The sequence below is a fragment of the Lagenorhynchus albirostris genome, chromosome 20, assembly GCF_949774975.1.
Source record: "Lagenorhynchus albirostris chromosome 20, mLagAlb1.1, whole genome shotgun sequence".
Taxonomy (NCBI): Eukaryota; Metazoa; Chordata; class Mammalia; order Artiodactyla; family Delphinidae; genus Lagenorhynchus; species Lagenorhynchus albirostris.
This window is the reverse complement of record NC_083114.1, coordinates 17,840,230-17,901,177: the sequence shown is the minus strand read 5'-3', so window position 1 is coordinate 17,901,177 and position 60,948 is coordinate 17,840,230. Positions and strand designations below refer to the sequence as shown.

Genomic DNA, 60,948 nt, shown 5'->3' with positions numbered 1-60,948 from the left:
GTTGATAGGTATGAGGGTTCTTCCTGGGGGTGATGAAAATGTTCTAAAATTAGATTATGGTGATGGTTTCACAACTCTGTAAACATACTAAAACACATTGATTTGTACACTTTAAATAGGTGAATTTTATAGTATGTAAACTATATCTCAACAAAGCCGTTAAGAAAAAGATATATCAGGGTTTTTTAGGGTTTATGCTAGGGATGCATGTTTGCGTGCTAAAACTCTAAAGAAATGCAAGTAAGTGATTACTATAAAAGTCAGGATGCCTTTCAGGTGGACGGAGGGTTTTGTGATTGGAATGGGGCACATGAAAGAGCATCTGGGGTGGGCAGCAAGGTTTTCTTTCTTTCTTTTTTTTTTTATAAATTTATTTATTTTTGGGCTGCATTGGGTCTTTGTTGCTGTGTGTGGGCTTTCTCTAGTTGCGGCGAGTGGGGGCTACTCTTTGTTGCGGTGCGCGGGCTTCTCATTGCGGTGGCTTCTCTTGTGGAGCATGGGCTCTAGGCATGCGGGCTTCAGTAGTTGTGGCACGTGGACTCAGTAGTTGTGGCTCATGGGCTCTAGAGCGCAGGCTCAGTAGTTGTGGCGCACGGGCTTAGTTGCTCTGAGGCATGTGGGATCTTCCCAGACCAGGACTCGAACCTGTATTCCCTGCATTGGCAGGTGGATTCTCAACCACTGGGCAACCAGGGAAGCCCAAGGCTTTATTTCTTGACCTGAAAGGTAGTTACAACTGTGTTTAATAATAATAATAATTATTATTCCTTACACTGCACATGTGTTTTGTGTAGTTTTCTCTGTCCATTCTGTTAATATAATAAAATGATTCTAAAAAATAGGGGAAATCAAGTATGAGATGAGACCATGTGCCAGCCAGACTGTAAGGACCCCCCCCACCTCCTGGTATTCATGCCCTTGTGAACCCCAACCCCTTAAATGTGGGCGGGACCTGTGACTTGCTTCTAACCAATAGAATAAGGCAAAGGTGATGGCATACGTGTGATTATATGGCCCTGTGGTTACATTATATAAGGTTTAATGTCCACCTTGCTAGGAAACTTGATCTCCCTTGTTGGCTTTGAAGAAGTAAGCAGCCATGTTGCAGAGGCCCACCAAGTAAGGAACTGAGGGGGGTCCTCAGTCTGACGACTCACAAGGAACTGAATCCTGCCGATAACCACGTGAGCTTGGAAGCAGATGCTTCCCCAGTGGAGCCTCAGATGTCACCCGGCCCCAGTTCACACCCTGACTGCAGCTTGTGAGACTCCAAAACAGAGGCCTCAGCTAAGCTGTATCCTGACTCCTGGCCCACAGAAGCTGCGAGAGAATAAATATGTGTTGTTTGCAACCACTGAATGTGTGATAATAGTATTACACGGCAATTGATAGCATGCCCCTTGTGTGTGTGTAGGGGGGGGTCCCCTAAAATCAATCTCATTTTCAGTGATGCACTAGAAGGACTCACAGAACTCAGCAAAGCTGTTATACTTACGGTTACAGATGATTACAGTGAAAGGATACAGGTTAAAACCAGCAACAGAAAAAGGCACATAGGGCAGAGGCCAAGAGAGCCCACTCACTCCTCTCTCAGTGGAGTTATGGGGACAATGTTTAATTCTCCCAGGATGACGTATGACAACACACACGGAATACTGCCAACCAGGGAAGCACATTCAAGTCTTGGTGCCCAAGGCTTTGACTGGCGGTCGGTCATGCAGGCAGACTCACCGCCCAAGTGGCTGACCTTAGTTTCCAGCCCTTCCAGAAATCAAGCTGATACTGTGTGGCCCAAGGCCCTCAGATAAACACATTCTTATCAGGCAGGATATTCCAAGGGCTTAGATACTATCTCCCACTCAAGAGCCTGTCCTTTCTTGTAACCGGTCCGCGCAGGGTTTGAACAATGCAAGCCTGCTGGGTTAAACATTTACTTTGCATCCCTTAACTTTGGAAGCGGGATGTTAACTTGAGTCAAGTTGACTCCCTGCTTGAAGGCAGAGAGACCAGGAAATCAACAAGGTTTAACACCAAGGGAATGTTTATACGTTTATTTGCCTCATAGTCAGAGAGCTTCCAGGGAATAAGCCATACAGCCAGAGGCAGGGTGCAGAGGAAACGCAGCAGAGACTGGGCACTCAGAGACGAGCTTCACCTGATCAGCCACGGAATAGAAGGCAAGCTTTCCCTCCTCAAGGTCCAGCCAGATGCCCACCACACTAGGTCTGTTTGAGCCAAGGACAGTTTTCTTGACCATGTCCCATGCAGAGAGCTGGCTAGTCCCTTTCCACTCTACATACCAGGAGTCCCTGGTCCTTCCCAGGATCTGGTCACGCCTCATCCCCCAGGAAGCCACCCCAACTGCCCAGTGGCTACATCGCTGAGTGTCCACTTCCCAGTACTGCTGCCCAGAAGAGAGAGCCTGGGAACATAAGGCCTGGCAGGAGGCAAACCTCTCATGACTCCAGGGATAGGGCTGTGGGCGGTGAGATACAGTGATCCTTGGACACCTCCAGGCTACAGGAGAGGCTCCCTAGGTCAAAGGTTGGATTGATGACCCCTGGGGAAAAAAACCAGAACAGGACTAGCCACCTCTGATGGTTCATGCTAAGAGGTCTTCAAATAGCAAAAGGCAGCTTTGTGTCTTTGAGTGTGATAAAGTTTTACACATCCTGGCATTAAAACTGGTGCATCAAGGGACTTTCCTGGTGGCAAAGTGGTTAAGAATCTGCCTGCCAATGCAGGGAACACAGGTTCAAGCCCTGGTCCGGGAAGATCCCACATGCCACGGAGAAACTAAGCCCGTGCGCCACAACTACTGAAGCCTGTGTGCCACAACTACTGAAGCCCGTGCGCCTAGAGCCCGTGCTCCGCAACAAGAGAAGCTACTGCAATGAGAAGCCCGTGCACTGCAACGAACAGTAGTCCCCGCTCGCCTCAACTAGAGAAAGCCCGTGTGTAGTAATGAATACCCAACACAGCCAAAATAAATTTTAAAAAAATACATTGGTGCATCAACTTGCAGTAGGACCTTGTTATACATACCCCTGATGTTGTTCTAGTAACAATACCCTCCTTTCTCACCTCAATTTCTACTTACCCATTAGCCCTCTTTCAGGAAGCCCCCTGCCCCAGCAAAAGTCACGTCTTGGGGCTTCCCTGTTGGCGCAATGGTTGGGAGTCCACCTGTCGATGCAGGGGACGCGGATTCGTGCCCCGGTCCAGGAAGATCCCACATGCGGCGGAGCGGCTGGGCCTGTGAGCCATGGCCGCTGAGCCTGTGCGTCCGGAGCCTGTGCTCCGCAACGGGAGAGACCACAACAGTGAGAGGCCCGTGTACCGCAAAAAAAAAAAAAAAAAAAAAGTCACATCTTGCTTTTTCCCTAATACTTTACCTGATCTCTTATGATACTTACCATCTTCTACCTGTAGTACAGTGATTGATGACCATGGCTGTTTATATCTCTCCACTTACACATGATCTTCCTGATTAAGGATCATGTCATTCATTTTGTATATTTCATAATGTTTTCTTTTAAGGGAGTAAATAATTACTAATACACAGCATTCCTACTCTAGGCTCATACTTACACACATTCATTTAGCCTCATGACAATCCCACAAGGGAAGTAAGTACTATTATCCCCATCTTACAGATGAGGGAACTGAGGCTCTGAGAGATTACGTGACTTGTCCAAGATCACACAGCTAGTGAGAGGAGGAGCTGGGAGTCAAACCCAAGCAGTCTGGCTCCAGGATCCGTGCTCGCAAGGACCACTCCAGACTCGGACAGTGATGGTAGTTAAACAGGTTGGGGGATTGGCAGTTGGCAGTAAATGGTGGCCCCAGCATGGATGCCCAAAGTTGCCTGGGTTCTGAGTGCTCATGGGTCTGGCTTAGCCTGGAATTTGGGAGTCTTCAACTCCTTTTATCTTTGTGATCAGCTCCCCATGGAGAGGGGCCAGGTGTGGGGGAACTAGCCAAGGAGTGAGCCTAACAGCAGAGAGATGGACACAGCACGCTCTTGCAGCTCCTTGCTGAAGCAGGTCAAACCCAGGTTGTAAGCAGACCACATACTTACATTGAGCGAACGAGGAAGCCCTCTTGGGTGCCAGGTGGCTCTGGTCAGGCAGTGGGCATGAGGAGGAAGACAGAGCTTCTGGGAGTTCAACTATGGAATCAAAAAAATTGGGAGAGGGGCTTCCCTGGTGGCGCAGTGGTTGAGAATCTGCCTGCCAAGGCAGGGGACACGGGTTCGAGCCCTGGTCTGGGAGGATCCCACGTGCCACAGAGCAACTAGGCCCGTGAGCCACAATTACTGAGCCTGCGCGTCTGGAGCCTGTGCTCCGCAACAAGAGAGGCCGCGATAGTGAGAGGTCCACGCACCGCGATGAAGAGTGGCCCCCACTTGCCACAGGTAGAGAAAGCCCTCGCACGGAAACGAAGACCCAACACAGCCAAAAATAAATAAATTAATTAATTATTTTTAAAAAAAGCAACGAACAGTGAGAGAGAGAGAGAGACGTTTGAGAGAGAGACATTTAAAAAAAAAAATTGGGAGGGGAAGAAAGTCCCATCAAAAAAAGGCAAATAGAAAGTATCCAAACATCGTGATCAGCACATACAGCTTGTCCTCCTCCTCATCAGATCTTGATCAGGCAGTACATCCAGCTTAGGTACATCCAGCCCCATGTTCTTACCATGGACTTTTTTTTTTTTTTTACTGTCTGTTTCCTCACTGAGTTCTAAGCTCCTTGCTGGCAGAGACCTTGTTCATCTCTGTATTCTAAGCACAAGCCCATCGCCAGGCACATAGGAAGTTTTTCATGCATATTTATCAATATGCATGATAAAGGGATCACAGCCTCATGCAAGGGATCACGGGCACCCTGACACCCAGAATATCCACGCCCCCCAGGTCAGTGCTTTAAACTGTTATAAAACTGGGGAACATGAGATTCATCACAACTGCTAGGACCTATTACCTCTCAGTGTACATTGAGGGTTTCTTTTTTATTGAAGTATAGTTGATTTACAACGTTGTTTTAATTTCTGCTGTAAAGCAAAGTGATTCAGTTATACATACATATATTCTTTTTCATATTCTTTTCCATTATGGTTTATCACAGGATATTGAATATAGTTCCCTGTGCTACACAGTAGAACCTTGTTGTTTATCCATTCTACATGTAACAGTTTGCATCGGCTAATCCCAAAGTGTACTAAAGTTTAATTGTTACCTTAAAACTACTATGTACTTGCAATGACCATAGTTAGGTAGAATAAGGGACAGTAAGGGAAATGTCAGAGTATGGACTGTGAAGGTGAAATTTTCCCCTATTTGTACCTTGAGGTGACAGCAGCATAAAGTGAATCCAAGAGTCAGACTGAGAAGAGACAAAAGGCCCTATCTAGGGTGTGGGCTGTGAACACTTAGGTCATGAGAGCAGGAGAGCTGCCCTTCAAGAAGCCATGCTCAAAATCTACGTGGGGTACCACTCTTCTTTCTATTGAGCTGATAGGATTTTACTTATCGTTAATCACAGTTTTAAAAATGTTTGTAAGAACTGCTAGCTACTTCTTTCATTTTTTAGCTAACACAAGTTTTTCCCCTAGTGATAGAGAAAATAATCTACACTTGACTGGTTGGTTCTTAAAAATACTTAGAAAAAAGAAACGAAATTGAGTTATTTGTAGTGAGGTGGATGGACCTAGAGTCTGTCATACAGAGTGAAGTAAGTCAGAAAGAGAAAAACAAATACCGTATGCTAACACATATATATGGAATCTAAGGGAAAAAAAAAGTCATGAAGAACCTAGGGGTAAGACAGGAATAAAGACACAGACCCACTAGAGAATGGACCTGAGGATATGGGGAGGGGGAAGGGTAAGCTGTGACAAAGTGAGAGAGTTGCATGGACATATATACACCACTAAACGTAAAATAGATGGCTGGTGGGAAGCAGCCGCATAGCACAGGGAGATCAGCTCAGTGCTTTGTGACCACCTAGAGGGGTGGGATAGGGAGGGTGGGAGGGAGGGAGACGCAAGAGGGAAGAGATATAGGAACATATGTATATGTATAACTGATTCACTTTGTTATAAAGCAGAAACTAACACACCATTGTAAAGCAATTATACTCCAATAAAGATGTTAAAAAAATACTTAGAAAAAAAGAAACATGACGTACATTCATAAATATTGAGTAGCTATTAAATAAGACACTGGTAACTATTACAGAAATGAAGTATTTTGATACGTTAATCTCTCTGGGTATAAACTCAACTGCTTACCCACTGATTATGATAGGTTTCATAAAAGAACAAAAAATGATAGTTCATTAAACAATTGATTTGCCAGAAATATTTGTTATATAAACTTAATTGCTGAGAAATTTCTTTAAAACAGAATCTAAAGAATCTCATTTCTCTACTAAGAGAATAAGCTACAGGCTTTTTTTTTTTTAAAGTAGCCAGGATCCCTTGGATCCCTTGGGAATTTAAAATAATAATTTCAAGAACAAACCATTCTAAGCAGAATTGTTCTGCATAAAATTACAGTTGACCCTTGAATAGCACAGGTCTGAACTGCGAAGGTCCATTTATCTTTTTCAATAAATATACAAAAATATATGTGGATCAAAAATATATGTGGATCAATAAATATATGTGGATCAATAAATACACAAAAATATATGTGTAGAACATCACGTGCAAGACTTGTTTTGAAGTGGATAGCCTTTCCTTACATAAGCATAAGGTGAGTGATATTTAATATAAAATTAGTAGTGTGTTAGTTTTCCTTCTCTCCAGTTTTCTTTCTCTCCCTCTCTATCAGCCTACCATCATAGGTAACTGTTTTGTTTTAAAAAAATAACAATGTTCCTAATACTGTGTTATGAATATGACTGTAATATTGTATGCCATAAAAATTTTGTAATGATTAATCCATTAGTGTATAGGCTAGGCTACCACAAAGCAAGCATACTGTTGCTTCTTTGTTATCAATGCATGAATAGTTACACCTGTAAATAAATGTTTCTTTTTTGCATTATCTTTTCATTTTTGATGTCTTTCTTTTTTGCATTATCTTTTCATTTTTGATGTCTAGTGTTAGTAATATGTATGACATCCTCAGTGCTTTTTATCATATAAGACAATGTGTATGTAGATACTGACAGACGATTCATCTCATAAACAGATGATGTAAACTTACAGTATAGATAGCTACAGCAGAGTACTGTAAATGTATTTTCTCTTCTTTATGCTTTTCTTAATAAAGTTTTTTCTCTGGCTTACTTTATTGTAAGAATACAGTGTATAATACATAAAACATACAAAATATGTGTTAATCAACTGTTTATGTTATCTGTAAGGCTTCCAGTCAGCAGTACGCTATTGGTAGTTAAGTTTTGGGGCAGTCAAAAGTTATAGTGAAGACTTCCCTGGTGGCACAGTGGTTAAGAATCCGCCTGCCAATGCAGGGGACACGGGTTCGAGGCCTGGTCCGGGAAGATCCCACATGCCACAGAGCAACTAAGCCCGTGCGCCACAACTACTGAGCTTGCGCTCTAGAGCCCGCGAGCCACAACTACTGAAGCATGCGCACCTAGAGCCCGAGCTCCGCAACAAGAGAAGCCACCGCAATGAGAAGTCCACGGACCACAACGAAGAGTAGTCCCCGCTCGACGCAACTAGAGAAACCCCACGTGCAGCAACGAAGACCCAACGCAGCCAAAGATTAATTAATTAAAAATATAAATAAATAAAATAAAATAGGACTCCTGTTTACAAAAAAGAAAAAAGTTATAGTCAGATTTTTGGCTGTATAGGCGTTTGGTGCCCCTAACCCCCATGTTGTTCAAGGGTCAACTGTACTCCTCAGTAATTAAATTTGTATTACAAATAATCACCCCTGCTGGGTAAGCTACACCAAAATGCTTATCAAAACTTTAGTGTGCATGAAAATCCCCTGCAAAGTTGTCAAAAATGCAAATCCTTGGGGCTTACTCCCAGAGATGCTAACTCAATAGTCTGGCCATGGGCTTTGGATTCTGCTTATTTTTTAAGGGTGGAAAGATTTTTAATTAATATTATGAAGTCACCATAATACAGATATCAAAGCCACAAAAAGAACATATAAGGAAGAAAAAAAAAACATAGGCCAACAAACCTGGAGATTATCTGCATTCTTATTAGTGTTACAGAGAGGCCCGGGTTATACTCAAGAAACACTGTGCCCTTTAGGCTGCCTGATTTCCCTGGCAGCTCATGGTGTGTTTACATAGGGTCAAAGGAAACCATTGTGATGAGGCAGTCAAATTGCTTAGCAGCTGTTAAAGTGCTGGCTTGAAGAATAACTAATCTATTGTCTTAAAAACAATCTTGTGAGAACTTCAGGAAATGATGTTTCAGGAAATAGGCATATATTCAGATCTTATGTTTTAAAACTGTCCTGGACTGGTCCAAATAATCAAAATCAAAATACCAAAATAATCAACGTTGTACTTGCTAAGGCATACTTGAATTTTCTAAGTTAAATTTTAAAAATACTTAATATGTATACTTAATTCCTCAAAAAATTAAATATAGAATTGCCATATGATCCAGTAATTCCACTTGTAGGCATATATACAAAAGAATTGAAAGCAAGATCTCAAAGAGATGTTCATACCCATACTGATTTGTAAAGGTATCAAGATATATTAAGTAAAAAAAGAAAAGCAAAATGCAGAACAGTGTATACAATATGCTAACTTTTGTGTAAAAAAAAAAGATTGGGGGAGATAAGAATATAAACTTGTGTTTGCTTGTACTTACAAAAGTAAATTCTGAATGGACACTTAAGAAAACTAGTAAAGGTGGTTAACTGGGGGAATAAGAAGAATTGGACGAGAGTAGGAACACAACACTTTTGTTGTGTCTTTTTATATTTTTTGATTTTTGAATTAAAATTTTTAAATTTAATCCTCAAGTTTAAAGCTCGAGTTTAGATTTTAAATTAGGAACCCATCCTAAATTTAGGAGCACACAGGAGCTAAGAGGTCACTTTATTTCTCAGATCATTTTTGGAACAATTAATAAACTGTACTCTAACTGGTTTCCTTAAGAAACTTTTCCCAAGGAATCATGCTTCTCCACTTAAATAAGAAACTTTTTAACAGAGCAAGATGATTTAAATATCTAAAAGCTCTAAGAGATACGTCTGTAAAGCATACAAAGCCTGCCGTGGCCGAGTCAGGAGGCAGAGGCAAGGGAGACCAGAGCACTTGTCTAAGGGGCAGGTGTGAATTGTTTTTCAATCCTGAGCCACTGAACAACAGCGAACCTAAAAGTCAGGACAGAAAGGTTGTTTTCTACATTGTTACCCTTTATTATTAAACACACTGGCCAGAGATTACAGTTGAGTAGAATTTTTTTTTTTTATTTTTGCGGTATGTGGGCCTCTCACTGTTGTGGCCTCTCCCGTTGCGGAGCACAGGCTCCAGACGCGCAGGCTCAGCGGCCATGGCTCACGGGCCCAGCCGCTCCGCGGCATGTGGGATCCTCCCGGACCGGGGCACGAACCCGTGTCCCCTGCATCAGCAGGCGGACTCTCAACCACTGCGCCACCAGGGAAGCCCAGTTGAGTAGAATTTATGAAGAACTATATACAAAGTTGCATGCTTCATTAATAAGGACATTTACTAGTGAAAAATAAAAAGCTGCCTATTTCTGAATCTCCTCAGGTAGATAACACAGATGCACGGTGAGCAAGCAAAATCAGATCTCGGTTCTGGATTTATAGATCTTAGAAAACGAGTTTCTATCTATGAAGGGCCTGTGATACATCACACCTCCAGTCAGGTCCAAAAACACATCCAGTCACAAAAATAGCTCAGCCCACTCCTTCCTCATTCACACCACAGGGATAACACAGCTGGGCTCTCAGATCCTGTCCCCAAAAAACAAAGCCACGGAACGCTGCCCCAACTTCCATAATTAAACCTCCTCTACCAAATAAAATCAACTCACCCTGCATTTGTTCTTCAAGGGCCTCTTTCCACATGAAGTTTTCTTGTAATTTTTCCTGGATCTCTTCTAGGTCATGGAGATGTCTCTCATTTTCCCCTCAGGTGTGTTGGAAGTCACTAGTTTTGGAGAAGCCAAGGAAAAGTCTACCCCATCTGACAAAGCCTATTGATGAATCATTTAAAAAAAAAAAAAAAGAAGAAGAAGGAGAAGGAGAATAATAATAATAGGAAGAAGAAGAAAGGAAGGAAGGAAGAAGGAAAAAAGAAAATCTCTTCAGGAATGCATCAAATATATTCCAGTTCGGGGCTTCCCTGGTGGCTCAGTGGTTGAGAGTCCTCCTGCCGATGCAGGGGACACAGGTTCGTGCCCCGGTCCGGGAAGATCCCACATGCCGTGGAGCGGCTAGGCCCGTGAGCCATGGCCACTGAGCCTGCGCGTCAGGAGCCTGTGCTCTGCAACGGGAGAGGCCACAGCAGTGAGAGGCCCGCGTACAGCAAAAAAAAAAAAAAAAAAAAATATATATATATATATATATATATATTCCAGTTCTACCAACCATCTATAATTTTCTACTTACCTCCTAACGGGTTTTTCAAAACATAGTTAGGTCCTCAAAGTATGCGCCTTGAAAACAATCTGGAATGACACACAGTATGGCAAAAGTATTAGAGAATGGCGATGTCTTGGTGATGGGGTTACGGATGATTTTCATTTGTTTTTTCAACTGCAATATATTTTCTAGTATTTTGTACAACAGATATGGGGTTCTTAGTTCATACCCCCAAAACGTTTGAAAATTTTAGGCCCATCTTATAGGGGCTTTACAAAATAAATAATACAGATAGTCACTAAGATAAGCTACAGAGGCTGAAATAATCTTCCCCAGACTGCTATCATAACTCTTCCTAAGGGCCAAGACAAACATGTTGCCTGCATACAGGCCCTGCTCTCTGGGGCCTCTAACACACACTCCCTGATTTTCTTTAACTTCAGGTCCTGTTATTCCCCAACACAGACTCTCATCTGCTCACCACCTTCCCACCTTCAGCACCTGACTTTCCTTCCCAACTTTGCAAAATCCATTTCCCATTCTTTTTGCCAATCATAACAGGGGTAGGTACCACCTGCTGAATATTTTCCACTGCTCACCTCTAATTTGCCTAACAACTTTCCAAGATAGGTTTATTATCCCCATTTTACAAAAGAGGGAGTTCATGGAGGTTAACTATATTGTCATAGCTAATTTGATTGTCCCACATTTTCACATTGCTCAAGCACTTTTTTAAGCAAGATCTTTAAAAAAAAATCTCCACATTAAACCAATGAGGTGCAGGCCATGGATCATTTTTGTTTGTTTTACAGATAGAAATCTGAGACTCAGAAAGATGAAATGACTTGTCCAAGGTCATAATACTAGTGAGTGGCAATGTCAGGACTTATGGACGGACTCTCAGACCTTCTACCCCAACACACTGCATCCCTGAGGACCCATTTATTCACTCACTCAAATACACTGGGTGTTTGCTGAGCGCTTACTATGTGCCAAGCACTGTGTTAGGCTTGGGGATACAAGAGTGAACAAAGGAACAAAAGCCATTAAGGTCACCGCCCTCATAGAGCTTAGAGTCCGGTGCAAGGGAAGAGGGATGAAAGACATTAATAAATTATGGTGCCAATCATTATCAAGTCACAACTGTAACAACTGCTACAAATGAAAGGTACGTGGAATCATACATAAGAGCCTCTAATAAGGGGATTTGACTTGTTCAAGGAAATCAGTGAAGGCTTCTCCAAGGAAGTGATAATCTAGCTGAGGTCTGAAGGATGAGCAGGCACTACCTACATGACAGAGTAAAAGAAGAACATTCCATGGTGTGGGCCCTGTGATGGGAAGAAGTGTGACACTCCGGAGGGAACAAATCAGAGCAATTAAAAGACTTTGGTAGAAATCCAGGCAAGAAATAGTCATCGGATTGGATTAGAGTCATCTTTAAGGAGCTGAAGAATACTAAATAGGGGGCTTCCCTGGTGGCACAGCAGTTAAGAATCCGCCCACCAATGCAGGGGACACATGTTTGAGCCCTGGTCCAGGAAGATCCGACATGTCACAGAGCAATTAAGCCCGTGCGCCACAACTACTGAGCCTGCCCTGTAGAGCCCGCGAGCCACAACTACTGAAGCCCGTGTGCCACAACTACTGAAGCCCGTGCACCTAAGAGCCCATGCTCCGCAACAAGAGAAGCCACCACAATGAGAAGCCGGCGCACCGCAACAAAGAGTAGCCCCCGCTCTCAGCAACTAGAGAAAACCCGCGTGCAGCAGCAAAGACCCAATGCAGCCAAAAATTAAATTTTTTTTTTTTAAAAAAAGAATAGTAAATAGATTCAAGAGATGTTTAGGCAGATGATGGAAGAGGTGACATGATTCCCAGGTTTCTGGCTTGTGCACTTGGAAGGGCTACAGGGTCAGTTGCTGAGACGGGGTATTCCAGAGGAGAAACAGTGCAGGACGGATTAAGTGCGATGTGTCTTTGAGATGCTAAGAGAAGATGAGAAGGAAGACACCAGACCAGAACTCAGAGAAGGGTCCAGGCTGAAGCTGTATTTGTGCACAGAGGTGGTAGTTAAAACCACAGGAATGCAGAGGACCATGTAGGGGGAACAGACAACGACCTACAACTCAGCCTTGAAGAATCCCAGCATCTCACTGCTTAGCAGCGGAGAGTAAACCTGCAAAACAGACTGAAAAGGAGCAGCTGGAGAGAAATGCAGAAAGGCTGGAAGACTCGTGTCCCAGAGCTAAGGGAAAAGAAAGCTTCAAGAATGAAGTTGTGAAAAGAAGCAGACTCACAGATATAGAAAATAAATTAGTGGTTACCAGTGGGTAGAGGGGAGGGAGGGGCAATATAGAGATAGGGCAGTGGGAGGAACAAACTGTTGGGTGTAAGATAGGCTACAAGGATATATTGTACATACAGGAAATATAACCAGTATTTTCTAATAACTGTAAATGGACCGTAACCTTTCAAAATTATACAAAAATTTTTCAAAATTAAAAAAAAAAAGAATGAAGTTGTGGTTGACTGTGTCAAAGGCTGCTGAAAGGCCAATGAGGATAAGAGCTAGAACGTCTACAGGATTTGCGTAGAGGTCACGGGTCATCTTAGAGCTGGTTAGGTGGAGTGATAAGGATAGAACCTAGCCCACTTGAAGCCTTCTTACCTCACCTCAAGCATTCCAAACTCCTGATCATCCCTGTTTGGTGGTGAAGAGCATGGTAAAAGACGGGGACTTAGCGCATCCTTCAACTGCAAACCGATTCATGTTGCTCCCTAGCTGTCCCAGGGAGCTGTCCCTAGCGCCACCCCCTGGCACATCCTTTCTTCTCCCAGATGAGCCTACCACAGCCAGGATGCTCATTTCATTGTCTGGTTCAGATTCTGGGAGATGTCTCTGACTCTGAAGGCTCCTGACAGTATCTATAAGCCGTTCCACCAGCTCTGCGAGCCCCCAGCCAACTTCTGTGATGCTCTTCTGCGCCACCGCCTTTAAAAGAGCAAAGCAGAGCACAAAGCTGGACCCAGGAACCAGTTCTAGACAGAGGGAGCTGTAAACACTGGATAAAGGAGGCAGGCAAGGAAGTGACAAAAATGTCTAGAGGGCAAGGAGGTAAGCTCCCTGGACCTTTGGCATGCCCATTTCCCCCTACTGGTGGTCCAGTGGCCATAACAGAGAACCAGAGTTCATCCATAGGATGGGGGAGGGGGAGAGGGTGAGGCATGAAGGGAAGTCTAGGGGTCATTTTGAACAGGGGAAGTCAGAGACGAAATAGGGTGAGAGCCTGGAGGTTTGGCAGCACTGGTGGCGGCTGATGAGGTGAGTGGAAGGCATTTGGCTCGGGTTTCAGCTCCACTCTCAACTCTGACTGACTCGTCCTGTGTCTTCATCACTCCTTTCATAAATAAAAGCGACCATCCCTCCTTCTCTTCAACAGTGAAAAGGATCGACTATGAAAAGATCTTGGAGACTTTAAAGTGATGTGCAGATGCAAACTCTTTTGTTTGTTTATTGACATCCTTCATATTTAAAGAAACATTCAGATGAGAATGCTAAACCACTCCGCTTCCGGAGCTTCATCTGCTCAGCTGCCTGGCTGGGAATGGGAGGAAGTTTTGCAGCCAACACATTCTGGCAACACCCTTAAGACCTGGTCACAGTCATCTGAGGCAGGCGGGGCCCAGACTTCAATGGAGAAATTTGCATTACCTCCAAAAGAGGTCCTACGGAGAGCCACAGAAATACAAGATGTTCATCATCTTACTCTAAATAAACCAGAGTTTTTAGAACTTTGGAGGGACATTTTTCACTTTTTAAATTATGCTGGAACCTCAAAAACTGGAGAACCAGTTTTTCATCTCTAAGAAGCACTGACGTCCCTCAAAATAGCATGTGTTTTGGAAGCCATATGCAGACTATTTTATAGAGGAGGTGGCTGACCACGGGTAAAATTGTTTGCTCTTAAATTTCCAGGTCTCACTCTTAAATATTCAGGCAGCTGGAATTCTGGAATGGAGCCCTTATCTAGACACCTGAACAAATTAACAACTTTAAAAAATAAGTGTGTTGCTTTTTCCATCCATAAAAGAACTGCACACTCATTGTGGTGAATTTAGAAAATACAGAGAATGAAAAAGAAGAAATGTTTTAAATTATCCAATATCCTACCATCCACAGGCAATCATTTTAATTTAAAAGCCAATGGAAAGTATAGTCAGTCACTATAAGCTATACTAACAAAGGGTTTTAAGGACCTGAGGAATAATGCTGTATTTATTTATTTATTGCCTGCACCACTTGGTTTATAGGATCTCAGTTCCCCGACCAGGGATTGAACCCGGGCCACAGCAGTGAAAGCTCCCAGTCCTAACCAGTAGACCACCAGGGAACTCCCAATGCTGTATTTATAACCAAAAAGAAGAGAACAGCTTTATTCATAATTGCAAAAAAAAAAAAAAAGGAAATAACCAATATGTCCATCAAAAAGTGAATCGATAAACTGTGGGACATCTATGCAATGGAATATTATTTGACAATAAAAAGAAATGAGCTATCAAGCCACAAACCTTAATTTTGTTTAATGAAAGAAGCTAGCCTGAAAAAGCTAGATACTGTATGATTCCAAAGATACGACATTCTAGAAAGCGCAAAACTAAAGAGATAGCAAAAAGTCAGTGGTTGCCGGGGTTGGGGAGAAGGAGGGGGTACAAAGAGGCAGGGTGCAGGGGATTTTCAAGGCATAAAACTGTTAACTACAGATACATGACTTCATGCATTTGTCAAAATCCATAGAACGGTACAACACAGAGAGTGAACCCTGATGTAAACTGTGGATTTTAGTTAATAACGACGTATCAATATTGGTTCATAAATTGTAACAAGTGTACCAAACTAATGCAAGATATTAATAATAAGGGTAACGATGAGGTGTATATGGGAATTTTCTGTACTATCTGCTCAATTTTCTGTAAGCCTAGAACTGCTCTGAAAAATAGTCTATTAATTAATTTTTTTAAAAAAAGAGGAGTGGATAGCTCCAAGCTCTTTTACCCTCCACCAACCCCGCCCCCCCCCCACGCGCGCGCGCGCGCGCGCGCGCACACACACACACACACACAAACACAGAGAAACGTCTCAAGACAAGCAGAAACTGTCAGAACCAACTTTGTCAGAACTCTGGCAGACACTGACTCAAAAAAGCACAACCTGGCAGTAGGAAAGCTTTGTGGCATTTTGACTTGCTCTTGCCCCGTTCCCTTCCTGGCTCAGTGATGGTATTGAAAATTCCCAGCGTGAAACTCTGGTCCTGGTTCCCAAAGGAGCAGAGCAGATCTTATTCACAAACCATTGTGTCTGTCTGTTCTAACCTGGCTGCGGGCTGCCTGAAGGAATGCCACAGGGTGCTCATCTTTGTTTCACCTAACCCAGAGCTCAGACCAGAAAGGTGGTGAGTATTGCTCAGAAGTTCTGCAAGCGGAGTTAAACTTGCAGGTGTCTGGGGCAAAAGACTGTGGTGGAAACACAATAACCTAAGTCCCAGAAGCAAATAGACCAGGAGCAAATAGACCTAAGTCCCAGGAGCAAAAGTTGGGGAAAATTGGAACCCTACTTTGTTAATGGGAATGCAAAGTATTGTTGTTGCTGTGGAATGCAGTTTGGCTGTTCCTCAATAAGTTAAACACAGAATTACCATATGATCCAACAATTCTACTCCTACCCAGAATAACTGAAAATAGGAACTCGGATACTTGTACATCAACGTTCACTGCAACATTACTCGCAATTACCCAAAGGTGGAAACAATCCAAGTGTCCATCGATGTTTGAATTGATTCAAAAAAAAAAAGTGGTATAATCATACAAGGGAATTATTATTCAGCCACAAAAAGGAATGAAGTTCGGATACATGCTACGACATGAATGAATCTTGAAAACATTATAGCAAGTGAAAGAAGCCAAAGCCAGAAACAAACTGACAAATATTGTATGATTCCACTTCTGTGAAATATCTAGAGTAGGCAAAGTCACAGAGACAGAAAGTAGAATAGAGGTTACCAGGGGCTGGAGGGCAGGGGAGGGAGAAATTATTGCTTCATGGGTACAAAGCTTGTTTGTGGTGATGAAAAAGTTTTGGAACTAGATAGTGGTGATGGTTGCACAGCACTGTAAATATAATGCCACTGAATTGTACATTTTAAAATGGTTAAATGGCAAATTTTATGTTATATAACGTAAACATATTTTAGCACAATTAAAAATTGTCAGAGAGACACAGTGGGTGCAGAAAGACTGGAAATAAGTGGAAAGAGGCCAGGGTGGATAGCGCCTAGGTTGATAGGATTATTGATTTTGATTTTTTTTTTCTGCTTCATATTTTTCTGAACTTTCCAAATAACGGGTTCTACATTCAGACTGAGAAAAGTAACGTGAAAATACAATCAGGAGGAGAGGAAGCGCCGTGGGGATAATGGGATGCAGTCGGCGTGCGCGGGCGGATGGAGGTCAGAGGGCAGTCTCTGGTCCCGCCTTCCTACCGGCAGCTGCGCTGTGCGGCGCGGGGGCCCGGGCGCTGGGTTCGGGCCCTCCAGCTCGCGTGCCTCCCGACTGTACTTGTCCTCCAGGTCCTGCACCATCGTGTTCTTCCGCAGCTGCAGCGGCCGCTCGGCGCCCTCGCGGCAGGTGGGGCAGGACCCGTGGCGCCCTGCGCCCCACAGACCCATCAGGCAGTTGTGACAGAAGCTGTGGCCGCAGGAGAGCGTGGCGGGCCGGGCCAGCAGCTCGTGACAGATGATGCAGCCCAGGTCGTCCTCGGCCAGTCACATGGGGACGGCCGGGCAGGCGTCCAGGCCCGCCCTGGTCCCCAGACCGCCGCCGCTCCGCCCACCCCCGGGGTTGGCGCGCGGAAGTCAGGGCTACGTCGGGGGCTGCCAGCCCTGCGGCTACGTCTCCTCCTGCTCCTCCCTCGTTCTCCCTGTCCCCTCCTCCTTCGCTGCAGCTTGGGTCCACCCTTGATTCCTTTTTTCCAGTCCTTTTGCAAGCTGATTTATGCGCTGGGAAATGCGCTCGCCCCAGGCCGTTAGAAACCCACTGATGTCCCAAAGATTTTCTTTAGCTTGATGTCCCCCACTCCCATCAAAGTGCAACCCTGGGACTTCCCTGGCGGTCCAGTGGTTGGGACCCCCGCTAACACTGCAGGGGGCGCGGGTTCGACCGGGGAACTAAGATCCCACATGCCCCTAGGTGTGGCCAAAAGATATCGATAGATAGATAGACGATAGATAGCTAGATAGATAGATAGATAGAGATAGATAATAAATAGGTAGATAATAGATAGATAATAGATTAGATAGGTAAGTAGATAGATAGATAATTGATTAGATAGATTAGATAGATAATAGATTAGATAGATAATAGGTAGATAGATAATAGATTAGATAGATAGATAGGTAGATTAAATAGATAGATAATAGGTAGGTAGATAGGTAATAGATTAGATAGATAGGTAGATAGATAATAGATTAGATAGATAATAGATAGATAATAGATAGATAGGTAAAGATAGATCGATAGATAATAGATAGGTAGATAGATAATAGATAGGTAGATGGATTAGATTAGATAGATAATAAATAGATTATAGATTAGATAGAGCGATAGATGGTAGATGGATAGATTAGATAGATAGATTGGATAGATAGGTAGATAGATAATAGGTAGGTAGATAGATAGATTAGATAGATAGGTAGATAATAGATAGATTAGATAGATAGGTAGATAGATAATAGATTAGATAGATTAGATAATACATAGGTAAAGATAGATCGATAGATAATAGATAGATAATGGATAGATAGGTAGATGGATTAGATAGATAATAGATAGATTAGATAGAGCAATAGATGATAGATGGATAAATTAGATAGATTGGATAGATAGGTAGATAGATAATAGATAGATAGGTAGATAGGTAGATAGATAATAGATTAGATAGGTAGGTAGATTAGACAGAAGGGGCTTCCCTGGTGGCGCAGTGGTTGAGAGTCCGCCTGCCGATGCAGGGGACACGGGTTCGTGCCCCGGTCCAGGAAGATCCCACATGCCCGGAGCGGCTGGGCCCGTGAGCTATGGCCGCTGAGCCTGCGCGTCCGGAGCCTGTGCTCCGCAACAGTAGAGGCCACAACAGTGAGAGGCCCGCGTACCACAAAAAAAAAAAGATTAGATAGATAGGTAATAGATAAGATAGATTAGATAGATAGATGCCCCAACAACTCTTGGGAGGAGGAAAAGGAGTGGATTCGATTTAAGAACTCTTTTCTGAGAATGCGCCCACTAGGTGTCATCCAACCACTCCAAGTAGTGAGGGGTTGAAGAATACTCGGTGCAGAGAGCTGTGAAACTCTTTAAAAATACCGATGTTGTTTGGCCTCCACTCCCAGAGAGTCTGATTTCATTGTCTTGGGTGGAGCCCCAGTGGGGTATTTTTAAAAATCTCCCCCAGATGATTCTAATGTGCAGCCAAAGTTGAGTGACCCCTAGACTTTTAAAATCGCTATTACAATGCAAAAGTGAGCCACTGTTTCCTTACTGCTCTCTGCTGACTGAAAGCACATTACCCGATAGACTTCAGGACAAAAATACTAAAGTTTGTTTTCTTTTTTTCTTATAATTTAATTTTTAAAAATTTTTATTCATTTATTTGTTTATTTATTGGCTGCGTTGGGTCTTTGTTGCTGCGCCTGGGCTTTCTCTAGTTGTAGTGAGCAGGGGCTGCTCTGGGCTTCTCATTGCAAGTGGCTTCTCTTGTGGAACACAGGGTTCTAGGTGCGCAGGCTTCAGTAGTTGTGGCACGTGGGCTCAATAGTTGTGGCTCTTGGGCTCTAGAGTGCCAGCTTAGTAGTTGTGGCACTCGGGCTTAGTTGCTCCATGGCATGTGGGATCTTCCTGGACCAGGGCTTGAACCTGTGTCCCCTGCATTGGCAGGCAGATTCTTAACCACTGTGCCACCAGGAAAGTCCCAAAGTGTGTTTTCTTCAGGTAACAGGCCTGGCTCTGGTGGGGCTTGCTCTCTTCCTCCTCTCTTATTCCAGTCCCAAGTGCATTACAAGTAGAAAATGTGAGAGCTGGAAGAGCAAAGTCCCCAAGAGACAAAGGAACTTACAGGCTTACACAGCAAAAACTGAATGGCAGAGAACAGGGCCTGTATCTCCGTGATCTGTTGAAATGAACTAAAAATGTCTTATATTTTATTTTACCCCATATTGCCTGGTGTCAAAGTAGGTACCAGATAATACAAATTTGTGTCTATTTCCAATACTGGAAATGACAGGAAGTAGTCCTTAGCGCTGCTCATCCAAGTTTCCAGCTCTTTCCCCGTCTAGGCACTTGGTAGGATTGGCACTTCTCTGACACTCTTGAAACACATAGAAGTAATACGTCAACTTCACATCAGCTTAAAAAGCTAGTAAGTCGTTGCGTCTTTTTCTGCCAGCTGCCCTAACTATAGAGATGAAATCGTAATTTGGTGGCCCCTGCCGGCCCACACTAGGACATGCAGTAAAGGAGAGAAATAAACCTGAGATACGTTTAAGTTACTGAGATTTAGTGGGTGCTTGTTGCTGCAGCATAACCTAGCCTATCCTGACTGATAGATTACCTGGATTTTGTTCCAGAGACTTCTCATTTGAAGTAAACTCATAGCTTCTCTGCACCTGTCTTTTCTGGAAAAGAAGCACAATTCCAGGCACATTTGCTTAAATCTTCCATCTTAACAAATAAAATTTCCTTTGATATAAGCCTCCCTCTAGCCACCCCTCCTTCTCTTCTCCATTACACCCCAAATTTCTTGAAAGAGTAGATTAACCAGTGGTCTTCAAACTTTTTTTTCTTGGACACCTCCTAAAAGTTTTATGCAAAAACATGCAGTGGTTACAAGAAAGGAGGGAGGGGTAGGAGGGGTCAGCCCTAGCTGGAAAAATACATGAACAATTTCTTCCTTTACATCAGAAATTTTATCATTCTTTCATCTTGAACTTGTATTTCCATTCCACTCTCCTCACAGAACTCTATTCTAAGGAGTATATTTTATGACGAAAGTCTTTTATAACTTTGTGATCACTTTCGTCACTTTGTTATAATTTTCTGCAACAAAAATATGTACATATATTGAATTTTCAACCTTTTTACTTCTTTGGCCCTGCTTCCCCCGACCAGGGGTCGAACCCGCAGGGAGTCTTAACCACTGGAACTCCACGGAAGTCCCTCGTTTTTACTTCCTGTGACCCAAAGTCTCTTGTTAAATTTTTCTCCTGGATTGAATTATCATTGCAATTATTACTATCAATCAAAACAAAAAATATTGTAAATTTATATAAATAATTGTTAAACAAAAAGTAAATTTTTATCGGAATTAAAGCTCTTCATGAGATGGATGGTCCATCTTCTTTTAAAAACACATTTATCTGTGGATGAACATTACTTGCCCACTGCAGCTTTATTGAGATATAACTGACATTTAACATTGTGTATGATTCGATGATTTGATATATGTGTATTTTGCAAAATGCTTACCACAATAAGGTTAATTAACACCTCCATCATGTCACATAATTACTTTTGTTTTTTACAGTGAGAACACTTAAGAGTTACTTTCTTAGCAACTTGCAAGTATACAACACGGTATTGTTAACTATAATCACCATGTTTTACATTAGTTCCCCAGAATTTATTCATTATATAACTGGAAGTTTTTACCCTTTGACTAACATCTCCCCATATCCCCTACTCCCAGCCCATGGCTACCACCATTCTACCCTCTATTTCTATGAACTCAACTTTTTTAGATTCCACACTTAAGTGAGATCATACAGTATTTGTCTTTCCCTGTCTGACTTACTTCCCTTAGCATAATGCCCTCAAGCTCCATCCATGTTGTCACAAAAAGTAGGATTTTCTTCTTTTCTTTTTTTTTTTTGGCAGAATAACATTCATATATATATATATATATATATATATATATATGCACACATACGCAAGTATATAGGTCTTCTGCCCATTTTTTAATTGGATTATTTGTGGGAGGTTTTGCTGTTGAGTTACATGAGTGATGAACATTACTTAACACTAGAATTAGACAAGGTTCAATAATAAATTCTATTTCTATTTTTTTAATAAATGCTAATGCTGAAAAACCTGTTCACATATATAAATAGATGACAAAATACCACACATTTTATTGAATACTTTCTGAAATATAGTCAGCCCTCTGTATCAGCAGTTTCCATATCCATAAATTCAATCATAAATTCATACCTTGCATGGAATGCCATTTCATATCAGGAAGTTGAGCATCCAAGGATTTTGTTATCCACGGGGGTCCTGGAACTCATCCCATGCAGATACTGAGGAATGACTGTATCTATATATGCAAAAAAAATAAGTGATTCATCACCAGAAATTATTTTTAATAATCTCTCAGCTGACAACCTGATTAGATTTTCCTTTATTTTTTGTTGAAAGCAGAGAATTTGCAACCACCTGCGTTGCAAAAGTCATTAGAATTATCCACTTTCTTATTTTCTGTGAGGTAGGCTAAAAAGACTTTACCAAGGTTTATCAAACTACTATCAGTTATACCAGTTACTCTTACTTAGAGGCATTTTGTTTAACCTGATATACTCAGAAAGGGCTAGGAAAATTAGAATGTTGTTCATTTAAATACACCTTTGTTAATTTAATTTTTTTGGGAAAGGTACTTTTGTCTCAAGTGCTTGAAATATATTTCCTTCAAAAGTTTGGAGCTGCAAATTTAGCTCATTCAATACATGCAAAATATGGGCGACAGAATCTAACTGGAGGTGCCAGTTCTCATAGTCAAACCCATCAAGTCAGACTCATTTTCTATCATAGAATCTGACATCATTGTTAAATTCAAGTAGATGTGTTAATACACGTTCCTGTGATGCTGAGTTCTAATGCTAAGTTAGATGGGAAAGGAGTTTGTGTGCAACTGCCATTAATATAGTCTATCAGTGCTCCTTTCTTTGCTTTGCTCTCATTGGATTCCTTAAGGGACAAAGCATATTTTGTCAGGGGAAGACAGAAGGCAGTAAACTGCTAACCTAAAATAATTGAACAACCAGTTAATTTTACCAGGAAAACGGGTTTATTTGGGAGCAGCAAAGAATTGCAATTCAGGACATGGAACTATGGTGAGCCACATGCGAGTCCAGTTAAGCAAAGGACAGGAAACTCTTTTATAGAGAAGAAGGGGACGTTGGGAGGGGCTTCTAGAAACAAAAGGTCCTTTGGAGGAAATTGGGAGTTTGAAGTACAGTGGCTTTTTATTGGCTGAGCTATTGCCAGGCGAGGAAAAAATTTTTTCTTCCTCCTGCTGGCAGAAGTAAAGTAGTGTCACTTCCTGCTGGAGATGCAAGGTACTTCTCTTCCTGTTAGGATCTGTATTGTTGTGGAGTGGTATGTACATGATAGAGCTTCCCCCTTCTGGCCTCCTGACTCCAGTTTAGTGAGGTTTCCCTTTATTAATTTTCACAAGACATACATCACCCTTATTTCCACTCTACTTTATATGAACTCAAAACACCCAAATATAAGCCAAAACGTATTTTTAATGCCAAACCTTGTCACCAACAAAAATCATCATTAAACGAAGGAAGTCACAAACCCTGACCTCAATGCCTTGACTTAAAAAAGGCTACACTGGCACTGTTAAAAGAATGAAAAGCTACAGATTGGAGGAAAATATTTGCAAATCCTATATCTGTCAAAGGACTAGTATCCAGAATCCACAAAGAACTCTCAAAACTCAACAATAAGAAAACAAACCATTTAATATCACATTGTATTGACAAAACTGTTTCATCTTTTGGGGAAAATTGATTTAACTCTTTTAAAGCAAAGGCATATTAGTTTGAAAACTGTGCCTCTCCAAGTTGAATAAATTCATGAACTCTAGTGTAAACTCAGTATTATTTCAAAGGGATAGTACATAAATTTAAGAGCAACTTCAATATCAATAAAGTGTCCTGCAAATTTTTCTTATAGTATTTTTGGACAATTTACATGTTACTACTGATTATAATTAAAGTGTTCTGCATATTGATTCATGTTAGAAAAGTGTATAAAATTGTTACTACTGATTTGTATTATTAATTTGTATTATTTATTGTATTATTTGTATTTTTATTTGTATTTATATAATTTGTATACAAATTATATAAATATAATTTGTATTATTATTTGTATTAATTATTAATTAATTTGTATTATGATTGTTTTCATCGCAACATAAATTCTTGTAACTGCTTAGCTAAGTCACGAATTAACCTTTCCTTAGAATTTCAAAATTAGCTCATTCATATGCAGTGGGATATCAGTGAGAAAACATAATCACACTGCCTTAGGTCTTTGATTATCGACTATTTTGCAAGCATTCCTTTGGTTTCAAGAAAATCTTGAGTTGAAATTAAGAGTACGCTAAATAATTGTAAAACTTGTCCAGAACTCAACCAAAAGCATTGGCAAAGAATATGAGATCACTGAATTGTCTTCCATTTCTTTCAACAGTTCTATAGACTGGCATTTTCATGTACATGCTGAACAATTTTAACAACTGTATCCATGACAGTTTTCATAGTCTGTTTCAGAAAACTGAACATAAATATTTTTACTTTGTGTCATACAATGGAACAAAATCATAAGAGAATCATCAGCCTCTTATTTTAAAATTTCAGTATTTGAATTTTTGACCGAACATAGCTAAAGAACCATCTGTCACAATAAAAATTAGGTTTTCCATATCTACCTGAAATTCTTCTCTTACAGATGTAAAAGATTCAAAAATATCTACACCATCAGTTTGATTTTTAGGCAGTGGATTGATATTTCCTCATAAATTTAAAAGTCCTTTGAAACAAAACTTACCCAAATTATTCATTGTTAGTCTTGTATTACACAACTCACCTAAAACTAAAGAAAAGTGCCTGTTTTCAAATTTTGAATCAGCTGATCTTTGACATTATTAGGAAAAAACATCGTATTCTACAGGAAATTGTTTGGCAGCTTAACTGAAGATACTTCAGTTTTTATAAAATTTAGTTTTTAGTCTTTTCCTCAATCATTAAATTTCTTCCACAACTGAAATAATAAATATCTTATGCACTGCAGTGGTTAAATTAAAATATGTCTTACCAAAACAACTAAGTTGTGTTTGAAGAAAAAATATCTTACACTGCTCCAGTTTTTAATTTTATTTTTTACTTTTTTTTTTTAAATTTTGGCCACACAGCACAGCTTGCAGGATCTCAGTTCCCTGACCAGGGATTGAACCTGGGCCATGGCAGTGAAAGTGCAGAATCCAAACCACTAGACACCAGGGAACTCCCCCGGTTTTTTATTTTAAATTTAAATTATTTTAAATTAGATAAAATGAAGTAAAATTAAAAATTCATTTCCTTGATTGTATTAATCACATTTCAATCCTCAATGGCAACGTGTGGCTACTGTTACCATATTAGACAGTACAGCCGTAGGTCATTGATTCTTATGCCTTTCCCTTTAATTAGTGCTCTAGCTGCATCATTTCAATTTTGACATTTATTTTTATTATCATTCAGTTATAAATCTTTCTAAGTTCCCATGTGATTTCTTTTTTGATTCATGGTTGTCTATTTCTCCCTTAAATTTTGTCCATTTCGGCTTCACATACCTTGGAGATGTAGTATTAGGCACATACACATCTATGATTGTTGTGTCTTTCGATGAATTACACCTTTTATTGTTATGAAACATCACTCTTTATCTCTGATATTACTCCTTGTCTTGAAAAAATACTTTATCTGATCTCCGTATAGCCTCTCCAGCCTTCTTATTGTTACTGTCTGCATGGTATATGTTTTTCCACACTTATAACTTCAATCTACCTATGTCTTTAGATTTAAAATGTCTTTTTAACATCATGCAATTGGATCATGCTTCCTTATCCACTCTGACAATCTTGCATTTTAATTTAACTGTTTAATCCACTAATATTTAATGTAATTATTGATATGGTAAGGTCTCCCTTTTGTTCTTTATTTTCAGTTTGTCTCATCTATTTCATATTCATTTTGTCTTCCTTTCTTGCCTTCTTCTGGGTTAATCAAATGCTTTTTAAAATTCTGTTTTAATTTCCTTGTTAGCTTTTTAGCTATACCTCTTTGCATTATACGTTTAGTGGTTGTTTTAAGGATTACAGTATACATCCTTGAATTTTCACAATCTATGTAGACCTAATTTGGTACCACTTCATGTAAAATATAAGAAGCTTGAAAGTGTAGAGTTCCATCTACTCCAGGCCTTCATGCTGTAGTTGTCATATACATTATCTCTATCGATGGTATAAACCATAACACATGTAATTCTTGCTTTAAATAGACAGTCTTATATTTACTTATATCTTTACCATTTCCATTACACTTTATTGCTTCCTAAAGATCAGAGTTTCTGTTTGGTATCATTTTCTTTTACCCCAAAGAACTTTCTTTAGTATTTCTTATACTGCAGTTCTGTCAGAAACGTACAATTATCTTTATCCAGAAATATCTTTTTTTGTTTGCCTTTTTAAGAATAAAATCTGCCTTTTGCACTTTTTTGGGGGGGTAAAATATAAAGTTTACCATTTTATTCATTTTTAAGTGTACAATTCAGTGATATTTTGCCTTTATTCTTTTTCTGAAGTTTTTTTTTTTGTTTGCTCTCTCTACAGATAGATATAGATCTACATATCCTTTATTCTTGAAAGATATTTTCTCTAGAGTTCTGATATTTTTTTTCTTTTAGCGCTTTAAAGAGGTCTTTCCACCTTCTGGCCTCCTTTGTTTCTGTTTTGTTTTGCTTTGGGGTTTTATTTTTGGCTGCCCCACCCAGCACGCGGATCTTAGTTTCCCGACCAGGGATCAAACCTGCGCCCCCTGCAGTGGAAGCTCAGAGTCTTGACCACTGAACCACCAGGGAAGTCCATTCATTTTTTTTTCTTTGTTTCTGATAAGAAACAACATTTCCTTGTATGTAATGTATCATTTTTCTCTGGCTGCTTTCAAAATCTGTTCTTTATCTTTGGTTTTCAGCAGGTTGGCAGTAATGTACCTGAATGTAGTTTTCTTTGTATTTATTCTAAACACTTGAAGTTTGCCAAGCTTCTTGAGTCTCTACATGTTTTTCACCAAAGTTAATAACATTTCAATCAATATATTTTGGAATATTTTCTTCTGCCCCAATACCTCTCTCTTCTCTCTTTCTGGGACCCCAATAACATGGAAATTAGAGCTTTTGAGGTTTTCTTTTTACTTCTTCTTCTTTTTTAAAATTTTGGCCATGCCACATGGCATGTGGGATCTTAGTTCCCTGACAAGGGATCAAACCCACATCTCCTACAGTGGAAGCTCAGAGTCCCAACCACTGCACTGCCAGGGAAGTCCTCTCTTTTTACTTCTTCAATCCTTTACTTCCCCCTGTTTTTCAGAATGGATAATTACCATAGATATATTTTCAAGTTCACTGACTATCAGTCATTTCCAATTTACTGTTGAGCTGAATTTTTCTTTCACATATTGTATTTTTTAGTTCTAGAATTTCCATTTGGTTCTTTTTTATAGTTTCTATGTCTCCATTGAAATGTCATATCCGTATATTCATTATGATCATATTTTCCTTTACTTGTTGAGCATAGGTATAATAGCTGCTTTAAAATTCTTGCCTAATTCCAATATCTGGGGCATCTTGGAATCAGTTTCCACTGATTGATTTTTTTTCTCTTGAGTACAATTGTTATTTTCTTGTTTCTTCATATGTCTACTAATTTAGGGTTGCATCCTGATATTATGAATGTCAAACATCTGGATTCTGTTATGTTCCTCCAGAGAGCAGGCAGATAGTAGAATTCAGGGCTCCCCTTCAGTAGCCCTCTTCTCCAAGACTTCCCTGCTGCTAAAGTTGCCCTAAACTCTGTCCTCTATTTTTCAACCAGTAAGACTGCAGGTTTCCATCAGAATTTTAGTGCCCTCTGAGGCACTGACTGGGGCCTGCCATCAGGTGAAAAGCGAAAAAATGAGAAACTCACCCCTGCCATTCCTTGCTTCCTAGTGCCAACTCCTCTCTGCATGCTTTAGGTTTTTTTCCAAGGCCTCCAGATAATTTTTGTTATAATCTGTACAGAGTTTCTAATTGTTATCTGTGGAATGGTTGTTCTGATATGAGCTCCTCCATCATTATTGGAAGCTGACCCCCCTCCTGCCCCCAACAATCTGTGCTCTAGCCATATTCAATTATTTGTAATTTCTAGAACAGGCCATGTTCTCTCTTGTCTCTGGGCCTTTATACACACTCTGTCTCCCCACCACCCCACCCCAACCCAAGTACCTTCTACAGGACTCAGCATAGATATTACCTCTTTTGGAGAACTTCATTAGTCAGGACCGATTCAAGTAACAGAAATCTCCTTGTACTAATAAGTCAAAAGGGAGAAGAGGATTTAATGTAAGAGTACAGAAGTATCTTTGGGCAACCCAAAGACAGATTCAGCTAGGCCTCAGAAACCAACCAAAACCAGACATTCCATTTCACTGGGACTTTGTCTCCATCTCTTGTGTCTGTTCTCTGCCCCGCTGAGGGAATCCTAAGAATGCCAGTTTGCCTCTTCAAGTTGTTTTGTTATTGCCTGTTTACTTCTCTTTCTTCCTCTCTGGACTATAAGTTCCTCGAAGGTGGAACTATGCCTTTACTGATTTTGTCATTCTCAGAACTTAACAGAGTACAGTCAACAGAGCTCATGGGTCATGTTAAAAAAAAAAAAAAAAAGGCAGACAAGTAGATCGACCCTTAATATACAACCCAGAAGGTGCTGAAAAACATTTTCAAGGTGCTTTAGGAGCCAGAAGAGAAAGCAACCACGTCTTCATCTGGGCAGTCAGGAAGCCTCAGGAAAGACACCCCGATGACGTTGCTTGTCCTCTGATTGGGGGATCAAAGGAAAATCCCATAAAGAGCAGAGACTGTCTTAAAGACCCTCCCAACCCTCTGGGTCTCCACTGAAATGAAAACACTCAATGTCTTTCTCCACGTCACTCGAAGGGACAAAGCCTCACAGAGCAGAGACCTGGGTGATCTATTTCTCTAACATTTCAGCCACTTGAGATTTCTTTCAGTTCCTCTTTCCCATCTGAGAGCCTCTGAACATTTTCTTCCCTCAACCTAGAGTGTTTTCCTGGCCATCTTCCCTTTGACTAACGTTTAAACAATTTAAGGTTTCAACTTCAACGTCATTTTCTGGAGAGGAAGGAGTCTCCCCTCTTCCCGTCAGTTAGGGTGAACCCTATTGCCACACATCTCACAGCAGCCCCACTTCCCCTTTCGGAACACTGGTCTCATTGTCCTGCCCCATGTACAGGCTGCCTTCCAGCAGGCTGAAATCTCTGACAGCGGGGACCACGTCATCTGGTTCCTGCCTGTTCCCAGGGCTCGGCACACAGCCTGGCACCTGGGAGGTGCTCAAAAATACTTGTTGCTTCCATTGAATTTCAGTAGTTAGTACAACTTCCTCATTTGAAAGAGAAAAACCAAGGCACAGAGGTGGGGAAGTGAGTTTTCCAGCAGTCTCATTAGTGGCAGGGCCAGACCCGGCATTCGGGCTGGAGAGCTCTCTGTCCTGGGGTCCAGCTGAGTTGCCTTCTCAGCTTCCTTCTTTCCTTCCAGAGTGCACAGATGGTCAATGGGGACATTGGTTTTTTAGTTTGTATTATCTGGGCTTTTTTTTTTTTAATGTATTTATTTTTGGCTGCACTGGGTCTTCGTTGCTGCCCACGGGCTTTCTCTAGTTGGGGTGAGCGGGGGCTACTCTTTGTTGTGGTGTGTGGGCTTCTCATTGCAGTGGCTTCTCTTGTTACAGAGCAGAGCCTCTAGGCGCGCAGGCTCAGCAGTTGTGGCTCGTGGGCTCTAGAGTGTAGGCTCAGTAGTTGTGGCGCATGGGCTGAGTTGCTCCACGGCATGTGGGATCTTCCCAGACCAGGGCTCGAACCCATGTCCCCTGCATTGGCAGGAGGATTCTCAACCACTCCCTCAACCACAGGGAAGCCCTTATCTGGGTTTTTATTTCTTCTAAAATGTGCACAAAGGTAGAACTCTCCCAGGAACATTTTTTGATTCATGTAGAAAACCCACTACTTTCGAAGGGTGAAAAGTGGATTTAAAAAAAAAACTTTCCCAACTTTTAAATTTGAAAACTTTCAAACCTATAGAAAATTTACATGAATTAGACAATGAACATCCAGCCATACTTCATCTAGATTCATCAGTTGCTAACATTTTGCACAGTGGCCCGCTTTCTCTCTCTCCCCATGTACACGTGTGTGTGTATACACACGCACTTCCTATCTTTCATACATAAATGCACACACACTATATCTACGTATATACTCTATATGTACACACGTACACATACACATTTTTTGCCGGACCGTTTAAGTCAGTGGTAGACATGATTACATTTTACCCCTGAACACCTCAGCACATGTTCCCTGAGATCAGGAGTATCCTCCTACACAAATACAGAAAATCATCACAATGTTACAATATTACTAGCTAATATACATCCATATTCAAATATCCCCAGTTATCTCAATGATTTCCTTTATAACTGTTTTTTTTAAATCCAGGATCCAATCAAGAATCATGAACTGCATTTTGTTGCTATGTCTCTTTAGTCTTCTCTAACCTAGATCCAGACTACTTGATCTTTCATGATACTGACATTCTCAAAGAGCCCAGCCAGTTGTTTTGCAGAATTTCTCTCATGTGGACTCGTCTGATTGTTTCCTCATGGTTAGGTTCAGATTTAACTTTTTGTTGTTGCTGTCCTTGTTTTCAGCAAGCATGCCACTTGTGCGATGCTGTGGGTGCCTTTCCATTGCAATGCCTTCATTTCAGATGTCCTGGGCCCTGAGGATATTTACCAGATCCTCAGACCCCCAGAGCTGGGTAGCGGGGAAGCCCAGAGAGCCGGCAGATAAAGGCCAAAGCTTCGGTCTTTGCGGCAGAGTTCACAGCCCTTGACAGCTGCCGACCGTGGGGCACTCCTGCGGGGCCCCCAAGGCCAAGGTGAAAACTTCTCCTCCCACCAGGTGCGCTGTGTGGCCAGTGGGCCACCTGCTGCTGTAGCCACTCTCTGTTGATGCAGCTGCAAGGGGAACAAGAAGAGGGCTGGGGGGCGTGGCCATGCCAATGCAGTCCCACTGGAGGGCAGGGACAGCAGGGGGACAGGGGGACGATGATAGAGGGAACCGGAATAAAAAAGACTGAAAAGGTGACAGACAGAGGGGACACACACACCAGAGAAGGAGAGAAAAGCAGAGAGTCAGAAACAGAGAAAAACAGAGACTCAGACACACAGGCCCCCAGAGGAAAAAAGCACCAGCTGCCGCACTAAAAACTTCCGAGCCCATTTCTGAGGCTCTTTGGCCTTGGGATTTCGGAAAGTGAAGCAAGTTTGTGTTTATCCTGGTCAGACTCAAAGGGTACAAGGGTTTCTCCAAAGGGGCTGTGTGGGGTCACTTGCTCAGACTGTACTTTTCCAAACAAAGAACTTCTCCTTGGTGTCCCAGAAGCCAGGCCCTGGGCCAGAAGTTTCCTGCTCTGGCTCAGAATGTCTCCCCTCCTTTCACGGGGCTGTCTGCAGATGGGGAAGCCTGCTTGTGACACATCTGGGGTGAAGGGGAAGAACAGGAGAGGGGCAGACACATGAAAGGACCCAGAGAAAAGAAGAGTCCTAAAAATAGCCCTCCCTCTATGAGCGGGGAGCAGTCCAAAATCCCAGGAGCTGCCCAGCGCTGTGACCTTAATAACAGGCCAGAGTTTTCTCATGAGAAAAGGGACTCAGGGGCAGAGGGTGGAGGGACAGAGAGGCTGCTAGGCTCTTGGACTGAGCAGGGCAGAAAAGCGGATCTAAGTGACAGCTCTGCTAGAGCGAAACTCCTCCGGACGTGGCTAGAGAAAGGCTCCTGATAGAGGAACTAAGCGTGCACAGAGAGGGTTCCCTGGCAATACTGTGCACTGTCTGAACTTTTCTTTGGCAGGAAGAGAAGAAAATGGAAAGAGGGCAGTCGGGAGCCATGACCCCAGTTCCAGGGCTCACAGCTGAACCCAAGTGAAGAAGCCCCTTTCTGCCTGCTGCCCTCAGCCAAAGGAACAAGCCCTGCATCTTACTGAGGAGGTTGAGGGGCGTCAGGGGGCGGGAGAGGACATCCCGAAGGCTCTCCGTCCATTCGCGTTGCTCCTTCTCGCTGGGGCAGGTGAAGATGAATCTCCGCTGCGGGGTGACGACGGTGATGCCGGCTTTCCAGCGATTCCCTCGGATGCCCTTAGGCAGGTCCTCATACACCTGGTACCCCTGCTCATCACTCCCCAGAAATACCTGGCCCTGCTCAAAGGCGTCCTGAAAATAGAAGACACAGGTCGTCAGAGGCCACAGCTGGGGCTGAGGGCCACCTGCAGGCCTGACAGCCCCCCAGGTCCATTTTAGTAAGAGGTGTGTGTGTTGGGTGGGGCTTCTGCTGGGGATTTCGGCTAGATGGGACCCAGAATTTAAAAGGCTCAAACCATAAAAGACATCACACACGGCATCTGTTTAAATGGTACTTAATATTTACAGAGAGTTAACTCTGCTCCATGAATTCAAGGACTTTACACGTAGTAACTCATGTGACCATCCTCACGGCAACCTCTGAGGAGGGCAGTGTTATAAAGCCTATTTTCTGGGGGAGGAAACTGAGGCACAGAGTGCTGAGTGCTCTGCCCAGAGCGCACCCCTAAAGGTGGCAGGGCTGGAACTGCAGCCCAGACAGCCGAGTTCTAGCGCCCTCACTCCCAACTGCTACACTCCACAGTCTCCGGTTGGAAGAGAGTCCTGCCGGGAAACATCTGTCTTAGCTACTGATACATTGGCAGCAATTTGGACACACATAAAGGACTTCCTGAAGGTGAGGGAGAGCACAGCTCCATGCACAGACTGACTTAGAGACAGATGACGATGGAGGTGTGCCTCTGGCTGGGTTTCTCCAGCCCTGTCGCTTCCCCATGGTTCCCGACCAGCACTGACCCCACCTCCGCCTGCAGGTGCACAGCGGCGGGGCTGGCAGTGGCTCTTACCAGCGGGTTCTTGTAATAGAGCAGCCTCCGCTCCTGGGGATCCAGGGCAAACCACCTTTTCTTGAAAGGCTCTCGCTGCTGCAAAAAAGGAAACCTCGTACCAGGCTCGGCCAGGCGGTGGGGACAGAGGTCAGAGGGCCATCCTAGGCCAGGCCGAGGGAGCCGGCGGGTCCCAGCCCCGCAGTCGCACACCCCAGCACCCCTCCCCAGGCCTAGAGCTCTGCAGGCTCCGCCCCATCTCTCCCCCACCCATCCCACCCCCTCCCCCAGCCCCAGCTTCGCCCTGCTGCCTCCAGGTGCTGCCTACGTGGTTGGAAGAAGCATTTTACCCCTTTCTCAGGCTGTGGACAAGAAGTCTCAGAAAAAGGAAGCTGGGAAATCAGAAGTGGCTACGCTCAGCGCTTCTGAAAGTGCTGGCCTTGGCCGAATTCTATCCTAGGTCAGGGGAAGGAAAGCCCCTGGCCAGAGCCACGGGGAGGGCGGTGCTACCAGCTGGTGAAGGAAGAGAACCTGCAACCCTTTTACAAGTTTTCCAGCTGCCCGAGGCTTTCTTTACCCTGATTGCCTAACACCTTTCACTGACTGGCATCTTAACAAGCATCTTTAACAAGCATCCTGTCAGCATATTACATCTTAAAACAAACAAACAAACAAACAAAAAACACAACGCACTGGAATGCTGTCGCTTTGGGGTTCTTTTTTAGGGAGCTCCTCTACTTTTCCCTTCCTTCTCCCTTTCCCTCCTCCCTTCCCTGCTTCCGCCCGTCACAACCCCCTACCATCTCCATCTTCTGACTTTGAGCCTCGCCCCACCAGCATGCAGCTGGGCACCCAAGCACGGGTATATATAGGTGTGTTCTCTCAGACTGATCACTAGTCCCTGCGTCACTTGAACGGTCCTGGTAGGGCCCCAGCACAGAACACACAAGGGTTCTGGAAAGTCAAAAGCTGTCCCCCAAGGAGTCCCTTTTCAGCTATGCTTTCCCAAGAGTAAGATCAGTTAGATGGTGTTAAGAAGACAGAAGCTAATGGTAGATGTTGATAAAGCGGGAGGATGCCCAATTACAGGGAGAAGCACCTCAGCCATGCTGGACCACACTCCAGCCACCTGGTCTCCACTTGATCCTCCAGCCCCGGAACTCACAAACATCCATTTACTTCCCCTTCCTCCCTCCTCTCTGCCCCTGGTTCCCCATTTTCCCACCTCCCAAATTCTGCCCTACTGCCCACTGGGACAGGGGCCACGAAAGTCTCCCCGGGAGTGGAGGATATACCTTTGGACCAGTTTTTTCCATGAAGCCTTGCTTGAGGTAGTTCCTGGTGATGAGGGGCACAAGCTGGGGGAAGAAAGACACACACTGACACCCCTGCCTCACACCCAGGAGCCCGAGGGTCCCCACCGAACTTGGCTCCCCAAAAAAGGGGAAGTTTGGAATGGGGAAGGATGTGTACGCGTGGTTCAGGGGGTTATATTTGGTATGGACGCAACATTAACATTTCAACAGAGCCAGACAACAGCACCCCAGATGTCTGCAGAGCTTACCAGCACAGCCAAGTCTTAGTTTCAAGGCTTAGTTTAGGGATTCCTTCAGCAACTCCAGGAGAAGGACACAGGCAAGGCTCTGAGGAGACCCTCCTGGTGTCAGGTGGGCGTATTCTGAGGATCTACTGTGTGTCAGGCTCTGTGCGTAATTCTCAACCACACTGTGAGGTGGATATTATCATCTTCGTTGTATATATGAACAAACCAGGCCTCAGAGAAGTGGTTGTGGATTTTCTCAAAGACACGTCATTGGTAGGATGAAGAGCTTTCACATCTAGAGGCGATGGACACCATACAGACACTAGTGGTACCCCTACCGCTACTCTGTGATGCTAAAGTATAAACACGGCAGAACCCTCTGATCAGGCCCTTGGCCAAGACCTGGTCATTGGTGGGGATTCTGACCCAGGGCCATAGGAGGTGATGGCAGGGTGGGCAAGTAGAGAAAGCTCTGGACTAGGAGTCAAGAGACCTGAGTTCTAGCTCCAGGTCTGACCTCAACCAGCTGTGTTACCTTGGTAAGACCTTATGCCTCTCTGGGCCTGTTTCCCGCTACGTAATGAGGATACTGGCCTATGTGATCTGCAGGATCCCTTCCAACTTGCCGTCCTATGCTCAGAGAAGCTTCCAGGGATTGATGCTGGTCTCCTATGCTCCAGGGTGTCAACTGGCAAGTCTAGAGTTTCGAGTGACAGCCCAGGTTTCTGAAAACACAGGGGTTCTCCAGAGCCTGAGCCCAGGGCAGGGACGAAGCAGACATGACATCTGGGAATAGGAGTGGAAAGTCTGAAAGGGAGAAAATCGTGAGCTCAAAACGAACATATAAAGGCCAACACTCCCCTTTCCCTAAACTGCATTCTGTGGGCTCTAAGTCCTTCATTTGGAGAGAAGAGAAGTCCTGACAGCTCAGTCGTCTGAACTAGAGCCACAGCAGGGGGAGTCTAGGCCTCGGGAAGCCAATGGAAGAAGAAGAAAAATCACGTGGACGGGGTTCTGTTCACTGTACCTTAGACACCCTGCTCACTGGACTGACGGCAGCCCTGGAGGCAGGGATTGTCCTCATGGTGACAGATGAGTAAACGGGGGCTCAGAGAGGTGAGGGGACTTGTCCTACGTAACACATCAGCTTCTCTGACTTTGGGCTCATGCGTTTTCTTATCACAGGACCACAACCCCGCTTGGGCTCCCCAGGTTTCCAGCATCTGGATCCCTGAGCTCGAGCCAGGCCTGGGTGGTTGCCCAGGACCTCACGTCATACGTAGACATGGGGGGAAGAAAGATGGGGAGAGAGGTGGGCGGGGAGGAAACTGGGAGTGGATAAGGGGTAACAATGGTGGATGAGGGAGGCAAGAGGGCATTGAGGATGTTGGCCAAAGACCAGTTTCCTCCGCAGGGGTCAGCAGAGTTGGAGAGCTGGCCCAGACAAATGAGGCTGGGCATCTGCACTTTGTCCTCCATCCTCTCCAGCCAGCAGTCAGCACCCCCAGCGCCCCGCCCACGGAAGCAGGCAGTCACCAGCTCCGGTGCTGACTTGCTGACTCTGCAGACCAGGAGGGCCCTGAGCCGGGTCTAGCTGGAACTGCTCCTAGAGAATTGCCACCTCAGTGCATCACTGGGTCTGGAATGGACCCCTGTTCCAGACACTTTGCTCCCTGCAAACTTGGGCATTAAGGAACACTTAGGCTTCCAAGGAGGGTCTAACAGTTGGGATTAAGAAAGTTCCAAGACTGGGACTTCCCCGGTGGTCCAGTGGTAGAGAATTTGCCTGCCAACGCAGGGGACCTGGGTTCGATCCCTGGTGGGGGAACTAAGATCCCACATGCCGCAAGGCAGCTAAGCCCGCAGGCCACAACTACTGAGCTCATGCGCCTCAACGAGAGAGCCCATGTGCTGCAAACTACAGAGCCCATGCGCCCTGGAACCCATGCGCCACAACTAGAGAGAGAAAACCCGCACGCCACAACTAGAAAGAAGCCCGTGCGCCACAAAAAAGAGCCCACGCACCGCACCGAAAAGATCCCTCATGCCTCAGCGAAGATCCCGAGTGCTGCAACGAAGACCCGACGCAGCAAAAAAAAAAAAAAAAGAAAGAAAGAAAATAAATAAATAAATTAAATAAATAAATATTAAAAGGAAAAAGAAGTCCCAGGACTAACATGGTCTCTCCACCCCTATCTCTTACAAAATCCTCCTGGAGCAGGCCTAAGACAGGGACCAGAGTACAGCACCTCAGGGTTGGAAGGGACCCTGAAGATGATCCAGACCAAGCACCATCTTACAGATGTGGGAACAGATGCACAGAGAGGTGACTCAACCCGCAGTGGTCACACAGCAAGTTAGCAGCAGAACGTCCACAAGAGCCTAGGCCTCCTGGCTCAGGGCAGCATCCTCCAGCCCACTATACAGCTTCCCCAGCCAAGCCTGAGAGATGTAGATGGACGCTCCAGACATCTGAGGACAATCAGATGAAGTTCTCAGGCTCCCCACTACCTAGGCCATGAAAGGCAGACTGTTCCCGTTAGAATGATAATGGGTAAGATCCCACTACCTTCCTTATACCAGAATATGAAAGGGTAAAGGGGGGAATGTTCGAATGTGAAGAACACCTTTGGTTATGCACTTGACCTTCCTGGGACTCAGTTTCTCATCAGTGAAATGGGAATAATCACACTCACCTAACTGCTGGCTGCAAGGGATTACTAGATAAAAGGGATTACAAGATACAATGGGCTCGAAAGCACTGTATAAGCAGTATGTGAGGGACCATTCGTGCATTTTAGTGGGAGAAGGGGTGAGAGAGAGATGCTCAGCTCCTGAGCCCCTTGACACTGTGGGTGGTAGCCACACATCCCGAAGGGGACAGCCTGACCCACTTTTTGGAGGCTGCCTTGCCAGGGGTGAGGCCATAACCCCCAGACTCCCCAGGAGAAAGCTTTTGGTTTCCCACTGAGGTCCCCAACCCCAAATCTCAAGGTCTTTCCTGCAAACAAACTGAGGCTGGCCTCTGAGTGTCTTCAAGGTCAGCAGACAAGAAGCAAAGGAGATGGCAGAGAGGAGATGTGGGAGTTGGGGTCCACATTTAGCTCACCTCAGGCTCCGGGAGCTCAGGAAAGGCCATTTTTAGGTATTGGAGACGGGCTGCACGGAGGGCATTGAACCAGTCCACTATCTCCTGCAGAGAAAAATACAAAGGACAGATGGACAGCCAATGAGACAGAGTAGTGGGGGAGCTGAGGCTGGAGGCGAGAAGCCAGCTGGACCTTCAGGTCTGGGCACATGCACGCACCCCCAGTCCCACTCAGGGGCCTGTGGGCTGTTCACAGGCATCTGGGAGGACAGGGCCCGAGCCCAGGGGCATCACCTGAGCAAGTGGGAAGCCACTGACAGGGAGATGCCCAGAGCCATGGGAAAGGACCAAGGCGGACCACATAGGAGTTATGCAAGGGCCTAGGACAGTGCTTGGCTCTTTCTAATGTGTGTGTGAATCACCTGAGGATCTCATTAAAACGCAGATTTGTATTCAGTGGGTTTGGGGTGGGGCCTGAGATTCTGCATTCCTAACGAGCTCTCAGGTGATATGACGCTGGTCATTGGGACACACTTTGAGAAGCAAGGGTCCTCAGAGGCCAAAGACTGGCTTTCAGGTGGGGGCAGGTGCACCTGGGGATGCTCCTCCGATGCGGATGCCCATCACCTGGAGTGCAACTTGGGCTAAAGCTGGCTTGGATCTTCTGTGTCCCTCTGGGAGAACACCTCCCTCGGCAGTGCCCACGATCGTCTCTCACTTTATCCAGCTGGCTCTGCCTCTGCTCTGCCAGGCTCCTTTCAGGCCTCCTTATGGCAGCCAGAGTGATCTTCGAATTGCAAATCTAATGGAGTCTAGCTTAGAGTCCTCTCCACTACCCTCAGGAAGAGAGTCTAAGTTCTTTGCCCTCTGAGCTCCTTCCATACAAAACCATTGCAATCCCTGCCCCGCCTCCCCCCGCACCCCATCCCAACACATGCTATTACCTTTTCCTGAAACACTCAGCCTCACCCAACTCTCTGCCCTCACCCCCGACACACCTTTTACCTAGAACATTCTACTCATCCTGAGGGTGAGTTTAGATATTGCAATAGATTTCTGCTCCACGCAAGCCCTGATTCTATGAGAACTGCCCCACCCATTCTCAGGCACACACCACTCACCCACAGTTGCAGCCACGCTTGCTGCTATGATTCTACCCACTCTTGACCACAGCAACTGGACAAATGCAGAGGCTGGACAGGGCTTATCAGATTCTTTCTCCCAGGAATTTGGAATTGGGGGAGCTAGCTGAAAGACTTGTTCAAATAGCTGCTGTGCTGCACTTAGATGTAATACGGTGATTGAGAAATTCATTTGAATTTGGTTTCAAAGGTATGAAACATCACTACCCTTTCTCTCTTGCAGGTCAAACTTGCTGGCCCCGTATTCCTGAGTTCGGAGCTCTCCTGTCCTGGGTGTTAAGAAACTTCTAGAGGCTCAGGCACTAAGGGAATGGGACCATCCCATGAAAGACCCACCTAGGCCTCCACTTTGGAAGGGCTCTTTGGTCACGAACTGGTGGCTCCGGGGCAAAATCCAACCTGCACGCAGGTTTGTTTGGCTCCTGAAGTTTTGTCTGTTTCAGTCCTCTATACAGGTGTTCCTGTTTGCCACAGCCTTAAGGCTGTCCACTTTACTTTTCAATTGCCCACATGGCTCCTGTGGGCATGAGTTTGAGCATCCCCCCCACCCCCCACTCCCATTTATGCCCATCTAAGGGAGAAGCTGAGGCATCAAGGGAAAGAGGAGACCGGCCAGAACCAGGCTGCCGGTAGCTCTACAACCGGGTCAGTGGTAGGGAGCCAGGTACCGTAATTGTCCGAGACCTTGGGCACTACAGCAAAAGTCCTCGTAGCTTTCGCGCGGGTGGAGGGGTAGCCACTGGTATCCAGCCAGTCTGGACATGGGACTACAGCAGTGAGCCCAATGTGGACTGAAAACCAGGCATCTCCTCCATGTCTCCCACACTGCATAAGTCCCAAGATTCTAGTAAAGCCAAGGGAGGGAGCCGAGAAAGATGACTGATAATAGATTTCTTGGCAATTTGGGGAATGAGATCGTTGAATTTAGAGAAACAAACAAGAGAGACATTACTCGCACTCCTGGTTTTACAGAACAATGTGTTGCTGTTACAGTGTATTCTCTCTCTCTCTCTCTCTCTCTCTCTCTCTCTCTTAAACACACACACACACCACAGCTCCTGATTCTAATCTCTCAGGAGGCCAAGCCATACTACTGGCCCTTGAAATAAATAAACACTCCTATATCTTTCCTATTCATGTCCTGTTTAAGCTGGTTTGAGTGTCCTCCTTTTCAGCATATTCACACAATTCTTAAATAGATGCTCCTTCCTCTGGAAAGCCTTTTTTGACTGTCCCCTTCCAGCCCACCCACCCCCCAGACTAGGCTACTTATATGTCTCCCGTGTGTCCCTAGCACGGCCTCCAGCCCATCCTCACACACCATCATCAGTGCCTATTTCCCCGTCTGCCTCCCGAGACTCTGAGATCCCAGAACCCCACTCATGGCTCTGCCCCACTCACTACACACCCCAGTGCTGTGCACGTTGCGGGGAGGAGTGCGATAAGGATTTACCGAAAGAGTGAACTCGTGAATGCATAAGTGACACAGATGTGAAATGACTCACAAGAGTTTGTCTTCTTCTGCAGCTGCCACAATCATGAACAAACTACAGCAGCAACTACTGTTTACAGTGCACTTCACCGTAATGAGATGTTTTCACGTTCGTGGTTCATGGTCACTCAACTCTCAAAACCCCTCTGGGAGGTGGACGTTATCAACCATAAACAAGCAGACTTAGGGAGGGAAGGAACCTGCCCTAATAACACAGCTGGGAGTGGCAGAACCAGAGCCCCAGCTTCTGACTCCAAACCCAGCTCTTCAGACCACACCAGGAAGTCAGCCCAGAATGTGGAGGGAGCGTGAAGCCTGCTGGGAGGGTGATCCATGGTCACCATCCCAGCGCTAGGGCCTTATGGGAAGATCGAGTCCCTGTATCTGGTTCCTGGCTCCTGCTGCCAAGGGTCCTTCCTCCAGCAGAGGCACTTGGGGAGGTGAAATGGGTGCAGGGCTCAGGAACCATTGGCTACGTGACTTTGAGCAAATTATTTAACATGCCCATGCCTCTGTAACACGGGGATAAAACATTTCCAGGGTTGCTCTGAAGATTAAGAAATGATGTATCGTGACTGCCAAGAAGAGCACCTGGCACAGAATTAAAAAGAAACTCACAAAATGTCAGCCTCCACCTTTGCCCCTCCTCACCTCGACTTAGCATCTCTGACCCTTGCCCGGTCACATGACCCTGCTCATTTGGACCCAGCTTATTCTCTTGAACCTGTACTATTGGCCTGCTCTTCTCTGATGGAGTCCATTTCCTGGACCTTTAAGTGGTGTTTTCCCCAAACTTCAGTGCGCATAAGGATCACCTGGGGATCCTGTTAAAACGCAGCTTCTAATTCGGTAGGTCCGGGTGGGCCCGAGACTCTAGTTCTAAGAAGCTCGCAGGTGATGGCTAATGCTGTTGGTGCCGGACCAAACGCTGAGAAGCAAGGCCGTGGAGTGTGCGTTGCCCAGGCTTTGATCCATTCCTCCTCCCATATTTGGAATCTCCGGCCCCACCTGACTTGCCAGCCCTGGGCATAGTCCCTTCTGCTAAGTGGATGCCCCTTGACGGTTGTGCACCATCCAGACGCACCCCTGGTACCCACCAGGTTGCTCTCCCTGATCTCGCTCTGCTTTACTTGTACCTCTGTCTCCAACTAGAGAGCGACAATAGGGAATTCCCTGGCATTCCAGTGGTTAGGACTCGGTGCTTTCACTGCCGTGGGCCCTGGTTGGGGAACGAAGATCCCACAAGCCACGTGGTGTGGCCAAAAAAAAAAATAAAAAGTGACAATAGGTTAAGGTGAACAGCAGCAGCAGATCTCAGGAGGCTGCTGTGCAAGGGGGTCAGTGAGCTGGAGGCTCTCACCTTCCCGCTCTCGTGATACACAAACAGGTTCCTGACGTGGCCCTCTCTTCGGTAGGTGATCTGCAGCCCATGGGGGTTCCCTATCTTCTCTGTCTGGAAGGTGGCATTCAAGTCCTTGATGCTGATGACAGCTTTGGGCTCTTTACCCTAAAAGAGAGGAAGCAGATACTTAAGATGCTGACAGTCAGCAGGGTGACTTCTCATCACGTTCGCCAGGGAGACCTAACTGCAAACAGATGACCCGTGTGGAACTCTGCTTAATCAGATTGGCCTCTCTGAGCTGCAAGGGGGCTTGGAAAGACCTTAACTTAGAACTTTTCAAAATGTTTAGCCATAGAATTTTTTCTGAAACGAATCATAAGGAATTCCCTGGAGGTCCAGTGCTTAAGACTTGGTGCTTCCACTGCAAGGGGCACAGGTCTGATCCCTGGTTGGGGAACTAAGATCCCGCAGGCCGTGTAGCCAAAAAAAAAAAAAAGAATTTGAAACAAATATCCGTGGAAGGCAAACAAATAAAATAGATTAAACAAACAGATAAAAGCAGCTGTGGGGGCCTCAGGGCACGCCCTCCCACCCTCCACTCTGTTCTCAGGGTCTGAACACAATTCGGGCACTCACTGATGCTAAGAAGGCAAAGGGGAAACAAGTGCTTCCTTTCATGACTGATAAGAGAGAAAAATGATACCAACGCTCTAGTCCCATAATAGCTGTTACCCACATGCAGCTATTAAAATTAAAACTAAATAAAATTAAGACTTTAGTTCCTTAGTCACACGTAGTCCCATTTCAAGTGCTCAGCGACCACCTGTGACTAGTGGCTAGGGTACTGGACAGGTGCAAACAGAGAAATTTCCGTCACTGAAGAAAGTTCTAGTGGGAAATTTGGTCATATTTACTAAAATGTTGAGTGTTTTGCTTTGAGCCACAATTTCACATCTAAGAATCTATCTGAGGAAGTAATTGCATTACTATGCAAACACATATATCAAAAGATGTTTACTGCCATGTTGCTTATAACAGTAAAAAAATAAAAAAGAAGAAGAAATTATTGAAATGTCCATCAATGATAATGGGTTAAATAAATAAATCATAGCATATCCACACAATAAAATATCACAGAATTTTTTAAAGGAAAATTTAAATCAATATTACTAATATGAAACAATGTCCATGATATCCATGTGTGAGAAATACCAAGTCCCAGAACGGGATGTATAGTAGGAACCTATTAATGCAAAAATTATATACACATATATATGCATATACTATATGCATATAGTATATATATAATGTACATAAACTATATGTATACACTATATGTTTATTTGCACGTACATAAGAAGTATGGACAGATTTACACCAACACTCTTCACAACGGTTTTCTTGAAAGATTAATGTACGACTTTCCTTTTAAAATATTTACTATGAAAAATACTAAAAATACAAAAAAAGTGTATTTAATTTTGTCAATATTGTTCCCCAAAAGGAAATTTGTTTAAAAAATACAACATTACTAATAAAGCCAAAATCCCTTTAATTACTACTTACCCTGTCCCTTTCCCCTCCTCCACTCCCCACAGTCAATCACTGTCATGAGTTTGATGTTCATCTTTCTAGTTCACTTTTTACACTTTTATACACACATACACATACCCATGAACAATACATAGTGTTGTTTTATGTGGCTTTAATTTACATAAATGGTATCACATTATATGGATCATTCTACAACTTGCTTTTGTCACTCAACGTTTTATCTCTGTCCATGTTGAGATATACCAATCTACTTGGCTCTTGTAAATGACTACACCAAAAGTTATCAATCTATGTTCCTGTTGACAGATACTGAGATTGTTTCTGATTTTTTTGCTGCTGTCAGCTTGTATCCCTGGTATACCCCCGTGAGAGTGTCTCTAGGTCACGATTAGGAATGGAATTGCTAGCTCACAAGTGTGTACATCTTTGACTTACTGAAAACTGCCAAATTATTTTGCTAATGGCTCTCCACAGTGGTTGCACCAATGTACATACTGGAAGTAAATTTCCAACAATAACAGAGAAGATTTCCCCTTTCCCCATATCCTCACCAACACTCAATGCTGCCAGTTTTTTTTTTTAACATTTTTGCCAATATGAAGGGTTTGAAATGGAATCTCATTGTTAATTTCTCTTATTCAACTTAATTGAGGTATAATTTATAAGCAATAAATGGAACTCACTTTAAGAGTGCAGTCTTTTGACAAGCGTATATACCCATGTAACCACCACCACAATCAAGATCTAGAACATCATTATTACCCTAAAAGAGTTCCTTTTGCTCCTTTGCATCAATCCCCACCCCGCCCCAATCCCAATCACTTATCTGCTTTCTATTGGTATAGTTTTGTCTGTTCTGAAATTGCATACAAATGGAATTATACAGTACATACTCCCGTACAAGTCTTCTTTGGCTCAGAACAATATTTTTTAGATTGATCCACATTACTGCATTTATTAGTAGCTTGTCCCTTTTTATTGCTGGGTATATTCCATTCTATGGATATACTACAATTTTTTAATTCATTTATTTGTGGATGAACATTTGGATACCTTCCAGGTTTTGGCTGTTACAAATAAAACTTCTGTGAACAAGATTTGTGGACAAATTTTGTTGTGGACATATGTTTTTGTAAATACCTAGGAGTGGAAAAGCTGGGTTATATGGTTAAGTGTACACTTAACTCTATTAGAAATTGCCAAATTGTTTTCCAAAGAGGTTGTATCATTTTATGTCCCACCAGCAATAAGAGTTCCAGTTTCTCCATATCCTTGTTAACACTTGGTGTTGTCAACCTTTTTAATTTTAGCCATTCTGGTGGATACATAGTATATCTCATTGTGATTTTAATTTTCATTTCCTTGACTGCCAGAGAGATTGGGCTTCTTTTCCTGTATTTATCAGGCATTTTGGTTTCCTTTTCTGTGAACTACCAAACCATTTCCTTTGCCTCTTCTGCCAATGGATTGTTTTTTTCTTCTTGATTTTTAGGGTTTTAAAAAAATGTGATCTGGGTATTAATATTTTGCTATGTTGAAATATCTTCTGAGTTTTGCTTTCTTTAAACTTCACTTTTTTGTATTACCCAAAATTTTCACATAAAAATGAGTTACCTTTATAATTTAAAACTTTTCCATTTGGGTAAAGAAATAAAAAAAGAACAAAGGCAACTTGTTCTATTTTTAGACTGCTTTAGACCGAACAGGCTTAGGACTGAGAAACAGATCAACTTTTTCCAACCAAGGATGAGACTCACATCCTAACTCACAACAGCTACTGGGGTTCGATGCCTGCTCCTAACTCTGTAGCAGCACTTTTTCTTCCTGCCTTTAGTACTTGCAATATTTTTCAGTGATTTAAACTGAAGACTGAGAAGAAATCCCTACTCTCTCTTGGAGGGTTAATACTCTTCATCCCCCATCATTTTTCATCTGGCCCCAGACTGAGGCCACACTGGACAGATCTTCTGGCATTGCTCTGGTCCATCCAGGAAAACAACAGGGGACATAAATAGTAATTTCTGCATGTAGGAAATGGAGTAAGATGAAGGCTAAAGTGCTCAGAGCTTGTCCTTCTCTTACTTTCTTGGCCATTCCTTCACATTCTCTTTGCTGGAAACTTCTTATCTTTCCTCTAAATATTGGAATATCCCAGGGCTCAGTGTGATAGATAATCTCCAAAGATGGGCTTCTCCAGTTCCTTCCCTCCTAGTTTGCACATGCCACTCTACCCATAAAGAGGTGGAATCTATATCCCCTCCTCTTGAATTGGAGCTGGTCGCATGACTTGCTTTGACCAACAGAAGGCAGTTCCTGGCCTAACCTTTGAGAGGCCTGGCAGCATTCTCATTTGCTCGGGGAAAGCCGGCTGCCATGCTGCAACAAAGCTTGAGCTGGACTCCTGAATGAGGAACGATCACAGAGAAGGCACAAGGAGGATGCCAAAGCGCCTGACGTGTGAGTGGAGGCTTCCTGGGTCTCCTGGCGCAGCCCAACCACCCCACGGATGCCACACTGAGTACAATGGAGCAGCCACTGCCTGCTCAGATTCCTGACCCACAGGATTGTGAGACACGATAGACTGATGTTTTGAGCGACTAAGTTTTAGGGTGGTGTGTCTGTCACTCAGCAACAAATAACTAAAATACTCAGTCCTCCGACATCTTTTCTCATCCACCCCCACCCCCTGCTTAGGTGACTCCAGCCAGTCCGGTTGCTAAACCAGTTTACATGCTGATGACTCCAGCTCCAAACTCTCCCCAAATCTCTAGACTCAGAACTTCTGAGAACTTCTTTCTCAGTCTCTATTTGTATGACTAATAAGCATCTCAAACGGGAAAGGAACTCTTGATCATCCCCGTAAGGAGCTAAGTCTTTGCCATCTCAGCAAATGACAAATCTAGACTTCTAGTTGCATAAGGCGAAAATCTGGGAATCATTCCTGATTCTGCTGACTTTCACACTCCGTGTCCAATCCTTCAGTAGATGCCATTGGCTCTATTTCCAAAATACACGTAGACTCTGACCACTCTAACCAGCTCCGTCACGATTATCCTGATCTAACCCATTATTCCTCGCTTGGATTATTGCAATAGCTTCCTAACTGGCTTCTCTGCTTCCACCCTCGCCTCCCCACTGCTCCATTCTCGCCTCCACCCCCCATTCCATTCTCGCCCCAGTAGCAGCCAGAGTGCCCCTTTCCAAAAGTTTTAGTCAAAGCAGATCACTTCTGTGCTCAAAACCCTCCTGTGGCTTCCCAACAGCAGAGTAAAATCCAAACGCCTAAATGTTTTGTAAAAATATTCTGTGATAAACCATAGTAGAAAAGAATATTAAAAAAAGAATGTAAATGTTTTGTAAATCATATATCCCATAAGGGTCTTGTGTATAGAATATATAAAGAACTATTACGGGCTCCCCTGGTGGTGCAGTGGTTAAGAACCTGCCTGCCAATTCAGGGGACACGGGTTCGAGTCTTGGTCAGGGAAGATCCCACATGCCGTGGAGCAACTAAGCCCATGCGCCCATGAGCCGCAATTACGGAAGCCCATGTGCCTAGAACCCGTGCTCCACAACAAGAGAAGTCACCGCAATGAGAAGCCTGTGTACCGCAATGAAGAGTAGCCCCTGCTCGCCGCAACTAGAGAAAGCCCGCGTGCAGCAACGAAGACCCAAAGCAGCCAAAAATAAAATAAATAAATAAAAATGTAGACCTGAGTGGGGTGAGAGCCAGCGCTCTGGGAGGAGTAAGAGAAGACTTACCTCTTCTTTAGTGTAGTACTTCAGGAGGCCTTCTCTTGCCAGGAGCACAAACCTCCTTTTCAGGAACTGTGCGTTGTCCCTTCCCCGCTTCCATAGGAACCCTTCTCGGTTACCTTCCACCAAGGATGAGAAAGAGTGAACACTCACGGCTTCAAGACAAACAAGCAACTCATGAACCCCGTTCCGTATAGTCTCAGGGGTGGAATGAACCTCTCACCTGCTGCTAAAATGTCTAGGATCTAATTTAGCTATTTCAGCTGCAGGACATGGGGGTCCTGTCTGGGGCCAAATTTGCAATGTTGTATGATTTCAGTTGGGCTACCCTCAACTTTCTTCCTTGGCTGTTTCCTAAGAAGACATAGTAAACTCTAAGTAGGCTAAATCCTGGGCTTCCCTGGTGGCGCAGTGGTTGAGAGTCCGCCTGCCGATGCAGGGGACACGGGTTTGTGCCCCGGTCCGGGAAGATCCCACATGCCACGGAGCGGCTGGGCCCGTGAGCCATGGCCGCTGGGCCTGCGCGTCCGGAGCCTGTGCTCCGCAACAGGAGAGGCCACAACAGTGAGAGGCCCGCGTATCACACAAAAAAAATAAAAATAAAATAAGTAGGCTAAATCCTAAGAAACTGGATTGATTCTGAAGGAGGCCCAACTTCACGTTGACATCAGCCTAATGAAACTCTCCAGAGTGTGGGAATAATGAGTGCCCTCTGTGCTCCTGGCCACTAGGAGAGCTGAGCACTGGCTGCCTCTGGTCCTCAAAGAGCAGTTTTGTATACTTTGCTCTCTGGGCCAGTGTCAACTTGGACTCAGAGTAGCAGGGCAGAAACTGCCACAGGTTCAGGGCCACCGATGAGGTTGTGCCCTGCACAAAGGCGGGAAGGGAGGTGAAATCCAGTCCATGCGCCTTCCCGAGGTTTGTGCCACACCAGGGGTTACATTAGCCAGAAGCAGGGTGTCTTATTTCTTCCTGGTCTGCCCGGTGGGTGAGTCTTTTTGCAATTTATACTGAAGACTCTATACACCCTGTGGCCCTGCAAGGACCTGAGACGAATGTGTTTCTCGGCCAGTCAGACCATAAAACCCCACCAGCCTATGTGTTGCTATTTCAGAGACAGAGGAACCCACAACTTGGCCTCTGTGGCCAGAGCAAGGGTGGCAGGTATATCTCTGCTGACCTTGTTCCTAATACTCAGGCACTTTGTTTTCTAGAACTCATCAGAACTAGCCCTCAAAAGATGATGAAAATAACTTTACCTGGGGGTGAGATGGTTTTCCCCTCAGCCATAAACTCCTGTCTCTCATACTTCGCTCGAATCCATTGTTCCTTTAAGACCCTAAAAAGAGAGACTCTTTAGGCAGCTGTGTCTGATGCATCCTCTTCCCATGGCAACTTTCTGAGACCCCGCAGCTGAAGATGGGAGCATCACAGCAGCTGCCTGCTCAGGCTAGCCAGGGATTCTCTGCCTGGGTACTATTAACATTTGGGACCGGGTAATTCTTAGTGGTGGGGGGACGTCTTGTGCTTTGTAGGATGTTTAGCAGTATCTCTGCTCATCCTCCACCCCCTCGATGCCAGTGCACCCCCTCCCCAGTTGTGAAACCCCAAAATGTCTTCAGACATTGCCAGTGTCTTCCCAGGGGGAAATATCTCCCCCAGTGGGCTATATGCACACCACTATATTATTCCAACCTCAGCCTCAGCCCTCTAGGTCAATGAGACAGATAACAGCTCCCCTGGACCATCTACTCTGCCACATCCCACTGTGTGTTCATGAGCTTAAGCCAGGACAGTCCAAGAGCCTCTTCCTGTGGCCCACGCATGAGATCTGAGCATGCTACACTGGACAGAGCAGTGGTCTTAGGGTCTGACCACCTGGGACCTGGTCCCACTCTACCATTTATCCACTGTGTGACCAAGGGCAAGTTACTTAACTCCTCTGAACTTGGGGAGTATGCCAATAATATTATACCTACCTACCCGTGAGGGTTGTTGAGAGGTTTAAATGCATACAAAGTGGCTTGTACTGTGCAGAGCACATGGTAAGTGCTTAGGTGGGGCCTAAGCAGCTGCTTTGGAGCAACATTGAGCTCAGGTGGGACAGCTCAGGTGGGACTCCGTAGAAAGTATAATAGCTGAAACACATTTGTTCTGCTAAAATACCGGCGGCTTCTTAATCAAGTTAGTTATCACCTGTAGGCTATGAGAACATCAAGGCAAAGGGACAGATCCTAAAGAAAATGCCCCATTTCACAGCTGTGGACACTGAGTCCCAGAGGGGGCAAGTGACAACCCAAGCTATGAAGGTGGAGAGGGGCTTTCATCAGGTCTGTGAGTTCTCCATGACAGTACCAAACGTTTTCCTGGCTCCGCCTGCTGGGCATGTCTGTAGAAGAGACCACCACCCAGGAGATGGGGTAGTGGTGGGAGCGGGGGTGGGGGGGAACCAGGAAATCACCCACTCACATGCAGTCGTTGGCCTGGGGGATATAGTAGAACGCAGGGACTCTGGCTTCATACTTGGCCTTCACTCGGAGGTTCCCATTGTGGGTCATAAACTGCAAGACAAAGCAACTTGGGGTAATGTTAGAACTTGAAAAAACGTGAAATGAAACCACGGTCTACTCTGAAGGCCACTGTTCTCACTGGCTCCTGGGCTGAGTCAGGAGACACTCCTCCCGGAGTTTGACACATTTCCCCTCCTCCCTGCCACCCCACCCAGCTTGGTCATCTGTGCTGCTGGGAAGCCCCAACTTGGAGCAATGAGGTGCTGTAACAACCATGCTTCATACAGGCAGAGCACTTTACAGCTCTCCTGCATTAGTTCATTCGATCCGCTCAACCATTGTAATATTACCACCCCCGTTTTAGAGGTGAGGACACTGAGGCTCAGAGAGGTTAGGTGACTTACCCAAGGTGACACAGCTAGTCAGTGGAGAGCTGGGATTTGAACCCAGACCTGTCTAACTCCAAAGCTCATGTTCTTTCTCCCACCCCCTCCACAGATGGCCAGGACCACCAGCAGCAGCCCCTGCAAGTCCGCAGGAGATAGATGGAGCTGGAGGATGGAAGAAGTTCAGTGCTCGCCCCATAGAGTATGTAGGTCAGGAAGATCACTGGGGGCCTTTGGCACCCAAGAGACCCAGAGGCAGATGTGCCAGGAGTGGCCCTGGCCAACAGCACTCAGTAACAGCAGTGGCATATCTGGGGTGAGGGCACGTGTGGAAAAAACATCAGGGTTTTAATCCATGTCCCTTGGGCAGTGGGAACCCTATTCTCCCCTTCCCCAGTGGCCACTTGGCTGTGTCGTGGGATGTGCATGGGCTTTGGATCTCAAAAGAGCAGGGTCTGCATCCCAGCTGCGCCATTTATTCACTGAGTGATGCCTGGGCAATACTTAAGCCCCTGAGCTTCAGGGATCTCACCCATGAAGATGAAGAACATATAACAGGGGAGTGATAAGGTACAAAGAAACGACCCTCAGGTTTAGGTGCTGGTTTCCAGTAGAACTTTCTCCTGCACTAGAATGTAAGCTCCATGTGAGCAGAGACTTTATCTCGTTCACTGCTCTCTCCTATACCCAGCATATGTAGGCTTACAGTAACGTGTGGAATGAATGAGTAAAGTGTCTAGCCCAGTGGTCTAGCACAGTGCATGGCACAGATGGGTACTCAGCAAATATGGGTCTGCTTCCCCAATAGTCCCGGAAATCCTCAGCTAGCCAGCCCAGTTTAGTACCGCCTGCTCTCTGAAGGTTTCCTGGCCAGAATGGTGTTATCTGGGCTGCAGGTGTCCTCCATCTTTGTAGGTCAGGAGAAAAAAGTGGTCCCCTCCCTGGCTAGGGCGACTGGAGGAGGACTATGTACCATGAATCAGGATACTTCTGTTATAGTCCAGGATTTCAGCGAATGAGAACAGCAGCTGTTAATTGACTATGTACTTTGTACCTGCCTTGAGCCTGCATTTAATCCTTACAGCAGCCCTATGAAGGGGTATCTTTATAACACAGATGTGGAAAGGGTTCACAACCAGCGTTAAATAGGAGGCGCAGGGCCTCATAGCTAGTAAGTAAGCAAGTGATGGAGCTAGGATTTGAACTCAGGGCCTCGTCTAAGGCAAGTCTAATTGGCTCCTTATCGCCCCTCTCTTGGCCTCAGTTTCCTTCCCTGTAGAATGGGAGCGCCCTGCCCACTGCCTCCACCCCAGTTCTGCTGTTCCAATGCTCTCCACCTGCGCCCCTTGCTACCTCCACAATACTGTCGTCCCAGAAGTCAAGTCTCACAGATTTCACTTTGCTGATGTCTGGGAAGTTGCGGTGGACTCCGGAGCAGTTCAGACAGATGAAGATGCCCAGCTTGTAAGAGGCCCAGTCGGGATCTGCGGGACAAGAGGACAGGAGGGGAGCTGGGTGAAGAAACCAGGGTTGGGCAGGGGGCGCCGGAAGAGGCAGGGCTTGGCAGTTAGCCTGGGGAGGTGTCCAGCTCAGCCCATGACTCCTCTCTTAGCCTCCCCGCCTTGGATGAACTAAGATCAGCATGAAACCCTCTGGTCAGCCCACTGGCCCTGGCGCGGCAGCGGCCAGGATGAAGATCTTGGAAGGAGTCCCGAGGAGGATGGGGGCGAGAGGCTGAGGCGGGCGCGATGTGGAAGTGTCAGGACTCCGAGGAACCTAGAGGAGAGCGCGGAGGAAGGGACCGGCACCGAGGCGCCTGGCTGGGGAGCTGCGGGTGGGGAAGTCGGAGTCAGGGACGCTCGGGGTCCACAGGGTCGGAGTGCTGTGGAGCAGGAACGTGGGAGGACCCTGGGGACGTCCGGGGCGGGTGGGGAAGGGGCACTGGACCATCAGGGCAGAACTGGGTCCGGGGTCTGGGATCCCTGGTGTGTAGGATGTTTGGGTCCGAGCGTGTGGGAAGTGGCTGGGTCTGGAAGGAAGACGTCAAGGACCGTGGTCCGGGTGGGTAGGGTGTCTGGCAGGGGAGGTGAGTAGAATGGTCAGGGCACCCGGGGCCGGGATCTAGTGCCGAGGTCCAGAGTGGGGAGAACAGGCGGCCCGGCCGGGTTCGAGTGGGAGCGGTACTGGCCGAGGAGAGGGCTGCCGGGGGCCCGGGTCCGAAGGTGATATAAGGGTCACGCGCGGATCCAGCGGGAGTCCTGGACCGGCACGGGCCTGAAGGGAGAGGAGGGGGCCGGCGGGCCAGGGGCCGGTCCCACGTTCCGGATTGGACGCGCCGCCGCGCCCTTACCTGCCGCCCCGCAGTCGGCGCAGTGCGCGTTGCCAGTGCCTGCCGCCCGCAGCAGCTCCAGCAGCCGCTTCTTGTTGCGCTCGCGGTCGCCCATGGCCGGCCCCGTGGGCTCAGCAGGGCTCAGTCCGGCCGCCCCCCGGCCTGCGGCCGCCCATGGTCAGCGCCTTCGCCCGCAGGTGGAGCGGGACGCAAACCCGGCGCCTCTAGCCCGCCCGCGCCTCCTGTCCCGCCCCCCAGGACTTTAAGCCCCGCCCCTCCTGGACTTTCTGTCCCGCCCCCGGCGCGTCCTGTTTGCGGGCTGCGTTCCTCTCTAAGGCGCACGCCCGCCCGGCAGGGACCCAGAGCAGGGCTTGGAGTCGGTCACCCTGGACCGAGGTCAAATCCTGGACCGCCACTGGCTAGCGTTGTGACTGTAGACAACCTGGTCAACCTCTCTGGGCCTCAGCTTACACCTCTGTAAAAGAGGAATAAGGGCATATGTCCTTGGCAGATTAAAAAGGATCTAACTTCTGTTAAAGCGTTCTCCTGAGGTATTATAGATCCTACATCTACTCAGAGACTTTGAGACATTCATATGCCACCTCCTCAGGAAGCCCTCCTTGATCCCTAGCCTGGAGTAATCTCTCCAGCTTCTGGTCTTGCTAGAATACCAACCGTTATTGGATCCATTTCGCCCTTTGGCCCTGAGCATTTTCTACCGATCTTGCATTACAGTTATTTATATATTTATGTTAATCCCTCCTCCCCTCCCAACACACACACATGCGCACACTAGATACTCGGATGTCAGAAGATTTACTTCTGTATCCCACACAGCTCCTAGAAAAAGCACCTGCACATTTTTAGAAGTCTAATAAATAGTCACATGACTGTGTCCCCCAGGAAGTGTGGCTTCACCAATAGGGACACTGCTGGGCATTTCTATCTGTGAAGTTCCATCACCATGAGGTGTGGGCAGGGCTTAGGTGGTCTTGAATCTGGGCATTTCGTGAATCCCCCTCCCCCATCTCTGTCCCTCTTTGACACCATCCTCAGTGATCCACAGACTCCTGGTAAGGCACACACTGTGCACACTTGCCATCCCCTCTGTAGGCAAATATCTGTCATATGCATAAGGCTTAATGCACACCATCTTAGGTTTCCATTCTGGTGGGTTGCACCTGATCTGCCAGCATCCCCAATTCAACACACATGCATATACACATGCGAACACATAGGGCAGCATGGTATAATGGAATGAATTCAGGAATCCAGACTTTGAATCTTGGCTTCATCACTGACCAGCTGTGTGGCCTTGGGCAAGTTCCTTCACTTCTCTGAGGCTTGGACACCTCATCTGTAAAACGAGGGTCGAGAGATCACCTAATAGGGTCATTGAGATGAGCCAGTACGTGGCACACAAAGCCCTCAAAACACAGTGGCTCCCTTGCTTCCCCTGCCCCTCTGGTCAGCTCATGGGATCATCCGTTGGAATGCTCTGTGTCATTTCCCATCTTCCCCAGGGTGGAGGAGGTCAAGCCTCCAGGCCCTGGGGGAAGGGGACATTACCAAGAGTAAGCATCCAGGAGGGTCTTGACTGTGGGGGTGAGGACTAGCCTAGGAACCTCTCCAGAGGGACCAGGGAGAGAGCCCAGAGAGGGGTCAGAGGGCATGGGGTTGTTTACCAAACAGGCCGAAAGATGATTCATTTCCGCTGCTTTAGATGAAAAAAGGGACAGAAATAAATCTCCCAGGAGAAATCTGGGAAAGGCAACCTAAGGTATGAAGGCAAGGCGAGGGGGGAAGTGGGGAACGAAGAGGGGACAGGCAAAGGACATCATTTCTCCGCTGCCAGGGCAGAACAGTGATGTTGGGGAGCTTCTTGGGTGCCTTTGTCCCGCTGAGCTGCTCTCTTTACACCTTGAGATTCAGCGTCCCCTCCCTGGAGGTCCCAAAAAAGCCAACCCAAGGGAAAATATATCATCTCCTTCACGGTGAGAAGCAAGAGATTGAGAGGTTCCTTCAGTTTCTTCTCTTCCCGTCCTTATTTCTGGAAGTTTCTATTTAACAGAATTTCAAGGGACTTCCCTGGCGGTCCGGTGGTTAAAACTCTGCACTTCCACTGCGGGGGGCGCGGGTTCGATCCCTGGTTGGAGAACTATGATCCAACATGCCGCGGTGTGGCCAAAAAAATAACTAAAACTAAAGACAAAACAAACAAAACAAACAAACAAAAAACACCAGAACCTCAAGCCTCAAGGTTTGCCAAAAACAAACAAAAGAAACAAAAACAAACAAAAAGCGGTACTGTTAAACTTTGTTGGTGATGGGTTTCTTTTTTTTTTTTAATTTATTACTTTATTTTTGGCTGCGTTGGGTCTTCGTTGCTGCACGCAGGCTTTCTCCAGTTGCCGCGAGCGGGGGCACCTCTTCGTTGCGGTGCGCGGGCTTCTCATTGCGGTGGCTTCTCTTGTTGCGGAGCACGGGCTGTAGGCGCGCGGGCTTCAGTAGTTGCGGCACACGGGCTCAGTAGTTGTGGCTCGTGGGCTCTAGAGTGCAGGCTCAGTAGTTGTGGCGCACGGGCTTAGTTGCTCCGCGGCATGTGGGAACTTCCCGGACCAGGGCTCGAACCCGTGACTCCTGCATTGGCAGGGGGATTCTTAACCACTGAGTTACCAGGGAAGTCCCCATGGTGATGGGTTTCTTTCTTTCCTTCTTTCTTTCTTTGGGGAGAGGGGAGAGGGAGAGGGATAATGCTAATTAACAAATATTGAGTGTTTTTACAGAGACTTTCACACCATTTGATCACACTTGAGTTCCATGACAGCCCTCTGAGAGCAGCCTGTTATCCTCATGGAGGATGAGAGGTTAAGGTACCCTAATCATAGCCAAGCAAAGGTGGGAACAGGGGCTTACATCCAGGTCTTCTATTGTGGTGTCTGGCAAACCCCACAGGACAAGGCTGCTCTCCCTTTAGTCCTCTTCCCATAACTGGATTTTTTTTCACTTGTAAAAATATTGTGGCAAAATCTCTATAACATAAAATTGGCCATTTAGGGGCTTCCCTGGGAGCTCAGTGGTTAAGAATCCACCTGCCAATACAGGGGTCATGGGTTCAAGCCCTGGTCCGGGAAGATCCCACATGCTGCGGAGCAGCTAAGCCCGTGCGCCACAACTACTGAGCCTGCGCTCTAGAGCCCTTGAGCCACAACTACTGAAGCTCGCGTGCCTAGAGCCCGTGCTCCGCAACAAGAGAAGCCACTGCAATGAGAAGCCCGCGCACTGCAACGAAGACCCTACGCAGCCAATAAATAAATACATTTTTTAAATAAATAAAATTGGCCATTCTAACCATTTTAAAGTGTACAATTCAGTGGCATTCATTACATTCACGATGCTGTGCAACCATCACCACTATTTATTTCCAAACCTTTTTCATTGCCACAAAGAGAGACTCTGTAGCCCCCTCGTGGGGACTGGACATGATCAAAGTCTAGCTCAGCTCTGTATTTGGGAACCAGGAGCTGCTTCTAAGGGAAGAACTCTGTGCCAAAGGATGTCTTGACCCAGCGGACACCGAGTACTGGGATCGGGCAGAGGCAGCCTCCCTCGAGGGCTCAGTCCATACGGCAGCTGCTGGGTGAGGGGGCAGTCGGGCCCTGGGACAGAGTGTCCTCTGTAAATAAAGCTCCCAGGATCCCTCAGAGCACAAACATCAGCCCTGCTCCCGGGGTCACTGTCTCTGTCGAGCTGAGCCCAGCCACAGCAGGACTAGAAGAAAACCTTCAACCACATTCCCAGCTCTGGACTGGGCTCAAGATCCCCACAGATTAGACCACAACCCCTTGGAAATTTTAAATAATTATGCTTATTAGTTACAGAATTTTAAAAACTATAATTATAGGAAATTTGGAAAATACAATAAAGAAGAAAGAAAACGCCACCCACTGTTATGGCTACCATTTATTCAGGGATTGCTGTATGTCAGGCCCCTTATGGGCATTATTCCATTTGCTCTTCAATAAAACCCTGAGGTGTAGATTATTTTTATGCCCATTTTATAGATGAGGCAACTGAGGCCCCGAGAGAGAATCTAAGTGAATCTGTCCACAGTTACACAACTGAGATGATACATACTGGATGATAGAGTACTGGAGCTGGGATTCAAATCCAAGTTGAGCCCTTTTCAACAAAATATTATGTTGAAATGTATAAAGTTGACTTACAAAAGTAGTAATGTCATGCAGTTCAACCTAATGGTGTTTTTTTAATGGTCCTACCACTAATATTGATTAATATTTCATAAATTTCCTTCTGGTCTTTTATACCTCTTTTGATCATTGGGACCATATTTTTCATACAATTTTATATCCTTTAAAAAATTTCTTTACATTATATCTCTCATCATATTACTATAGATGCTTCATGACATCATTTTTTTAACAGCTTTATTGGAGTATAATTGCTTTACAATGTTGCGCTAGTTTCTGCTATGTAGCAAAGTGAATCAGCTATATGTATACCTATATCCTCATATCCCCTCCCTCTTGCATCTCCCTCCCACCCTCCCTATCCCACCCCTCTGGGTGGTCACAAGCACCGAGCTGATCTCCCTGTGCTACGTAGCTGCTTCCCACTAGCTATCTATTTTACATTTGGTAGTGTATATATGTCAATGTATATATGTCTCTCACTTCATCCCAGCTTACCCTTCCCCTTCCCCATGTCCTCAAGTCCATTCTCTATGCATGACATCATTTTAATAGCTATGTAATCGTCCATGGGGTACATGTATTTCTTTGTTGTTGGATACATAGATGGTGACTGATTTTTCGCTGTTATACATAACACCGTAGTGAGTAACTTTGTGCCCAAAGCCTTTTCCCTCTTTAACGCTGTATTTTCCCTCTTTAACGCTGTATTTTCAAGCACCACAATCTACTGTAGTTGGTCTCCCTCACTCATCTAAGCTTCGTGAAGACAGAGCCAGGTCAGTGTGCCCTCCATTTTATCCCCGGCAACTGTCTGCAGCAACACAGGGATTTGATAAATATTTGTGAAATAAATGAAGAAATGAGTGGGGGTAAAAAATAATAAACAATAAAGTGAGAGGACTTGAGGTCACAAAAGTGTTTTCCTTTCTTTAAAAATTTTTTTTTAAAATTTTTATTGGAGTATAGCTGATTTACAGTTATGTTAGTTTCAGTTGTACAGCAAAGTCAATCAGTTATATGTATACATATATCCACTCATTTTTTAGATTCTTTTCTCATATAGGCCATTACAGAGTATTGAGTTCCCTGTGCTATACAGTAGGTTCTTATTAGTTATCTATTTTATATATGTAGTGTGTACGTCAATCCCAATCTCCAGTTTATCCCTCCCCCCCTTATCCCCTGGTAACCATAAGTCTGTCTTCTACATCTGTGACTCTACTTCTGTTTTGTAAATAAGTTCATTTATATGATTTTTTTAGATTCCACATATAAGCGATATCATATGATATTTGTCTTTCAGTGTCTATGTCTTACTTCACTCAGTATGACAATCTCTAAGCCCATCCATGTTCCTGCAAATGTCATTATTTTGTTCTTTTTTATGTCTGAGTAATATTCCACTGTATATATGTACCACATCTTCTTTATCCATTCCTCTGCTGATGGACATTTAGGTTGCTCTTTTTTTTTTTTAAAGGATGTTTGCAGATGTAATTATTATTTTATTTATTTATTTTTGCTGTGTTGGGTCTTCGTTTCTGTGCGAGGGCTTTCTCTAGTTGTGGCAAGCAGGGGCCACTCTTCATCGCAGTGCACGGGCCTCTCACTATCGTGGCCTCTCATGTTGCGGAGCACAGGCTCCAGATGCGCAGGCTCAGTAGTTGTGGCTCACGGGCCTAGTTGCTCCGCGGCATGTGGGATCCTCCCAGACTAGGGCTTGAACCCGTGTCCCCTGCATTACCAGGCAGATTCTCAACCACTGCGCCACCAGGGAAGCCCTAGGTTGCTCTTTTTAACAAAATTTTTAAAAATTGAAGTACAGTTGGTTTACAATATCATGTTAGTTTCAGGTGTACAGCACAGCAATTCATTTATACATATATGTAAGTAAATATATATATGTTCTTTTTCAGATTCTTTTCCCTTATAGGTTATTACAAAATATTGAATATAGTTCCTGTGCTATGCAGTAGGTCCTTGTTGGAAGTGTTTTCCTTTCTGAAGGAAAGAAATAACGGGCAGGCATGTGTAACAGGGGAAGCTCAAATAGTCATGCAGAAGAATCTGATGGAATTCACCTATTTGTTTATTTATTTATTTAAAAGTTTTATTATTTTTTAATTTATTTTTGGCCCCTTTGGGTCTTCGTTGCTGCATGCGGGCTTTCTCTAGTTGCGTCAAGTGGGGGCTACTCTTCATTGAGGTGCGCAGGCTTCTCAGTGCGGTGGCTTCTCTTGTTGCAGAGCACAGGCTCTAGGTGTGCAGGCTTCAGTAGTTGCGGCATGTGGGCTCAGTAGTTGTGACTCACGGGCTCTAGAGTACAGGTTCAGTAGTTGTGGCACATGGGCTGAGTTGCTCCGTGGCATGTGGGATCTTCCCAGACCAGGGATCAAACCCATGTCCCCTGCATTGGCAAGCTGATTCTTAACCACTGCGCCACCAGGGAAGCCCCTCTCTCTTTTTTTAAATTGACATATAGTTGATTTACCATGCTGTGTTAGTTTCAGGCATACAGCAAAGTGATTCAGTTAAATATATATATATATATATATGTTCTTTGTCAGATTATTTTCCATTATAGGTTATTACAAAATACTTAGTATAGTTCCCTGTGCTATACAGTAGGTCCTTGTTGGTACAAGTATTTTTAAATAAAGCTTTTGTTTCACACGTACATCATCAATGTGTCCTGGGTCACGTTCAAAAAAGTTTTGAAAACACAGGAACTAGATAACGGGCTAGACACAGGCATGGGAAGGGCCAGGGCTATCTGTATCTGGGCAACAAAAACAGGGAAGTGAGGGGCTAGTTTCTGGGGAAGATGATGACTTTCATTTTGAACCCACTGATTCTGATTTACAGTAAATCATGCGTAGTGGTTGCCTCTTACTACTTCCAGGCTCTTGTCAAAGTAATTCTGAATGAATGCTCTGAGGAATGAGGGAGTTTCCCCTCAAGGTCATTAATAATCAGCTCCAAAGAAGAGATGAAAGTTTAATAGGGGAAGTAACATTTACTGAACACTTATTCTATGCCAGGCTCTCTGCATCCAGTCTCTAACGAGAAATCCTCTCAGCAGGATTTCCTGGCGGTGTGAGGCAGGTACCGTTACCTCCATTTCACAAATGAGGAAGCTGAGGTTCAGAGGGGATGAGAAACTGTCTAAGTTGTGCAGATAGCAAGTCATTTGTTGTATCTTGCCAGTGAACCACAGCATCTCAGAAAGCATCAATCACCAGTGTTCCGTATGGCCTCGTGCATTGGTTTTCTAGGGCTGCTGTAAGAAATCTCCATAAACTGGGTGGCTTAAAACAACAGAAATGTATTCTTTCACGGTTCTGGAGCCCAGAAGCCTGAAATCAAGATGCAAGCAGGGTTGGTTCCTTCTGCAGGCAAATCTGCACCATGCCTGTCTCCCAGCTTGTGGTGTGTGTGACCTGCTGATGACCCTTGGCCTTGGCTTGTAGATGCATCATTCTAAACTCCACCCCCATTTTCACCTGCATTCACAGGGTCCTCTTCTTATAAGGACACCAGTCATATCAGATTAGCTGCCCCCCACCCCCTGGAGTGTGACAGCATTTTAATCTTAACTGATTGTTTGCAATGACCCTCTTTCCAAATAAGGCCACAATCTTTTTTGAGGGATACATTTCAACTCACTAACACCTCATTAAGTGGAATAAGCCTTGGAGTTAAAAGGAAATTATTTCCCATTGATTTGGAGAATTTTGCACAAAAAGTTGGCTTTATTTTGTGTTGGATTCCTAAGTTCCGCAGAAATTGGCAAGAATCTTAGAATTCTCATGAGTACTTATAACTGGCCACATCTCCACCACCTCCTGGACAGTAGCTACACAGACACTGCTGCCTCATAAAAACGCAAACACACCATCTTTCCCTCCCAAAGCCACCGCCCTCCTGACTTCCCTGTTTTTCACAAAATTAGCTAAAGTCGTCCCATCTTTCCTGAAAGAACCCAGAGTTAGCAACAGAGACATCAATGGTTTAATGGATAAGGGATCTTACACATATGAAGCAAAAGGGTTCTGGAGCAGCCCCACATGGTGGAGGGCAGGACATGGTAGCAGTCTTCATTGGGTGCGGGGGGGGGGGGGGAGGTTACCAGTTATAGAGGGAAATGACGTCAGGTGGGTACATTGGTTACCAGGGAAACCAGCAGAGGAGCACAGCCCCTCACTGCCCCTTTGATAAACTATCCCAGTGGAGATGTTTTGGGCTATAGATTAGAAAAATCACTAGCAGGGGCCGGGGGCAAGTACAAAGGCATTTACTGATTAGGCTCCATGATTAGGAGCGAAGGTCAGCCACCTGAGTAGGGTGTAGGAGAAGCAGGGACTGTTCCAGCAGGGTATGTACAGAGAGCAAGAGAACAGCCATCCTGAGTGGCCTGATCACACAGCCTCCCAGGTTCAATTCCTTATGGTTGCCTGTCCCTTGAGAAGATACACTAGCTTCCAAATACACTTTGCTACTAGGCTCTTTACCTCCAATCCAGCCTCACACTTCGACATATGCCCAAATTTTTAGAAACACACCTCAAATCTGACTCTACAAAAGCCCCGGTGGTTTCGAGTTACCTCATGGAACTATTCAGCTGATCCATTCTGCATTCGAGGCCCAGCCAAATTTGGAGCCAGCCTCGGCTCCCTCCATCTCTTCCAAATAGGATACCTTCGAGGCCCAGTGTCAAAGCCACCTCTTCCTACCTCTCCCTTCCTTGAAGTCTGCCTTCACACAGTTCCCCCCTTGAGCTCCTGAAACACCACCTCGCACCTGTCCCAGTTATTCCATTTTGCATGGTGATTTGGTTATGTATGTTCCTGCC

The 60,948-nt window shown here is 45.1% G+C and overlaps 2 protein-coding genes across 8 annotated transcripts; both read right to left on the bottom strand.

Annotated features, from left to right (window-relative positions):
* Positions 1-746: 746 nt before the first annotated feature.
* On the bottom strand, positions 747-19,826 carry RNF135 (ring finger protein 135). Its single transcript, XM_060134734.1, is given in 9 exon segments — positions 747-2,101; positions 2,104-2,498; positions 2,500-2,560; positions 4,082-4,171; positions 10,015-10,095; positions 10,098-10,176; positions 13,416-13,559; positions 17,104-17,422; positions 19,822-19,826. Coding segments are annotated over 9 exon segments (1,233 nt in total). The 3' UTR covers positions 747-2,042.
* Positions 19,274-52,125, bottom strand: ADAP2 (ArfGAP with dual PH domains 2). 7 transcript variants are annotated; one of them, XR_009537643.1, is made up of 13 exons: positions 51,904-52,125; positions 50,907-51,037; positions 49,127-49,218; positions 47,917-47,996; positions 46,664-46,776; positions 41,366-41,512; positions 37,393-37,476; positions 34,036-34,098; positions 32,762-32,839; positions 31,820-32,048; positions 21,878-21,983; positions 20,223-20,286; positions 19,274-19,537 (listed from the first exon to the last, which is right to left on the bottom strand). XR_009537643.1 is itself a non-coding variant. In XM_060134797.1 (12 exons), exons 1-11 carry the CDS (start codon positions 51,995-51,997, stop codon positions 21,901-21,903), a joined length of 1,194 nt encoding a protein of 397 aa, XP_059990780.1. In that variant the 5' UTR covers positions 51,998-52,125; the 3' UTR covers positions 19,274-20,286; positions 21,878-21,900. The 7 variants fall into 7 exon arrangements, 6 of the variants coding, with proteins under 6 accessions (XP_059990780.1, XP_059990777.1, XP_059990779.1 ...); XM_060134797.1 differs by having other exon boundaries at positions 19,274-20,286; XM_060134794.1 differs by lacking the exons at positions 19,274-19,537; positions 20,223-20,286; positions 21,878-21,983 and adding an exon at positions 29,691-30,794.
* Between the last annotated feature and the right edge of the window lie 8,823 nt (positions 52,126-60,948).

Bases quoted from the DNA above. Each gene is read 5' to 3' on its own strand.
- ADAP2 (XM_060134794.1), bottom strand. From the start codon at position 51,997: ATGGGCGACCGCGAGCGCAACAAGAAGCGGCTGCTGGAGCTGCTGCGG. The intron at 46,777-47,916 runs GTAAAGTTATTT...CCTTGGTGGAAG, and splicing joins GAAAACCATCTCACCCCCAG to GTAACCGAGAAGGGTTCCTA. The intron at 41,513-46,663 runs GTAAGTCTTCTC...CCTCTCTTTTAG, and splicing joins AGTACTACACTAAAGAAGAG to GGTAAAGAGCCCAAAGCTGT.